The sequence below is a fragment of the Aulonocara sp. 'chitande type north' Nkhata Bay genome, linkage group LG23 (assembly GCF_057382095.1).
Source record: "Aulonocara sp. 'chitande type north' Nkhata Bay isolate Kocher_YH1m ecotype deep benthic linkage group LG23, A_spYH_male_GT1.1, whole genome shotgun sequence".
Classification (NCBI taxonomy): Eukaryota; Metazoa; Chordata; class Actinopteri; order Cichliformes; family Cichlidae; genus Aulonocara; species Aulonocara sp. 'chitande type north' Nkhata Bay.
The window spans coordinates 2510930-2580097 of NC_141365.1; the positions used below are offsets into that span (position 1 = coordinate 2510930).

The 69168-nt window shown below is 44.9% G+C and overlaps 6 protein-coding genes across 8 annotated transcripts; 3 read left to right on the forward strand and 3 right to left on the reverse strand.

The window, feature by feature from the left end:
* Positions 1-303: 303 nt before the first annotated feature.
* On the forward strand, positions 304-21466 carry lsm7 (LSM7 homolog, U6 small nuclear RNA and mRNA degradation associated). 3 transcript variants are annotated; one of them, XM_086282774.1, is made up of 14 exons: positions 381-520; positions 1515-1691; positions 3537-3654; positions 6860-6978; positions 7474-7531; positions 7636-7686; positions 8662-8754; positions 9146-9274; positions 12212-12318; positions 12502-12658; positions 12738-12875; positions 19981-20071; positions 20183-20254; positions 20997-21466. In XM_086282774.1, the coding sequence occupies exons 2-14, from the start codon at positions 1516-1518 to the stop codon at positions 21137-21139; spliced, it is 1452 nt and encodes a 483-aa protein (XP_086138900.1). In that variant the 5' UTR covers positions 381-520; position 1515; the 3' UTR covers positions 21140-21466. The 3 variants fall into 3 exon arrangements, with proteins under 3 accessions (XP_086138901.1, XP_086138900.1, XP_086138899.1); XM_086282775.1 differs by lacking the exons at positions 19981-20071; positions 20183-20254; positions 20997-21466 and having other exon boundaries at positions 304-545; positions 12738-13371; XM_086282773.1 differs by lacking the exons at positions 381-520; positions 1515-1691; positions 3537-3654; ... (6 more) ...; positions 12502-12658; positions 12738-12875 and adding an exon at positions 19676-19724.
* LOC147300833 (kelch-like protein 23) lies at positions 16687-19418 on the reverse strand. Its single transcript, XM_086282992.1, has 3 exons — positions 18412-19418; positions 17868-18279; positions 16687-17749 (listed from the first exon to the last, which is right to left on the reverse strand). Exons 1-3 carry the CDS (start codon positions 19379-19381, stop codon positions 17446-17448), a joined length of 1686 nt encoding a protein of 561 aa, XP_086139118.1. The 5' UTR covers positions 19382-19418; the 3' UTR covers positions 16687-17445.
* A 1688-nt stretch (positions 21467-23154) lies between the features above and the next one.
* On the forward strand, positions 23155-31113 carry tmprss9 (transmembrane serine protease 9). Its single transcript, XM_086283108.1, has 16 exons — positions 23155-23710; positions 24115-24333; positions 24469-24596; positions 24678-24745; positions 24824-24999; positions 25095-25139; positions 25756-25869; positions 26027-26192; positions 27280-27554; positions 27704-27846; positions 28466-28739; positions 28824-28937; positions 29023-29191; positions 29271-29536; positions 29878-30014; positions 30603-31113. Exons 2-16 carry the CDS (start codon positions 24192-24194, stop codon positions 30762-30764), a joined length of 2379 nt encoding a protein of 792 aa, XP_086139234.1. The 5' UTR covers positions 23155-23710; positions 24115-24191; the 3' UTR covers positions 30765-31113.
* Positions 31114-31147: 34 nt separating this feature from the next.
* Positions 31148-36537, reverse strand: timm13 (translocase of inner mitochondrial membrane 13 homolog (yeast)). Its single transcript, XM_086283109.1, has 3 exons — positions 36269-36537; positions 34553-34621; positions 31148-32186 (listed from the first exon to the last, which is right to left on the reverse strand). Exons 1-3 carry the CDS (start codon positions 36386-36388, stop codon positions 32088-32090), a joined length of 288 nt encoding a protein of 95 aa, XP_086139235.1. The 5' UTR covers positions 36389-36537; the 3' UTR covers positions 31148-32087.
* A 593-nt stretch (positions 36538-37130) lies between these two features.
* Positions 37131-42645, reverse strand: LOC147300836 (uncharacterized). The gene is made up of 2 exons (XM_086283713.1): positions 37457-42645; positions 37131-37228 (listed from the first exon to the last, which is right to left on the reverse strand). Exon 1 carries the CDS (start codon positions 42425-42427, stop codon positions 37856-37858), a length of 4572 nt encoding a protein of 1523 aa, XP_086139839.1. The 5' UTR covers positions 42428-42645; the 3' UTR covers positions 37131-37228; positions 37457-37855.
* Positions 42646-47856: 5211 nt separating this feature from the next.
* On the forward strand, positions 47857-58593 carry enc3 (ectodermal-neural cortex 3). The gene is made up of 4 exons (XM_086283035.1): positions 47857-48125; positions 49150-50184; positions 50272-51046; positions 57247-58593. Exons 2-3 carry the CDS (start codon positions 49162-49164, stop codon positions 51016-51018), a joined length of 1770 nt encoding a protein of 589 aa, XP_086139161.1. The 5' UTR covers positions 47857-48125; positions 49150-49161; the 3' UTR covers positions 51019-51046; positions 57247-58593.
* The last annotated feature ends 10575 nt before the right edge of the window (positions 58594-69168 follow it).

Here is a 69168-nt window from a genome sequence, read left to right on the forward strand (position 1 = left end):
TGTGTGTGTGTGTGTGTGGGGGGGGGGGGGGGGGATCTCTGTCGGCAGGAAAAGCTGTAAAACCTATTTTGAAAAAATACAGTTAAGCCATATTTTGCCCTCCTTCATATTTTTCTAAGAGGCCGAACTGAAGTTATTCCTGGCCCATTTTGGCCCCCGGGCCTCATGTTTAACCACCAAAATTGCGATACGTTGGAAACCCCCCAAAATAAACAGAAGTGAAATTACAACCCGAGCAGAAAATCTCATTTGAACGCGTCTCCTCTCGCCCCCTGTCGGCAGCACGTGGCATTGTCCCCGTGAATGGCTGAGCAGATTTTGGCTGGTGAGAAAATACTACGATCCTCGTGTTGTGGCGCAAGATCCAGAGCAGAGAATGATGATGATGATGATGATGATGACGACAGCACACGCCCGCTCTCCGCCCTCGCTGGTAGGAGCGGGTGCGTCCACACGCCCCTCCTCTCTAAATTGCCGCTGTTGCCTCGCTTTCCATCTCCCATCACAGGATCGCGGACAGGTGAGCACAACATCTCCTCTCTGCGGTGTGTTAGATACGCTGTTTCGAAGCTCTCTGCGTGGTTTGTTGAATGGTTGATGGACCCGTGGGTTTGCTGTGCTTCCGCGAATAACAGCTGATGGATCAATTATTGCGCGTTTTAATCTGGCGCACTCGCCGTGCAGTCGGCGCACAGTGGTTACGGTCTGTCTGGTCATCTGACTGCGCAGGCTTTCACATCTGCGCTCACGTTCCTCCACAGCTACGACCTGATCGATACGCGGATCGATTGGATCTCAGCAGCAGCAGCTTTTAAACCCAGACCGTGCAAACCGTGTACAGGGAATAACAGTAGTGAGCTTACAGCATACAGTGTGTGTGTGTGTGTGTGTGTGTGTGCAGACAGAGACTTGAACGCATGAAGGCTGCGCTGCGCAGATTTTGCTGAAAAGCAGGCACAGACACGTCTGCTGATAATATCGATGCGCTGCTCAGGTGTTTGGACCTGAACACGAGGTGTCTTTTCTGAAAGGCTGATAAGCTGATTGTCCCATTGAGTCAGGAACAAGCGGGTTTGCATCTGATTCATGTTTGTGACAGGCGGCAGCTGCTGCGCCTCTGTGGTTACATTTAACAGGAGATGTAACCTGTTAAAGCCTGAAACAGGAAATAATTCAAATTCATTTGAAGGTGTCGTATTTGCTGCTGTGCTTTTTCATTTATTGCTTAAAAATGTTTTGTGAATATTTTCTGGGGGAAACACTGCACTGCTGATAAACTAGATGTAAAGAGGTGAAATCACCGTCATTGATCATGTAATCGAAACATGTTGCCATGTGAGCTGATGCAGTAGCAGCGATGACACTGTGCAGTTGTTCTTTTCCATCATTTCTGTGCGTGAGCAAACAGTTTCCTCTTGTCCTCTTTGTCATTAATTTGAATCCACTTCCTGTTCTGGTAAACTGTGTTTGTGCGGCCAGACAGTACTCACCTCTTCCTCTTTCGTGCCCCACAGAATGGAGGCCCTGCTGAACGAGTGGCTGTGGCGGGAAGAGTTCTGGATCCCTCCTGGGAATCACTGGAAAGACATGGAGATGAAGGAAGGAGAGGGCCACTTCCCTCTACCCAGGCATCTCATCTACACCTTGCCACTAGCTCTGATCTTTATAGCCATCAGATATATCTTTGAGAGGTGAGGCCGAGCTCACGGCGAGCTCTGGTTTTTGGCTGTTGTCATTAAATAGGCTGAAATCAGCAGAGCAGTAAGTTATGTGGCGCACAGTTTTGTCCTTTTCAGTTTTACCTAATTAGTTGAAGGAAGCAGTGTGATGCTGTTTGTGGGGGAAAAGTAATTTTCTGCTTGACTTGTTTTGGTCATGGTGGCTGGCTGGAGGGTGTTTGCTGCTAAGCTGCTGAGGAACGCCTCCTTTTCCCTTTGTTCATGTGCTACATGCTGTGTGAGAGTCCCGTCTCCCCCCAGGCTCCTTCCAGCCTTGTGTTTAAGTGTGTCCGAGTGTTTTTGAGGGAAAACACTCGGACATGGCAACTACAGAAGTTTATAGCTGAGGTTTTACGATGCATGGCTACCAATGCTGATTCTCTGTAAGCTGCCTCTGCAAGGTGTAGTGCACACCAACCAGTCAGTGACTGCTGTCGGGGTGATCGCACAGAAAGTCCTACTAGTGCTTATTAAATGTGTCCTCCCGGTGCTTCAAGAGGTTCCCTAGAAAAGGTCAGAATATTTCTGCTGTCACAGCTGAAGGGATTTGAATGTTATCTTCAGATACCTGACACTTCTTAAAAGACTGCGTTTGGTTTTCGAATATTTCAGTTAGAAGAAAGTAGATCTTCACTCCTCTTTATACGCATTTCATAGCGTTCTACTTTAACGTAACATTTGAACACTTTGGATGAATTAAAGAGAAATAATAATAATTCGAGGCTACAGTTAATCTGTGAGTGCATCTGGTCTGATGATGCGTTTGTCTCAGCGTCTCAAACACTTTCTTGGTTTTACAGGATTGAATGTTTCAGAATGTTAGTGGCACAAAATCAGACAGACGAGAGCTTTCACAGTATTCTGCCCATCACATTTATGCTTGTGAGCAAAGCTGCTTTAAAAGAAACGTCACAGTAAACCTGTTTGTACAGTTAACCAGTTCCTCTGGTAACAGGACAAGAATTTATTCGGGGCTGGCAGAGACGCGGCCCACATGACCACAGCTTGAACGCCTTTCCATTATCATCATCGTCAGCTGCTGTATTGTCTGTGAGAGCTGAAGATTAGCATCCTCGTCTGTGCCTTCATCAGCGATGTTTTAGCAGATTGGTAACATTAGCTGTGAGAGTAGTCCGGGGTCGGAGGATGATGGCGTGTGCTGTGTGCGAGTCGTAGAGGTCGTAGAGGTCGTAGAGGTGGGCACCGTCATTTGTGCTCGCGTAGACGTCGGCCAGCTGGAAGGTGTCTCCACGCAATCTTCTGAGGCCACAGCTGTGTGTGTGTGTGTTCCTGTAACCAGAGCACTGTGTGTCCCTCTGTGAAGCTGCCCTGACCTTCTCATTATCTCCGATCTCTCCCTGCGTGCACACTTCAGGATCATTATCTCTGAGATAGAATTACACACACGCACATTTATCTAAACATGTATTCATTGCTGATACCCTCATATTGTATTATTCTGTCGATCTTTCTGTCTCCTTCCGTCTGTAACACACACACACACACACACACACAGATCAAGTGTCTCTTGATGCTGGATCGGATAATGGCTGTCTGGGCACAACCCGCCCACGGCAGCAGCTCCACAGGCTGTCAGGAGTAACGAGCTCCTCTGTTGCTCTTCTGTGTTTGGAGCACATCGAGCAGCTGTTGATGACATCACACATTAATCCTTCAAGTACTGCAAAACGAATTACTCCCGTTTGTTTTATTAACAGGGTTGCATTTGCTATTATGCACATATATGCATATAAATATAAAACAGCAGCAAAATGCATTTTTTCCCCTCCTCATCTCTTCTGGTCTCTGTCTTCTCAGGGTCATCGCCATCCCCCTCAGCAAAGTCTTAGGTGTGAAGGATCGGATTTGGATTCGAGCCGCTTCCATCCCAAAGCTGGAAGCGTTCTATAAACAGCACAGCCAGCAGCCATCGCAGGTTGGTGTTCACAGGACCCTCTAACTGTCCGTGGAGTGCACTACTGTAACTATGGTACACGTAACAGGGAGTCATTGCTTTAAATGTGACACTCATCTGTATAATACAGTAAATTTTCCACCAATATATGAATAAATGAATTGTTGAAGTCACTTATAAGCATGCAGCCCAATAGGTTAAAGATCAGTTTAATGCACCGATTTTTCTAGTGTGCTGAAAACATTCAATTCAATTCAATTCAATTTTATTTATATAGCGCCAAATCACAACATAAGTCGCCTCAAGGCGCTTCATAGATACAGAGAAAAACCCAACAATCACATGACCCCCTATGAGCAAGCACTTTGGCGACAGTGGGAAGGAAAAACTCCCTTTTAACAGGAAGAAACCTCTGGCAGAACCAGGCTCAGGGAGGGGCGGGGCCATCTGCTGTGATTGGTTGGGGTGAGAGAAGGAAGACAGGATAAAGACATGCTGTGGAAGAGAGACAGAGGTTAATAACAGATATGATTCAATGCAGAGAGGTCTGTTAATACATAGTGAGTGAGAAAGATGACTGGAAAGGAAAAACTCAATGCATCATGGGAATCCCCGGCAGCCTACGTCTATTGCAGCATAACTAAGGGAGGATTCAGGGTCACCTGGTCCAGCCCTAACTATATGCTTTAGCAAAAAGGAAAGTTTGAAGCCTAATCTTGAAAGTAGAGATAGTGTCTGTCTCCTGAATCCAAACTGGAAGCTGGTTCCACAGAAGAGGGGCCTGAAAACTGAAGGCTCTGCCTCCCATTCTACTTTTAAATACTCTAGGAACAACAAGTAGGCCTGCAGAGCGAGAGCGAAGTGCTCTAATAGGGTGATATGGTACTACAAGGTCATTAAGATAAGATGGGGCCTGATTATTTAAGACCTTGTATGTGAGGAGCAGGATTTTGAATTCTGGATTTAACAGGAAGCCAATACAGGAGAAATCTGCTCTCTCTTTCTAGTCCCTGTCAGGACTCTTGCTGCAGCATTTTGGATCAGCTGAAGGCTTTTCAGGGAGTTTTTAGGACTTCCTGATAATAATGAATTACAGTCGTCCAGCCTGGAAGTAATAAATGCATGAACTAGTTTTTCAGCGTCACTCTGAGACAGGATATTTCTAACTTTAGAGATGTTGCACAAATGGAAGAACACAGTCTTACATATTTGTTTAATATGTGCGTTGAAGGACATGTCCTGGTCAAAAATGACTCCAAGGTTCCTCACAGCGTTACTGGAGGCCAAGGTAATGCCATCCAGAGTAAGAATCTGCTTAGATACCATATTTCTAAGCTTTTCAGGGCCGAGTACAATAACCTCAGTTTGATCTGAATGAAGAAGCAGAAAGTTAGCGGCCATCCAGGTCTTTATGTCTTTAAGACATTCCTGCAGTTTAACTCGTTGGTGTGTGTTATCTGGCTTCATGGACAGATAGAGCTGGGTGTCATCTGCATAGCAGTGTAAATGTATGCTATGTCTTCTAATGATGCTGCCTAAGGGAAGCATGTATAATGTAAACAGAATTGGTCCTAGCACTGAACCCTGTGGAACTCCATAATTAACCTCAGTGTGTGAAAACATGAAAACCTACAAAGCAATTCCCATTTTTTAGGATTATACTTATACTGAGCTCAAAAATGACATCTGTGCCCAGACCTCCGTCTTGGTTAAAGAACGACTACATAAACTGTATCTCATGATCATCTATATAAATATGTAAGCATCCTGCAAAGTCTATGCAAATTTAAATGGAAAATCTCACCTTGAGCCAGGCACTCTTAATGTTAATAAATAGGAACATCTGTTACTGTGTGACACAAACAGTTTATGCGTGCTGGGTGTGGCTCCATCCAGGAGAAAGAGTGAGATTGTGTGCCAGCTTCCTCTGGAATGAGGAACAGTTTGAAAACGGGCCGTCCCCACAGAGATGCAGCTCAGGCTGCGAGGCTCGAGCTTACAAAAAGCGTGTTCGCTGCACTGTGAGAGAAGCAGTTATCTTCCTTTTAAACATAATCCCGTCTGTCCCTTTGATGGTAAATGGACTGGTTCTTATATAGCGCTTTTCCACTCTTCTGAGCACTCAAAGCGCTTTACACAACTTGTGCATTCACCCATTCACACCCATTCGCACAAGCACAACTGACATTCACACACATTCATACTCCGATGAATGCATCGGAGAGCAATTTCGGGTTAGTATCTTGCCCAAGGATATTTGGCATGCAGACTAGGGGAAGCCGGGAATCGAACCACCAACCTTCCGATCAGTAGATGACCTGCTCTACCACCTGAGCTACAGCCACAGTTTATCCAGCCACCCTATTAATCTTTCCTATTATGTTGCTGATAATCAGAATAATTAGTTAAAATCTGAGGACAAACCAGCGCTATTAGTCTGTAACTGTTACTTTTCTCCGAATCATGGAAGTCCTCCACCCTCCTCTTGGTGTAATTTGGCATTGCAGCAGAGCAGCCGTGTTGCTGTGCAGACAGGCAGGGGTGTACACCTGTCAGGACGAGGCATGACTGAGCATATCGAGTGGAGACGCACGGCTCCACGAGCGCCTTTCTACATTGTTTTTACCCGTGTGTGTGTGTGTGCGCATGCTCTGGCTTATTTGCAAATCTATTTCCATGGGGCCGCGAGCAGCAGCAGCAGCAGCAGCAGCAGCAGCAGCTAACGACTTTGCTGTTCCCCATGTAAATAACTTGGCCACAAACACGCTGTGAAACAAAGTAGATTTATTTCCTGAATACAACGACTGTATTTCTGTTGCACAACGCAATCGTGGGAAAATCATTTCACTGCTCGGTGTGGTGTCACAGTTTATCCTTTGATACAGTGCTGGAGCTGATGCTGGGGGTGCAGAGAGCCTGTGTAGCCAAATAAAAACATGCATGTGTCACACTGAACCCTGTAATTAGGTTTCACTCAGCAGAGGGACCTTCGGCGCTGTGATGTAGGATGTAGGGAGGGAAGGTCACGCTAACAGTGGTCGAGCACATTTATCTCTGTGGGTGCAGAGCTACACGTCGACAGGACGAGAGCTGTGATGAAGCTGTAACAATGCCTGCTATGAGAAAGCAGCTCGTATTTACATAGTGTGTGTGTGTGTGTGTGTGTGTGTGTGTGTGTGTGTGTGTGTGTGTGTGTGTGTGTGTGTGTGTGTGTGTGTGCGCTCAGAGTGAAGTGGTGGGCCTGGGGAAGCAGTGTGGACTCTCGCAGAGAAAGATCCAGACCTGGTTTAGACACAGAAGGAACCAGGACAGACCCAGCAGCACCAAAAAGTTCTGCGAGGCCTCGTGAGTTTTTCTTCTCATACACTCAGTCGTTGAGCAATTTCCTGTTGGACGGATGTCACACGTGTGCCTGGTCACATCTTTGTCTGATCTCATAGAACTATGTAGTTCATTTACACAGCATCCGCTAATAAGGGGTGTCAAACATAAGGCCCAGGGGCCAGAATGGGCCCAGCAAAGACACCGATCCGGCCCACTAGATGGCTTTGGAAAATGTGAACAGAATTTTTACATTTTCTTACAACATTTAAGTTTTATAGCTTTTCCGAATGATAAAGACGTCCACAGTGGAGCTTCATGCTACACCAAAGTAATTACCACCATATAAACGACATTTTCAGTCTCTCTGTTGATTCATCTACAAAACTATCATCCAGGTCATGATAGTTTTGTTCATAAACGAAAACTTTCTTGTCACTCGTCTCGCCCATTTAAAATCAAAGTGGGCCACTGTGACATCCCAGCGCTAATCGATGATGCGTCTGTTCTTATCTGCAGCTGGCGCTTTTTCTTCTACCTCACGTCGTTCACAGCAGGGCTCGGCTCTTTAATTGATGTAAGTGTGTCGTCACTTTTTTCTTTAAAAGACTCTACATCTGCTTACTACGCTGTTGAAGTAAGATCGAGGCACAGAGATTTATCGTTTCCTCCATCCTCTAGACGCCGTGGTTCTGGGATCAGAGCGAGTGCTGGAGGGGTTATCCCAAACAGGTAGGACACAGATTTTGCCGTTGGGGTGTAAATGCTGGGGTTTGCAGCAAGTGTAACATGAGTCGTAGATTCTTTAATTCATGGTCATTTGATTCTTTGCTCTGTTGTTAAGTTAACATTTATATTCATGAAGAATTAAGTGGCAGAGATGTCTGTGAGCTAAAACTGAAAATCTGCATCACTCAGGTCATAAGAACAATAGGATCTACTTAAAGCAAGGAAAGTGCAGAAAGAGCATGCTGATCGTTTTTAATGCAGACTCCATCCACAATGTTTCAACTGCGACTTCCTTGACTGCAAAGCTCTGAATGCTTTTGTGGTTTCCTTCCTGCCTGAGTTTTTAACTTGCCGTGTGGATGATGGCACACGTTCTTCCCTGGAAGCCACGGCTCTCTTTATCTGCATTTAACCGATAACAGCTCTGCTACTGCAGACTTGATTTTTTTCTCAGACGGGTAGAAAGGACGTATTTTAGGGTAAATACCTCAGTCAACTTCCTGTCATTGTGTCGCTGCAAACTTTCACTTTTGCGTCTTCTCCAAATGTTTTTCTTTAAGATTACACCATGACTTCCTGTGCATGAAGCACGTCCTCTGTGCTTGTAAATGAGAGCGAGGAGTTCTTACGTGGCCACTGAACCTTTGCTAGATTTTAGCCCTGAAGCTATTAGACAGGTGAAGCTGTAAATACTCAGCAGAGTTGAATATCTGCCTGCACTACCCCAAAAAGTCCAGACCTGCTTCAGCACACTTAAAGGAATCAGTTCAGAAAACTGTTTATTAAACTCTTTCAGTTCCTCAAAAGCATCACGTTGGAGTTCAGTGATTAACAGTCTAACACATCTGTCTGTGAATGCTGCTGCGTGCATCACCATTGTTGCTTTCTAAGTCTGGACAAATAAGCATGGTGTTGGAAAAGCTTCTGTTTAACCACTGAATGATCACACTGAGCTGCTCTCTCCCTCTCCTTCATCAGCCTGTGTCTGAGGCTCATTACTGGTATTACATGTTGGAGATGAGCTTCTATTTGTCGCTGCTTCTGAGCATCTCTGTGGATGTGAAGCGAAAAGTGAGTATTAACTGAAAACACATAAAGAACCTGATTATTATTCCACATTTAATCCCTGAAATGTAACGTTTTAGTCCAATGGTAAAAAAAGCAAATGCAGATTATGTTCTGGATTATCTGTAACTGTAATTATCTATAACTCTGTACTTTGAGTGTTACAGTATATTAAATATTCAGTTCAGTCTCTCCACAGAAACCTGAACTGTACTGAATACTATAATCATTTCAGTGCTTCTGTCCTTCAGGAGGCTTTGCTGCTGTCATATTTGTATTATTTAAATTAACGAATCAGTGCAGACAATCATGCTGGTTTCAAACGGCACCCGTGCAGCTGCTGTTTATGCTGCTGCATGTTTTTAAATGCGTGCATGCATGTGTGTTTGTGTTTTAGGATTTCAAGGAGCAGGTGGTTCATCATATTGCCACCATAATTCTCATCGGTTTCTCCTACATTGCCAACTATGTGAGGGTGGGCACTTTGGTGATGCTGGTCCACGACTCTGCCGACATTATTCTCGAGGTAAAACACCACACCTGCCTCCAGATACACTGTGAGTACAAACGCCACTACTTCATTCTTTGTTTTCTAACAAAAGGGAAGTAAGTGCAGCATATTTGGAAATGAAAGTGACTTTTATACGCTGCCTCGTTCACAAGCGTCTGCCACAGCAGGGAAGTCAATGTTCGTATGACCACCTTTATTTTGGAACACAGCCTGAACTCTGTGAGGCTTCACGAGGCACATCCCAAAGCTCTCTTCTTGGAGGCTGTACTTTGTTCCATTCCCTGTCAGGATGATACCACACTGGAAACTATGAACAGGCTCTGGGAGGCTGGTCCATGTTTTCCATCCAGGTTCGTTTTGACTGCAGTGGCAGTTTGTTTGTCAGTGCTGCCAATCGGATGCTTTCCAAATGGTGAATCAAAATTTGGATCAAATGTGGATTCATCACTTCACAGGACTTGTTGACACTGATTTTCTTTGGATTTCTTGTGTCATTTGGCATAGCCCACCCATTTCTCCCTGCTTCCCTGCCTTAAGAGTAACGTTTTGACAGCCACCCTTCCACTGAGACCATTTTTGAGGAGGCTTCAGTGAACAGTAGACGATTAGCTGAAGGGACAGATGTATCCCTCGGGTCCCGGAACAGGTCTTTGCTGGTTTTTCCCAAGTTTTCAAGGACAGGATTTCTTCTCGTCCTCTGTGTGTTCATTTCCCTTAAAAATATTCACAGAGACACTTCACATGATGCTGAAATATTCCTGTCAAACTCTGTTATGATTGGCCTTTTTCACAAGTTCAACAAAAGAAATGGGAGTCGGTCAGCAGGCTGCTAATAACCTGCAAGTGCCTCGAGGTTCAACTTGAGTTGGGTCTTTGCCAAGTTGTCTGCTGTGTGTAGACACAACACTTGAGTTGCATTTTTTTTCAAGCTTGACCGATTCATCAGTGTGAACTAGGGCTGCCACGATTAGTCGACTAGTCACGATTACGTCGACTATCAAAATCGTCGACGACTGATTTAATAGTCGACGCGTCGTTTGAAGCTTTGTAAGATCACAAAAGACGCAGGAATCAGTAGCAGGATTTAAGAGTGTAATAACGGACTGAAACAGAAGATGGCAGCACTGCATGTACAAGGATGCCAGCTGCCGTTAAACCCCGAAGAAGAAGAAGCAGCTGTGTCCCAGAATTCATAGCGCAGCCCAGCTCAGTTTCCAACAATGGCGGCAGCTGGTTAGTTTTAATATTACTCTTATTATTCTTTCTGGGTCACAAAATAAACGTTTAACATATTTTCAGGCGAGAATGTAGCTGTGTAAACCTCAAATATCTGCTCAGTTTATCAGGACACCGCATATTTTCAAAAGCGCTCCGACGTTTTCGGAGACGTCTGTTACCCACTAGCTCGATAGCTAGCCGGGGGCTAGGCTAACTAGAGCCGTGAGAGCACCGGACTCCCGGCTAATCGTTTTCAAACCCACCGCCATCTTTCGCTACTCAGGTTAAACATGATATATGAGTCACTTAGATAACTTCAAAATGTTATTGTTTGGCTTTTTTTAGTATTTTATTTGTTCCTGAGTAAATCGGTTTGGCTGAGATTAAAGTTATAGTTTTTACACAGCTGAATAAACGTCAAGCAGACAGCTGATCATCAGAAGTGTGAGATGCTCCAGAATTTACTCCGGTGTCCTGTTATATTTTAGATAGCAAGGAGTTTATTAAACTTCACCGAAACAATCTGCAAATTTCATTAAAATTTAATAAACTATCATCTTGTCTTTATTTTTAGTTAGCACAGACCTTAAACACTTAAAGCTGTAAGCTAATGATAGTTATATAAGAGCAGATGCTGCTGGTGCAATAAGCTGTATGCTGTATGTCCAATGGATGATGATCTGAATAGTCAACTATCAGAATAATCGTTTGTGGCAGCCCTAGTGTTAAGTGACTCAGGGCCAAGGACTGGACTGAAAATGGGTGAGAAAGTTTAAAACCGCTGCTCAAGGCTACTTTTAAAAATTCCAGGAGCGCCTGGCACCTCGGAAGCAAAATATAAAACACTGAGTGGTGGTTCGAGACTTTTGCACGGCGCAGTGTGGAGGAGACTGCATCGTTATGCTCGCACACAAACGTTTAAAATGGCAGATTATTGCACAAACGAGGAACTTGTGTATTTTTGTGAATTTCCTTCTTCTTTCATACGAGCACACACGTCCTGTGAGCCGCGCACAGCGAGAGGTTTCGTTCTGTTGTTGCTTGTCCTGGCTGTAAAGGTTTGACCACCTCGGTGACAGTTGTTCCTTTGTCCGTGGGTGTTGTGAGGCTGTTTCAATGATAAGAAGTGACGATGATGATTGTTTCCGCGTTACATGAGATGAGGAAATATGCAGTCGTGTCAACTCGGGCGTGACAGGGTGTCGCCTGGACGCTGATAAAAATCATAAAGGGAAAACGATGCTGGCTTCATATCCAATAGATGATTAGTTACTGAGTGCAGGTGAGTTCATCAGTGAGTCTGAGGTTTGATTTCGAGCCAGCCACACCCACTTGTTTTCTCTCTCGCTGCGCTAAAACCACCTGGAACAAAGAGATAACGTTCGAGTCAGTAAACTCAGGTGACGTCTTTACACTTGAACCTGTTCAGATCTGAGACCCCTGCAGGACAAACACACTGAAGTGCTCGATGTTTAAAAATGACTTTTTATATTTAAAAGTGAAAATGGGGGTGGAGCTGACCCTGGCGTACGTCCGAGATTAGAACATCAGTAATTGTATGACCACAAATCAAACCTGATGACATAACCTGAAAACACCTGAGCAGGTCGTTACTGTCAGGGGCCGATGAACAGGAAGCTGTGGGGAGGTGGGCTCACACTCACAGCACTTAACCTAAACGTCTTCACTGTCTTTTCTAAGTCACAGGAACTTTTACCTTCCTTTTTCTGACAGGTGGGTAAGATGCTACACTACGCCTTGTGGGCGAAGACATGCGACGTCCTGTTTGTCCTCTTTGCTCTGGTGTTCCTCGTCACGAGGCTGTATGTCTTTCCAAGCAGGTAAGAAACTGTTAAATCAGACGTAGTTTCATGTGTTGGTGTGCAAATGTCCAACTAGGTTTGATGTACAGTTTGTCTTAGAGCACAGATAAAGTTTCCCGTTATCGGTACGACACACGATGCTCTGAAGCCCGAGAGTTTGTAGGAACAGCTGATCTCACTGTTTCTGTGTTTGCCCTCCAGGATCATCCACACCACCCTGATCGTTTCAATGCAGTTCTACGAGCCTTTCTTTGGTTATTATTTCTTCAACGCTCTTCTGTTCGTGCTACAATTGCTGCACATCTACTGGGCCTATCTCATCCTGCGCATGGTCTACAGGTTTGCCTTTGTGGGCAAGGTGAGACGAGAGGCTGTTTAAGCAGCAGCGATAGCAGGAAACGAGGAATCGGATGGTTAACTTTTATTCTTCTCCACAGATCGAGGGTGACGTGCGCAGCGACGAGGAAAGTCCGGTAGATGACAATGAAGAAGAAGAGGAAGACGGGGGTGAGTGCAGCTGGGAGCAGAGGAAGGATGCGATTAACTCCAGACTGGCATCGCTGGCTAACAACTGCGTCCTGAACAACCTGACCAACCAGACAAATAGAAACAGCAGACTACCCAAAACCAGATAGTGGCTTCACATCGAGTCCACGGCTTCGCTTCCACTTCCATGTCTCCAACATGGTCCGTTGATGATTTCAGGTCAGGGTAGGTTTGCCTCTGAGCAAAGAAGCACAGATGATTGTTGATCCACCGAATGTGACACCACTCATAACACTAATATCAAAACAATAAGAACACGTATGATGAGAGCGCGTGATCACTGCGATGCCGTTTCTGGTCCCTGTAGTATAAGAACTTGAAAATATTCAGGACAGCGTTTTAGTTCATCTTTGCTTTTTTTTGAGTGAGAGCTTAAAAAAAATATTGTTTGTATTAAAACATATTAATTCTTGTGTATAATATGGTGTAATCTATTTTAAATGGAACAAACTACTCTGACTGATTTATGTCCACATGGCTGCTCATGCACACAGTTCTGATTGTAGTAAATCTGTTGATAAATCACTTTATTGGCTGTTTTTATTCATTATTCACTGTAATCTGTATTTGAATCCCTCGTATGATTGAAGAAGTTGTATTTTTCTGCGACAGATTTAGACTTTTTAGGAGAACTATGGCGCCCCCTGGTGCACAAAGAAGACGCTGCCCTTTCTGATGCCTTTACAAAAAGTATTTCTTCTACAAACACGGACGTGAACCGTGTGCGTGTCTGTGCATCGTGTCTTTTTCTCACGGGCAGCATGATTTCCTACTCGGGTCTTTTGTTTTGTGCCTTGGCTGCTGTGTTTTGAACACTAAGATATGAAGTCTATGTGCTACTAGGGTTCCCCTTTTTGGAACAACACACAGAAAAGGCCTTATTGTAACGTGTGTTACGTGTTTTTGTGTTGTCATTTCTACCTGATTCACACAGATGGGCATTATTGAGCTATTTTAGACAGTGGCGTTAAATGCATCGATGCAATGCTCCTGGGTAAAAATGAATGTAGAGATATTAGGAGCTGTATATTTTAATATTTACCAAATTGTGTTCTGATGCTTGCTAGTGTGATTTTACATGTGTCTTCCCGCCGTGCTGCTGCAGGTGAACATGCTAATCCAGTCATCATTTATGTAACGATGGCTGTGATAGGGCTAGAAACAGGGCGTGTCTGTGCAGGGGTGTGATGTCACTGACGCCCACCGCACAGCAGGGGGTTTAAAGTGAAATGCTGGAGCGCTAAACGGCCGACGCAGTGAATGAGACTCACCTGGATGTTGTTTTTAAGAAGATATAAAAGCAGGAGACACTTTATGTCCTCATGAAACCTGCATTTGACTTTTATTATGAGTGTTGATTTGTGACAACTCGAACAGTTTAAATAAATGACTTCTGAATAAAACCTGTACAAATTCAGTCAAGCTTTTATTAAACACTTTTACATTTTGTTCATACTAATGAAGACCCCCCCCCCCCCACACACACACACACACACAGACAGGTAACCATACACAGTACTGTGCAAACTTTGTTTTGCTATCGAGGTGACTGACACCCTCTTGGTATGTTTGTAAAGTGCTCTTGAGCAGTATTGCTCCAGGCTTCATGAAGGTTGGAGGTTGGCTGCTTTTTCATTCATTTTTATGTTGCGCAGCGAGTCCTTAAACATCTGTGGAGGATTAAAGAGGTGGCAGGCCTGTCTACAGCAGATGAACAGTCTCTGAACGTCCTGTCCTAAAGAGTTACATGAAAAAAACACACAAGCAAAGCCGTGACACAGGACCTGAGAGATGCATCTGGCCCTTCAGCTGATCCATCTGCTGTTCGCTGAAGCCTCCTCAGAAATGTTCTCAGTGGCTGTCCACAAGCCATTCTTAATGAAAGGAAACAGGGAGAGGTTTGCCAAATTGGACTTAAAATTAGTGGCAACGAGTCTTGTGGAGTGAATCTACATTTGAAATTTTTGGTTCAAATCGTGGCCAGTGTGTACAGGAGAGGTCAGGAGAGAGGTACAGCAGTGTGTCCATCTGTGAAACACAGTGGAGGCTCTGTCATGGTTTGAGTCTCAGCCAGTGCAGTTGGGGATCTGCAGGAACTCCACCGTGTGACAGACAGCATCCTCCTCTGTCACACCGAGCGTCTGCATGTCCTACCTCACTACATGCATGAATCTTTTCTGAGGTCTTCCTCTCTGCCTCCTGCTTGGCAGCTCCATATTCAACATCCTTGTCCAATATATCTACCATCCCTTCTGTCATAGCTGGACTGGCCAGTGGCCCACTGGGCATTTGCCCGGTGGGCTGCTGGCGACTTTTTGTTTTTATGGGCCGATGGATTTTTTTTTTTTTTTTTTTTTTTTAAGGAAGGGTATATATAATGAAAGGTGTTGGATTGGCCAATTGGTCATGATCGACTCTGGGCTGGACCAATTACAGCCGAGGAGGCCGGATGCACCCTCCCCCTTGTTTAGCAATCACGTGATTTTCGCGCATTGCATGCCGGGAACTAGTGGCAAAACAATCAAGTATCGCATCAAATGCAAACATTTGCAGCACCGCAAAACGTTCATTCTCCGGTTCCAATACCTTCTTGTTTTTTCTTTGCCGCACAAAAAAGGTATGTACAAAACAAAAAGAAAAGATATGAGGAAAAAATCAAAGGAGTGAAAGGGTCAGACCCTTACGAGCACACAGAGTGGACAGAGTGCCCAACTTTCACCACGCTCAGATTTATAATTATACGGTTCTTGGAGTGAGTGCACACACTCGTGAAGTTTAGTAACTTCAGGTCACTGCAACAAGCCCAGGTACAGTTTACCGACGGATGGGTGCAGGACCTTGAAATGCACCGTGTAGAACGAAAGACCATCGTACGTATCATAAGTTTACCAGTCTCACAAATCGTCGTCATAAATACACATTCCTTAACCGTTTATTAATAGGACCTTTGAGCTCAACGGTAATTAAATTCTCTGACTGTGGTTCCAGTCAGAGAATTTAAGACTTTCCCTAATAACAAACCGTGGCTCTCTAAAGATATTAAGGATCTGATTCTTAAAAGGAAAATTGCTTTTAACGAGGGAGACGTTCCCACTGTGAGAATATTGAGGAAGGAGGTGAGGGCTGCAATAAAGATTGCCAAGATGAGGTATAGAAATAAGATTGAGGCAGAACTCAGCAGTAACAACCTCAAAAGAGCTTGGCTTGGTATGAAAACAATGGCAGGGCTACAGACGAAAGGTAAAAGCAGCATTACCTTAGAGGGGTTTACCTCTGACAAACATCTGGCAGACAGTCTTAACAGTTTTTACCTTCGTTTTGAGAACTATGATTGTTCTAGGCAGACCAGCACACTGAGGGAAAGGACTATCACTCCCCCATCTATTTGTATTGATGAGACAGGGGTAGCTAATCTTTTTAGACATACCAAAAGCAAGAGTCCTGGACCTGACAACATCTGTGGACAGGTACTGAGAACTTGTGCTGATCAGCTGAGTGGGATTTTTCACTATATCTTCTCACTTTCTTTAGAGCTACAGACGGTACCTAAAATTTGGAAACATGCTGTCATTGTTCCTGTTGCTAAGGGCAGTTCTCCTAAGGCACTGAATGATTTTAGGCCTGTGGCGCTGACTTCTTTAGTGATGAAGACATTTGAGAAGATAATTAAGAAGGAGATTTTAATGCATGTTGAACACCATCTTGACCCCGTCCAGTTTGCCTATAGAGCAGGGAGAGGTGTGGAGGATGCTGCTGTCACACTCCTGCATCTCTTGTATAAGCATCTTGAGGCCCCCCACACCCATGCAAGATTATTATTTGCTGACTTTTCATCTGCATTTATTACAATTCAACCCCTCTTACTTGCTGACAGGCTTTACAATCATTTCAAGCTTGACACTAGTCTGGTCGGCTGGGTGACAGACTTTCTGACTAATAGGTCACAATGTGTGAGGGTGAATCATGTCTTTTCTGATGTGCTCTCCTCCTCTACTGGATCACCCCAGGGTTGCTGCCTCTCTCCCTTCTGTTCATTCTGTTCATGTTCATCACCCTAACCCTAACCCCAGCATCTTGTAGCTTCTTGCTTTTATCCTTCTGTCTAAAATCACTCCTGACACTCGTCTCCACCCACTCCACCCTGACTGCACTCTCTTCTGGACTCTCCCTTTTCTTGGATGGTTGATATTTAAACGGATCTACCTTCACCATCACTGCTCTTTGCATGTCTCCCTCTTGTTCACACATATGTATTCTGCTTCTTCTGACTTTCAAACCTCCGCCTGCTTCCTGCTCTCCACAGAGCCTGGAACTCATCGTTATTGATCTCTGGGATCATCTTAACAGAGAATAGAATAAAAGAAGAGCTTTGCATGTCCTCCAAGAAGCCTGGAGAACTACTCCTGAAGACTACTTAAAGCTTGCCTGATAGTTCAGCCTGTGCTGAAAAATTAAAGGTGGTCAGACCAAATATTGACTTTCCCTTCAGGTTTGCATGAGTTGCTGCACCCATTTCCCATTTTCCTGACCAAATATAAAGAAAGAGGGATGGCTCGAGAGATTTGCACAATTCCACATTCATTCAACCATCATAGAGCATCATGGGATCATTCTTACGGTGACACACCCTCTGAGGGGCACGGGACAGGGTATAGCATCATCTACCTCAATGCAGGTGTCTATGTAAGGGTCCAGCAGCACCATGTTCGGGAATGCTTTGTTACTCTTTCTCTCGCTGAGCAGGTATATCTGCCCAGTGACTGAGGAGCAGCCACAGAAGAACTTTTTGTTCAGACATTCCTCCTCCAGCTCCGTCCACTCATCTGTCTCCATGTCAAAACGAAGGGCTTGGCCTCCGAACAGGTAGAGGGCACTGTTGAGCTCCGTGGCAACCAGGTCGTATCTAAAGAAAAACATATTAATCTTTCTGTTTAATTGTCAGCTGATCATCCTGTATCATTTAATTTGAAAGCTCAAACTTCATAAGAATGTAAATCTGGCAGTGTCAGAAAGATACTCACCGTGGAAATGGAGAATAGGAGACCACATCCCACTGATCCTCCTTCGCCACATACCTCTGAATTCCACCATAAACCTCGCCATTTTCATCCAGCCCACACGCCACGTAGATACACGACCCCAGAGCAGCAGTGGCTGCCCTCTCTACGGCCCTGACCATGGGACTCACTGCCTCCCAACCCTCCTCTGACCCAAGGACCAGCCTTTCTACATCATCCACAAGACCTTCGTCCATACTTCCCCCCAGGACATACAGTACTGACTCGAGCCCTATGGAGCAGTGGCTGTGTCTGGACTTCTGCAGGGCTGGCCCGTCCACCCAGCGCTGGTTCCCACATTCGTAGATCCGGACCCAATCCACACTGAACCACAGAACATCCCGGAAGTAGCCACCTGTCACGACCACACTGTCTCCTAAATAAAAGGGAAATTTTAAAAAAAATCAGTGAAAATTTAATGTTCAATATTCATGTAAGATCATAAAAACGAGCACATGAAAAATAAGCACACATCTAACTTTTGCCAGTTTCATTATGCATCCATTACCCACTGCAGCCACGGAGTACTGTGTGAGGTTCTTCCTCTGCAGGGGCGCGCAGCTCTGCCATCTACCACTCATCGGGTGATACTGGAACAGCGCCTGTTCTTCCTGATCATGAGGCCCGCCCAGCACGAACAGGGTCTCTCTGGCCCTGGTCCTCATCATTGACCTGCCCACTGACCAAGATGCTGGGAAATGTTCATTGAGCTTTATGATGAGCCTGGCTCTGGGATCAGAGCTTTTCATTCTGGTCAAGAGTTCAGTGATGAAAGGCAACGACAGAGACTCGGGCCTCACCAGCTCAATGAGCTCCAGGAAATATTCTTCTCGTTTAGGGTCAAATGACACCCAGCGCAGTATTGCCTCCAGAGCCAGATCGTCTTTATGGATGGTTAGGTCATCGCTGGCAAGTAGATCTGCTACTGACTCTTTTGAGAGTGACAGAAAATCCTCTTCAGCTGAAATAGCGGAGAAGTGAGTGAGCACCACCTGTCGTGCTGCGGCATAAAGCTGAGTGCAACCCAGCTGCCAGGCGTAGGCCATCATCCCCAAACAGTTGCTGAGGTGCAGCTCACGCTCCAGGAACTTACAGCACAGCAGCCTGGCTCGCTCCAGCTGCAAAAAGTCGGACGTCTCGAGGATGCCCGTAACATTTTCTCTGTCCAGAGACAGGCTGCATGTTGTGGTATATTCCATCAAGGTCCTGAAATGCTGCAGACTCACACCTTTAATCTCTACCTGCCTTTTGCTGCTCTCCAACCCACGGCCAAAGAACAGAGCCCTGAAGTAAGGGCTCTGCAGGGCCAGATGTTGACGGTTGACATAAAAAATCTCTCCTTCTACTTGTAGGCTAGCATCAGGTGTTATATCAGCCTCAGAGTCCTTCACCTGTGAAGCAGACTCATCCTCTTCTTCTGATACAAGCGTCAATTCAAAGCTCTGCAGTTTCAGCTCATGGTCACCTCTGTCAGCCATGTCACAACAAACAGCCACCCCTCCTCCTGTGTTCTGCTCGGATCCTCGTCCTCTGCTTTCCAACACACCAGCTGGTGCTATTAATAGACTTCCCCCCCTCGACTGACAGCAAAGGAAAAGGGGGTCAGTTCCAAAAGCAGATGCTGATGATAAAACTGTGAGTTATAATATAAAATATTATAATATAAAAACTAACTCACCCTATCATACCAGCCCCATTAAATTAAATCATGAAGAGTCATTTTAAAAAGCAGTGACGTCATGTAAAGGCGCTCGGTGTTTTGATTGGTGGAACATTCTTGAGGTCGAAATTTCACTTCCGTGTCACGCAGCTAACATGGCGGTGAGTTCGTACATTCAAATACTTTTCTGCCTTTGCACCTTTAACGTTGTCGGATATGCTGTTAGCCCGTGAGTGTGTGTTTCAGCCGTAACCCGGGTTTAAATCAGCACGTTCAAAGTAATATAAGGTGTTTTTGTTGTATCATGTTAGCTAACACGGCTAGCCTAGCTAGCTGGGCTCATGCTCAGCTGGTGTTTGTGTGCGCGGCTAGCACACATGCGACTCACAAACGGCGTGTTTTGTTTTCTCTGCGCAGGATAAAGACAAAAAGAAAAAGGAGAGCATCTTCGACTTGTCCAAATACATCGATAAGCCGATTCGTGTAAAGTTTCAAGGAGGACGAGAAGGTAGGTGGATCAGTTATGATAACAAGCTAACAGTTAAGCAGCGCTGCGGGATTTGCTGTCCTTATGTCCAGCTAATGGAGACTTTACACCGTGTATTTGTTTCCTCCTCAGCCAGCGGTGTCCTTAAAGGATTTGACCCTCTGCTGAACCTGGTGCTGGACGGCACTATTGAGTATATGCGCGGTAAGTGTGCGCTTTAAAGTCAAGACCATGCGAGGGAAAAATGATTTACAGGAACAAAGAATGACACAAGACTGCGCCAGCACTGAAGTGTTTTGCGTTTCCTTTAACCTGAACCCAAATGAGTCATTTGCAACACTGAGGCAGTGCCCAGACTAACCTGAGTGTTTCTGTGATCACATCTACTGAAGGAGGACCCAGTAAAATAAAATAAGGCTACTGGTGATGGTGAAAGTATTCCGATGGTCCCACAACTGGGAAATGTTATTTAGTATACTGAGCTGTGTGTTTCACCAAGCGTTGATCCTTAGCTCAGGGCTGACCACCAGCCTCAGTGTGAGCTATGACAGCTGTAGCCTTCACTCACACTGAGGAGTTTTCATGCTAAAGTCATGTCAGCGTGTGGGTGTAAGTGTGAGCCCAGCTGAGTTAAATTAAAGTTTTGTTGTTTTTTTTAACTTAAACTGAGCCTCATGTTATTGACTGTTTGAAATAGCTACTCAGCTCCTCTCCAGCAGGTGGGTGGAGCTCCTGCACCTGAGATATTAAGGCTAAACCTTCTCAGCGACACCACAGTGAAGTTAGGTTTGAAAAAACTGAAACTGAGTAGCTCATAGGAGTTACTTGAACACTGGTGGGGCTTACTGTTAAAGCCGTGTCTGTATTTAAACTGATCGTGCAGCATCGACTGCTGTCGTAGATAATGTGACGCTTACTTGTGTGCTCCTGCAACTCCTGTGTTTAGATCCAGATGACCAGCTGAAGCTGACAGAAGACACCCGGCAGCTGGGGCTGGTGGTCTGCAGAGGAACCTCCGTAGTGCTGATCTGTCCTCAGGATGGCATGGAAGCCATACCAAACCCATTCATACAGCAGCAGGACGGCTAACACACAAGCTCTCCCCTGCTAACTTACACGTACTTGTACACACTTGAATATTTCGTTGTTTCTTTTCCTTAGTTTTTATTTCGTTTTAACAATAACGGTGATCATTAATGGAGCCAAGACGATTTAGTTAAGCAGCAAAAAGACGTTTGAATGCACTTCACTTTTATTTCAGTCTGATGTGCAAATTTGTAAAGATTTGTGTTGTAAAGAGCCCATAAATGTGGGATGTGTAAACAGTACCATTTTCTTTTTATCCAGAATAAGTGAACTTTTTACTATTCTTTGTTGTTTTGATAAGAAAATAAAGTGAAAATGTAATTATGCCGACTTTTGGAAGTTTTGCTCTACTCTGCTGGCTGCACATCTTTGCCTTCAGAATTACATGAAGGTTGTGAAAACGACCACTTTGAATGTGAGTTAGATTCCTGAAAGTCGCTGTAGTTTAACAGCAGCATGACTCAGCTCAGATGTGGTTCCATTTTTATCTCGTACACTGAGTGTCACGGGTTCTCTGCCATTTCACACCTCGCACTTTCAGTTTTTAATCACTCAGTAAAACCAAGCAAAGACTCAGAGACACAGGCATGACTGCATCAGCAGTCTCGTGTTTATCCTGCCTAAAAACTCCTTTATTGAATTGAGTTCCCGCTTTATTTTTCTCCTTTCATCCAGACTTCTGTGGCTCGCTCCATACTTTTGGAGCCACTGCTCTACAGCTGAGCGTCACTGCTCGCTGTCCAGCTTAGCCAGCAAAAAAATACGTCAAATGCTTAACAATCCAACGCCAATTCCAAAAGAGTTGGCACGTTCTTTAAAATGTGCACAAAAACAATGCAATGATTTGCAAATTTCATAAATCTGTAATCTGTTTGTGTGTAGTTGTACGAAGCAGCTGTTGCCAGTTGAGGCCCAACATGATCGGCTGTGGAAGAAGCATCTTAGAGACAGTTTCGCAGAAATTGTGAAATATGCAAATTGTGATGAAAGTTTTAGAACTTAAAGACTCAATATGTCTACAGTGCAAGACATCAAAAGAGGCCAAAAATCAAAAACTTTAATAAAAACAGACATGTACCTGTTGTGGAAATCACTGCACAGAGTTCACTGTGTCATCCACAAATGCACATTAAAGACAAGAAGAAATCTGAAGAGAAGCCACGTGATCCAGAAACGTCCCGGCCTTCTCTGGCGGAAAACTGTGATGGAATTTAAATTCTTATTTGAAAACTTGGCCTAAAGACGAGAGGGTCCATCAGGCTTGTTGTCGGCACCAAGCTCAAAAGCCTCCATCCCTGCTGTCATGGGGGGGGGGTCAGTGTCTGTGGACGTGGACTATATGCTGAAAGGTATTTACAGGTTTTAGACCAACACATGCTCCCACCCAGTGGTGTCTTTTTTCAGGCAAGGCTTTGCATATTTCAGCAATACGATGCTGAAACACATGAATCTGTTACAGCAGCATGGCATCATAGTACACAGTGTGCTGATCGATGTGCAGTCCAGTTTCACCAGCTGCAAACATCTGGAGCACCATGAAATCACAAAAATACAACAAGGCCAGAGCTGATTTCTGTTTCAGCCCCCTGACTTCACAGCGAGTGGTCGTTGTACTTAAACACCAGCTGGTTATGTTCAGTGATCCGTGTGAGCGGCCAGTTAACAGTGTGATGATGTCGGTCGTGAACTTAAAGTTTTGAAAGGAATACTGGGAGTGTGTGTTGAGTGTGAGAAGATAAACTTCAAGCCTGTAAACACACCAACAAAGAGGCTGTTGCACCTTTGTGCTTTAGCAGGGCGGGGGAATAATCCCAGTTTGCACCTCGAGCTTTACAGCAGAACGTGTCCATTGTTTGTTAAAAGTTGACCCATGTGCTTTGAAATGAGGGACAACTGTTCCTGTTCAAATAATTACAGAGTAGTTAAACTGTGTTTTCAGTTATGGAAACTGAATAAAGCCTTAAATACACTTTAAACTTGTGCACCATTAACCTCGATGCAAGAGGTCAGTAAAGTGTCAGACTGGAGGCGCTGTGGGCCTTAATGGTTTGCCAGCTTGTTGTAAGTGCAGAACTTGCAGCCAGGAACAAAAAGGCCGAGTTAAAGGAGGCTCGGCCCCTCCTCCTCCTGTTGCCCAGTCACTGTCAGTGGAGCACTGACGAGCAGCACCGGAGCCGCTCTGGAGCGTTTCGAGCCATTTTCATCTCTGCTTTGTTCCAACTTGCTGTACTGAAGGATGCGTGTTTGATATTTACCCGGAGACTGTGGACAGCAGGTCAGCTGCAGGTCAGCTATGAGGTAACAGCAGAAACACCTGTGCACACCGGGGTGTAACCAAAGGGATCAACAAGCATGGAAGGAGGGTCTGCCAGAGATTTGTGAAGACTTACCGACTTTCAAAGGCAAACAGAAAAAGGTGGGTTACCTGCGGGACGGGGGAAAGGCACGCCTCCTGGCCAAAGGAACAAATAGCGGACCTCTTGGTGTCCTCGCCCGGTCTTCAGTCTCCGTGTCTGTTCTTGCTGGAACTTCGGGATGTTGTAAATGTCAGTGCTGAGAGCAACAGATGAAGAGGTGAGTGAGTCTACCTCAGGACATAAAGCCTGCATTGTTTAAAGCTCCGCTGTGTGAGACGTACCTGAGACGCTGTGTGGAGTTTATCTGCAAAGATTTACGGACGTTTTCTTGTCTTTACTGTGACCTTTCCCCACATCTGATTTGTGATTGCCAAGCGACATGGCCTCCGTGGTTTATTTTACGCGCTCCTCAGGCTGCGCCGCCGGGCGGTAACTTTTTTTGTACTTTTGAATAGTTTGAGTATTTATGATCATTATTTCTTTACTGACAAACAGTTTGTGAGAACTAAAAGTATCTTTAAATGTAACTCTGTGTGTGTGTAAAAGTGTCTGTTTAAAATCATGCTCCCAGTCTCATGTCGCACTAACTGCAGTGACACGCAGCACGTTTATTTCACGCAGGCTTGAATCGTTTTGCCTGTGAGGCATTATGCTGCTGGAGACAGTCGACGGTGGGTTGTGACGGCTGTGAATCCAACATGGAAGCGCAGAAGGATGAAGGCCGAGGGCCGTGGTCATCTTCGCCTCCCGCTCCCTCCAGCTCTGTCTGCTACAGGAGCGGTCTCATACTCTTCCTCCTCTTCTTCCTTATTATTGGCATCTTTGTCGGCCTGGTTATAGGTGAGCCTGCACACGAATGTTGGGTGTAATGTTTTGTGACTCATTTATCAGACGTTTTTAAACCAGCACGAACCGTTTAAAGATTTCACTGCAGATGCATCACTTACTGATAACTTCCTCCTGTTTTACCCGCAGCGTACCTTGTGCAGGAGCAGCATCATTTCATGGAGACAGTGGAGCTCAGAGGTCTGAAGTACGACGCTGCACTGCAGGATAAGAGCTCTGGTTTCTCCATAGTACTGTCCTCAGTTTTAAAGTCCAGGGTTAGTGCTGATTCACAACACAATGAGAGCGCAGGTCTTAATGTTAAAGGTGTTCAACTGTTACTGATTCTCACCTTTCAGATTAAAAACGTCTTCACCGCCTCACCCATAACACGTCACTTTGTCGATTGCAGCATTGTTGCCTATGGGTAAGCACGGGGTCATTTATTCAACACACAAACAGGATGTAAGATGGAACATTGCCAGTTTTCTTCTCGCCTTCCTAGTAACATTAACGGAGATGTGATGGCGACGCTCCGACTCGTCTTCAGGGTGTCCAAGATCCAGCAGTATTCAGAAAACTTTGTTCAGGACTTGCTGAGTGCAGGACTCAGCTCATCGATGCACGGGAAACCGCTGGAGGTGCCGGAGTTTGGACAGATCGACGCTGTCATCCTGCTGGGTAGTAAAGCTGTCACCAGTCTGTGTGTTTCACCAGAGTCTTTACGTTTACTAGGAGTGACGAAGATCGTAACTATCACTCCTCCTTCTTTGTAGGAGCCAGTGGAAAGTCATTTTATGTTATTGGAGACAGTATGATAGGTAAGTTACACACTCGCACGCACAAAACCAAACACACAATTGTGCTGCAAATTTAACAGTAATGTGCTGGATGCCAGAAAATGACTGTAAAAGTACTTACAGGAAAGTAAAGTTACTGTAAATGAAATTTACAGTGAAAACTGTAAAAATGTTTTATAGCAGTGGAAATGTCGTTTATCATTTACATCTTTATTTGTATAAGAAACGGATACATCAAACTCTTTATCTGACTTCCATAACCTCAAAAAAGTATTTTCATTTCCTTTATTATTAGCCAAGCTAAACTCAAATGTTCACCTAATGATGTCACTTCCATCTGGAATGAATGGCTTTGCCGCACAGACATCCGTCCTCCTCCCAAACATCCATTCATTCATTATCCTGTTAAATCGTGTTCAACAAAGTCTCAGCTTTTCACGAGCCAAAACTGGGCCTTTGTGTTCTGAAACAGTCCATTTTTCAGCTCATCCAGCAGGTTTTCAATGTGCAAATTTATCTTTAGAAGTGAGAATTGTAACTTTAATAAGTCACCAGTTTTGCAAAAACTCTACTATGTATTGTTGTTGTTATTTATTCATTTATTTCATGCGTAGTGAAAGTATTTTTGGCTCTGCAGCCAGCTGTCCTGACAACACTTTCACCTGTGACAGCGGAGAATGTGTCACTAAAGTAAACCCAGAGTGCGACTTCGTCCCAGACTGCGCAGATGGATCTGATGAAGCTCGCTGTGGTGAATGACTCCTCAAACGACAGCAGACATACACAGTAGCTCCGTTACTCCTTCTGTTATTAACGAGTGTGCATCGTTACCACAGACCTGAGCAGAATATACTGGGACACATCTGCTTTTAATCACTTACACTAGTTTTTCTTCACCCAACCCACAGCCTGCGGTACGCGTCCTGCCACGGGGAGTCGGGTGGTGGGCGGTGAGGACGCACGGCGAGGGGAGCTGCCGTGGCAGGTCAGCCTGAGGTTCCATGGGCGGCACATCTGCGGAGCCACCATCGTCAATGAACGCTGGCTCGTCAGCGCAGCTCACTGCTTTGAGAGGTAGCTCTGATTTAAACCCGTTTAAAAACAGTCGTTTGAAAATTTTGGATGCTAATCAATACAATCATTAAGCTTTCGACCTTCACATGCTCAATGCCATCGTTTGAGAGTATGGAGAGGTGAAATGTAGCTCACAGTTTACAGGTGCTTTACAGAAGCACAGCACGGACTTACTGTATACAGCACTGTAGTATTTCTATGCTTTGCTCCTTCCGCGCTGTTTTGGAGGTAAATACTGTGCTTGGTTGTCCATGCTATTCATTTTAAAGCTTTAATTATAAATTGTTTTTCAAACACACGTCTACTAGTATTCTTTGCCTCGTTGGTACATCATCATCATCATCATCATCACCTTTATTTATAAAACACTTTAAAACAACCACAGCTGACACAAAGTGCTGTACATTTGAACTAAATAATAAAATTACATAAGATATAAATAAAAGCAAAAATAAAATAATTAAATAAATAACTAATTTAATTACAAGAGAAACTAAGTCTCACTGAGGTCAAAAGCCAAAGAATAAAAATGGGTTTTAAGACATGTTTTGAAAGTGGACAGTGAAGCGGCCTCTCTAACTGCAAGGTCAGGTTATTTCATAATGTAGAAAAGGCCCCGCCCCCTGGAGCAGCTGGTGCGTGGGGATGAGGCTCAGAGAGGTAAGGCGGGGCAAGACTGATGAAGATACCCAGCAGTACACAAGTAATAAAGTTATCTACCAGTGCACCATTAAATTAATTTGCATATTACGTCATCATTAATTGTGATGTATATGTTTCTGGGTACTTTTACTTTAGCAATGTTTTGATCCTTAGGTTTTCCCACTATTACTTAAACAGGACTATGATGCTTCTTTCACCACTTTGCAAACAGTTACATAAAACACATTTCCTCATGTGCTGTCCTGCAATAAATCAGTATTAGGACACATCTGCACACGAGCCTGGAAATGATTTTCAGTTTTTTCAGTTTTTGATCAAATATTCTGTTCTGGCTTTTGAAAAAATGCTAGAAAAGTCCTTAAGAAACAACAATCCCATTTCATGAATATACACCATCATTTATGATTGCCTCCTCTGGTTTTAGGGTCAATAACCCCAAAGAATGGACAGCCCTGGTTGGGGCGACGCTGGTGAGCGGTGAGGAGCCAGAGTCCAGAACGATTAACATCAAGTCCATAACTGTGTCTCCAGACTACAACCCCATGACCACGGACAATGATGTAACTGTGCTGGAGCTGGAGACGCCTCTCGCGTTCAGCTCTTACGTGCAGCCTGTCTGCATACCCTCCCCATCTCATGTTTTTGCACCTGGTCAGAGCTGCATTGTGTCCGGTTGGGGTGCCGTACACCAGTTTAGCTGTGAGTCTGCAGGAATGCACACAAAACGCAACAGACGAGTCATTTAGAAAAGAAAATCCTAAAAACTTGTTCTTGAAAGCTGTCGTCTTGTCATTTAAGGTGAAATATGACAAGTGGGAGTAATCAGTGTGTCGTGTGTTCTTCTGCAGTCACGCTGCCCTCCACGCTGCAGAAAGCTGTGGTCAAAGTCATTGACTCCAAGGTGTGCAATAAGTCATCTGTGTACAGAGGAGCGATCACTCCAAACATGATGTGTGCTGGATTCCTGCAGGGCAAGGTGGACTCGTGTCAGGTCAGTGGTGAAAACGGTTCACATGCAGTGGGGCATGTCTATACCTATGACCTATGACCTATGAAGGTCTGAGGATCGCTAAAAATATTCACACCGTTCTCACCTTAAAAACTGAGACTATGAGCCATCTGTTCATCTCAGCATAACCGTGTGCTGTTGATTATACCGTGAGAGGCTCAGTCTGAAAGAAATCCACTTCAAAAGATCTGATGTTGCATAAATTATCGAACACGTTTTGGAAATTTTATCTCTCTGTACATAAAATGTTACTTCTTTGGACAAAAATATGAACTTTAAGAATGTGTAAAATGCACTTATTACATAATTGTTTCAACATTTAAAGCAATAGCTGTGAATTACAGCAGCTGATATTTGACAGTCGTACATGTCGTGCCCCTTCTGTCGTGTCGTCTCCCTGATAAAGACAACATGCTCTGAGACATATCTCCCAGTAGCTCCGTGACTTTCAAGGTTCAGAGCTGATGCTTAAAATTGTGGTGATTAGCCTAATGATGCTAATCCTGACCAACCAGGACGGATTACCTGATGCTGAATAGTTGAAAGTTACCAAAAATGACACTTTTCAGAGTATCTGTCAGCTCATGTGTGTCATGTGCAGGGGGACTCCGGAGGACCTCTGGTGTGCGAGGGGGCCCCGGGAAGATTCTTCCTGGCCGGGATAGTGAGCTGGGGTGTGGGCTGCGCTCAGGTCAACAGACCTGGGGTTTATTCCCGTGTTACCAGGCTCCGTAACTGGATTCTAAGCCAGACTGATCCCACCTCGGTTCATGATTATGGCCAGCATGTTCCCACAGTGACAGAGTTTAATACCCCACCAGCACTCGGGACCTCAGCTGATAACGTGTCGTCTGCAGCAGTGCTACCACTGTCTGGTAATGTCAGCCTGAAAGCTCCTTAATCTTAAGAGCTTTATCGGTTACTGAGATTCATTTATTTAATGAATGTGTTTTTTCCAGCCTTGAATTGCAGTGGAAACTTTGAGTGTAGCTCCACTTCCTGCATCAGCAAGGTCAACCCGGAGTGTGACAGAGCCGCAGACTGTCCCAATGGGGCTGATGAAAGAAACTGTGGTAAACTTAAAATGCACGAAGCACGGAGCATGAGGGACTTACAGGTCATTCTTCTTAACTGCGTTTTGGTTTTTGGTTTTTTAAGACTGCGGCGTGCGCCCTGCGCTGGGCTCCCATAGGATCGTGGGTGGAGTCACAGCTCGGAGGGGAGAGTGGCCTTGGATCGGGAGTCTTCAGTACCAGAGGCTTCACAGATGCGGTGCCACGCTCATTCACAATAGGTGGTTACTGACTGCAGCGCACTGCTTCAAAAGGTATTTCATACATTTATATCAAAACTCGTTTCACTGAAAGCTCAGGAGTGATTCTAATATTAATAACTTACATCTAAAGTGACTCTACTCCCAATAACTGGGCCGTGAGCCTGGGATCTGTGCTGCGATCGGGGGTAGGAGCCCTGGTCGTTCCCATCCAGAGGGTAATCATCCACCCGGCCTTTAATGGCACCAACATGGACCACGATGTGGCTTTGCTGGAGCTGGCCGTCCCAGTCCCGATGTCTTACACCATCCAGTCTGTCTGTCTTCCATCACCAGTACACCGCTTCTTAAAGAGCGCAGAGTGCTACATCACAGGGTGGGGATCCATGAGAGAGGGAGGTGAGAGATGAACCCACGAAACTAAACGTCCTGCATTTAGAGGTCACACAGGAAAAAAATGAAATGTCTTTACTAAGAAATAAAGGCAGGGGAGCCCGAGAGGTGAGATCATTTTCACGTTATTGACGTGACTCAGCCTTCAGAGGTAGAAAAGCAGGAATAGCTCCGTGATCCGTGGCCTGTTCGGCCTTTCACGAGTGAATGTGATATGACTGCAGCCTTTATCAGCTTAGCTTCTGCCTTATCTGCCTCTGAATGGAATTTTGTTTCCACAGCAACAAAAACACTGGTGCTCAGGTGTTGCGATCACACCTGTTCTGTGTGCAATGCTCTTTCCTCAGGTTCATTGACCAACCTGCTACAGAAAGCTGCTGTGAACATCATTGACCAGACGGACTGTCAGCAATCATACGGTAGCGTTCTGACTTCAAACATGATGTGTGCGGGATTCATGGCGGGAGGTCGGGACACCTGCTTGGTATGATGTTCACACAGACTTCTGCACTTCCTGTTTCACAATCGTTAAAAAGTTCCTAACCTGCAGACTTTTAACATCAGGCTGGTGCACTGCATGCAGTGCTCGGAGGCTGGAGGAAGTATGACTGTGGTGTCTTTACAGTGAATGGTTAACCAGGCCGGAGCAAAGTCAACCTTGATCTCCCCCCTTACAGGCTTCTCTGGTTCACCTTTGGAAAAAGGCTGACGAATAAATTAAGGTTTAAAAGCAAGAATCAGATGTAAGAGAAAAAACTCCAAAAAGAATAAAGCTAGAAAATGTGACCTGATAGAAAATGTACGCTGTCTTCCTCAGCGAAGGCAGGCCACCCCGCTGCACCCTCTCCATAATCGTCTTATGTAACGAAACCCTCACGCATTCCTGTTTCGGTCAGAGCACCGGGCTCAGCTGCAGACTGACTGACATTTACTCCCCTGCTGCCATACTCATCTTCAGTCTGCTCTTATAAATGAGTTAATCAATCATCACTGTATTTATAGAGCACATTTATATAGAATTTAAAGTTATTTAAATTCCAAATGAAACTGTTGATGTGTTTTGATATTGCAGGGAGACTCTGGAGGGCCGCTGACGTGTCGTCAGCCCTCCAGTCAGTGGTTTATCGCTGGAGTAACCAGCTGGGGACACGGATGCGGCCGAGTCGGTTTCCCGGGAGTTTACACTCGTGTGACGTCTATCAGGAGCTGGATATCCACATACCTTCCCTTCTGATGAAGGAAGAACTGTGTCTGCAGAGAACTGAGGTCATGCTAAACACTGTGTACACAGCCCTGACCTTTGTGACCCTCCGGTCACGGGTGCTGGCGGTAGTGCTGTGCTTTACCTGAACTGAGGAAACAATCCTGATCTGTGCCTTAAACATTCATTCACGGATCATTTGGAGTATTTATTAGTTATTTATTGTCATGGATGGTAAACACACAGCACGTGGCTTTGTGTATTTTGTGTGGACAATATGGGATTCATTTATGGGTAAATGTAAGGGTATTGTGATCTTTTACTGCAACGTGGATTTGTGGGGAAAGTCTACTCTGTACAAAGTCAGTGACGTGGGACTCGGTTGGTGGATATTTTTGATCAGAAACGAGAGAACACCTGATTGATTAATTTATTATTTTTTCTTGGGGGGAAAAAAAATCACTGATTGCAAATGATGTTCACAGCTTTTCTGGCTCCTCACACAAACTCAGGTTCCCAGACATCTAACAAACCGCACACACACGAAGCTGAGAAAGGTGCAGTACCCCGTCAGGGCGAGGGAGACCCCGCTGGAACAAACCCACTACTGTGGAGGGCAGCAGATAGAGTGACAACCAGAAAACACGTCAGACAAAACAGTGTTGTTCTCCAGGCGTACTTTGATATAGGTCTGTTTGGAGGCTTGGAAATGTCAAATTCATGCTGGTGAAAACACCAAAACGCTTCGACTCTTCCTGATGATTTTTAAGCACTTTTTTTCCTTTAAGGCTCCAGGAAATATTTAATCTCTAAGCACAATCACCCAGCAAAGAATGTGAAGCAGTGTTTAAAGGAGAGTCTGCAGTGACTGGGAGACGTTTACTGTTATTGGTATTACAGGCAGAAGCATTCGATGGGCAGGGAGATGAGTCACAGGAAGTAAGCTGGGCCTATTGAGCCAAACTGCACCTGGAGTCCTTTTAGCAGCACAGCAGGCTCCGCCTCCTGCCACAGCATCAGCAAACACTTTAAAACACATTCACACCTAAGCAGGTAATTTAGTGTTTCCAATCAGCATGGCAAGAACCCGCAGAAGATGACTGATTATATTTCTAACGTAAAACACACAATCGATTTAACATTGGTAGTGAACTGTTCCTCAGAGCAAAATAAAAACTGTCCACAGAGACACCGTTATGGCTGCAGTCCACAGGCTGTGCTCTGCCTGTCAGAGGTACTGTGACAGATGTTGCGCCGCTGCGTGGCAAAGTCGTGCACGGCGCGGGCCCTCCTGCAGAGCACTGCATCGGCCCTCGCTGTGTGCAGCAGCCTGAAGAAGGGAAAGATGAAGAGAGTTCACATGCGAGCTCTTTCTCGCTGCAGTCTGGAGTTGTATGTTCGGGACACGGTGTTCCAGGCGTCCATATAGCGGTCCATACACATGGCGATACACTTCTGTTAGGGACAAAGCAAAAAGAGTCCAGAGAAATAAACCACTCGTGGTCTACAAAGACTTTAACCGATTTAAAACTGTGATTAATACAAAAAATGTTTCTGATGCACTCCTCTATCTATCTATCTATCTATCTATAGATAGATAGATAGATATATTAGGGGTGCAACGATATTCGTATCGATATTGAACCGTTCGATACAGTGCTTTCGGTTCGGTACGCATATGTATCGAACAATACAACATTTGTAATTTATTTTATAAACTTTCCTTCTGATGATGCTGTCTGTGTTGAGCGCTCAGTGAATCTCCACTCGACTGCTCCGCCTAGGCTGGACAGTGCAGCCTAGGCGGAGCAGTCGAGTGCAGATTCACTGAGCGCAGGGCAAGCTAGCGAGACAGAAGTTAAGCTCTACTTGCAACATGGCAAATTGAACCTCCCCCACCCTCATTCAGATCTGCCTTTGGAACTATTTTGGTCTTCATGTGACATATGACCCTGAAGGTAAGCGAGTCATGGACTAAAGTAAAACAGTATGTTGGATGTGCCACGCAATGCTCAATTACATGGGTGGGAGCTAGTGTGTTAGCGCAGTTAGCTCGTTAACGTGTTGACGCTGTCCAGCCCCACGTACGGGGCGATCCGCGGTAGCTCGTTAACGGAGATTTGCCGTGTTGTGGCGTTAACGTCATTTCAACGAGATTAACCTGAAAGCACTAGTGGGAACACAACGAATATGACTGCACATTTACGCCGACATCATCCTAGTGCAAAGACAAGTGGAAGCAGACAAAAACAACAAGCAGCATGCTACACACTGTACCCGTTTAGACAGCTGTTAGCACAGGATTCTCCTTATGGGGACCTGATATGTTTAATATGCTGCTGAGAATATAGCCCAGAAGAAGCGTATAGTAGAGCTTTTATTCTGAAAGAGCCATTTCTCTGTAATAAACTCTCTTTTCCAAAGATGAGTGATTCCTCAATCAGATACAGGGCTTGCAATATCGCTAGCCCGACGTCCTGGGGCTAGCGATTTTTCCAGTCGGGCTACCAAAATCTATCTCTGCCCTGCCCGTCGGGCTATTGTAGGAAAAATATATGTCAATGCTTCTGCATTCTTTCAGAAATGTAGCTGGGTAATTATGTCATTGGCATCGGTGAGCCACTGTCAATATGTGACATATTGAAGTCGCGTTTGAATTTGCGCTTGTTTTTTTGCTTTCACTTTGCAATCGTGCGAACTGTGTATAGAGAGCGACAGCACTGATCTGTGAGTGATGATAATTTGTGCACCAATTCCTCTGACATCGTCTTATTAATCGTTAGCTTACTATGCAAACATGACAAGTGAAATCTCCGGCAGCTTAAACATGTGAGAGGTTGATCGCGCAGAGAATCGCTGAGCTTATGTGAGTCCGTGTGTAAAAGCAGCAGGATATATATTTTAGTTCTGCTGAGCCAAATAAGACAGGTCAGGGTGAAGAAGTGACAGCCAAAGAAAAGCTTACCACAAAACGGAGAAGTTATGACAAATCAGACTATAAGGCAAAAAGAAAGTGCAGCTTTATGGTTTCATGGACAAAAGAATTTCTGTGGCTGCAATATGACGAGCTAAATAACCAGGGCTGCACATAAGTGGTCCGCAGGTGCGCATTCGCTGTCAAAATAAAAAACGCGCACAAGATAAGAAGTTGCAACGCGTGTTTGCGTACATAAGCTTTTCAGAAGGACAGACATTTGTTTAGAACTCTTAAAGATGCCGAAGAAGCTCGTTTAAGCAATTACTTTGGTGTTCCTCCACCTCCAAAGAAATGTCAGAAGGAGTCCGAACCACAAAAGAAGCACGTATTCTCGGACAAGTAGTTGGTGGAGGTGAGCTGGCTTCAAACAAATGATGAACGCACAGAGATGTGGTGTGGAATGTGCCGTGAAAATTTAATAAATGACAAATTAAAAAGGCATGAACATTTTTTTTGTATCGAAAAAATATCGAACCGAACCGTGAATTTTGTGTATCGTTGCACCCCTAATATATATATATATATGCATGCAAGGAGCATTTCTGCAGAGAGATAGACCAACCCAGATCAACTCTAACCTGGAAACGAGACACTGATGAAGACTCAGGAGTGGATACATGTTGGTCCACCTTATCCTACGATAAACCTGATATATTATTCTACAAGATGATGCAGTACCTCAGCAGCACCTTATGTTTTTGCGCTTGCCCCACTCAAAAGCACCTGTCAGGTAAGCCTTAGAGCCCTGCAGCACTTTTGTTATGCCCTCCTGCTTTCTTAAAACGTGATCACTTCTTTGCTCTGGGCAGCAGGGCATCACTGAAGCGACTCAGCCAGTGCATACCTGCTCAGAGTTGTCCAGTGTGCTTCCAGGCTTGCCTATGCACTTCTTGAAGCATTTATCGGTCATTCTCTGAAATAGAAACAGTGTTTTATTAGCATTTACTACTCTGACAGCAGCAGCGCAGAATATTTGCATGACTTTTAAAAAAAACAGATATGTATTAACCCTCTGATGCATGAATTATGAAAGCCTTGGTCAAGATTTTTTTCTTAAGTGCTTTTATTCTTCTCAGGACATGAAAAAAAATGTTCAACTCTTTTTTTCCCAAAAATATGTTTTTTTATAAAGTTATAAACTTGTCCACTCCAGTGGACTACATGCGCCTGAGCACTTAGCATGAAATACTGTGAATTTACTATAAAAATTAATTACCTTGTGTTCTATTGTAAATATACAAACACTTGTTTGCTTGTATCCTTTGAAAAACATCTCAGCAATTTTTTTGGAACTTTCAACTCATAAGGCCCCAATGTTTAGACGTAAATAACAAAACCAATCAACAGTCCTAGCTGTGAATCCTACACCTGAATATGGCAAACTATCTCCAACAAGAGAAACATTTTTGAGTCTACACAGTTCTATAACGATGCAGGACAGTATTACCAAGCCCTTAGTAGCATGCTGGAAGAAAACACAAACTGACATCTTAGTCTCTGCATCTCCAAACACTTCTGTGTTCATCACACCTAGGCTGTCCGTAGTTCCTATGTCTCTGTTCTGCTCTGGCAGCCACTCTCATCATCACTGGACTTATCACTGAACTCATCATCACTGCACTCATCAATGAAATCATCATCACTGGAGCTGGATGGAATTTCCTGGACTATTCTGTACGCTGCCTTATTCTTTGCTGCATTTGAAGTCTACAAAATATGATAAAATAATTATTATAGTAACTCAAACTACAGCTGATCTGCACAGAAATATATATTTTAAATGAGTAGCTTATAAATGTAACAATTATATGCTTACTTATAACCAAAACAGTCCCAAAAAACAGTGAGACAATTTATGACTTATGTTAAAAAAATATAGTGGGTAATGCATGATGTCCACTACAGTGGACACATGGTTAATCGTAGTTTTCTACATATTAGACATAACAATTTCTTATTCCAAACAGATAATATCCTTCCCTAGATGTTACTGCATATCATCATATTTTTTTTACCTGTTGGGCTCTTTTAGCATAGAAGGATTGACAGGATATGCCAGCAGTGGTCGGCAGGGGTGACAGTTTGTCTGCCATCTTTGATTCAGAGGAAATTTACTTGCAGTTGCACTAACTGAACACTGAATTGACCTCAATGGAGCATGGCAGCAGAGAGCACTCTAAAGGCTAATATGCAGTTCCACCATAGAAACCAATGCATTAAAGAGATATGTACGTTTTAGTAGCTGTCCACTCCAGTGACCACTATGCATCAGATGGTTAAAAGACCCTCCAACGTTGTGGCTCAAAAGGATCTTTTTGTGTCGGCAGCATTTCAGTGCTGGCTCGTGTGTTTATATGAGCCATGTATTTACATGCTGGCAGGATCCATCAACCTTATTGAAGTTATTGCGGGCTAAAAAATAAAACAGTCTTACACACAGAACGAAAAACGAAGCTACTGTAAAGCTGTGTAGCTCTGACCCGTGAGGATAAAAGCACTCAGCACTTCTTTGAGCCTCAATGTGCGCTTGCTAGCTTAGCAGCCGTGTTCATTGATCTACCTGCAGCAGCTCCTGAGCGTTAGCCACCGCGATCTGGACCTTGACCTGCTCCATGATGGTACCGGTGTCCATTTTCCCGCCGGACCCTCCTGCTGAGAAGTCTGAACCAAAGCCGTCCATTTCCGCCTCAGTCGTGTTCTTCAAACTCACCTTTGCGGAGCTTCTTCCAATACACGTGCAAACAGCCGCTGCTAGCCTTAGCCGGCGTTAGTTTCCGATGCCCTTGACAGAAGCTGTGCTTGTTGCATCATTTCCGTGTAAGCCACTCGGTTTCATGGGAAATGTAGTTTTCCCCCCCAACATAAGCTGTACTGCTACAAGTAGCATTTCTCCTACAGATCAGTACTACTATGTATATTTACATTTGAACATTTAAAAACGGTGTTTTTGTGGGACCATGTGGGACATGTTGGCAATACAGGGAGGTACTGTGCGGGTTTGCATGTAAAGGCCAAATAAATGGCATTTAAAAGCAACTGTCTTGCTAAGTAAATAAAATAAGGATGAAGCGGATCTGAACTTTATGTCCTGTTATTTCTCCTGTCTGTTAATCATCATTAGATTTCATCATCTATGCAATGTTTACTGAGCCAACGTTAGCATTTTTCTAGCCAATTAAGAGACACGTGTAGTGTCACTTTACGCCACATTTTTCCTTGTGTGAAACTAATGAAATTATCCAGAGGAAAAAAAACCGATATAAACTGCGGCTAAATTTTCTGTTGGATAATTTGATTCAAAATCTGCAAAGCGTGTAACGTTTAGGTGGCTTTCCCCCCCTATTGGTTTCAGAGTTAGCGCATTAGAGTGTTGGGCATAAAAATCCAGACTTTAACGCATCCCGCAGAGCCGGTCAAAGTGTAGCATCCCTGGCTGAATGATGGTCTCTTATACTGATGCTTCACAGAGGTTTTATTGGAAATGTTTTTATTGAAACATTCAGTGAAGACACCGTAAGAGCTAGGAGCAAAACAAAACCAGCAATATTAATACCATAAGATCAAAGGAAACAAATTTCTCCTGCTCACATATAGCATATACATCAAATTTACATCACTCAATTCATTGTATCACCTCACTAACTTACCACTACACATAAAGGTCAAGTTCAAGGTTAACAATATAAACTCTATTAAACGACATTTTGATTGCATGTAACTTATTCCGTTAAAGGAAACATTAACAAACCTTGTGCCACTGTCAGCCAGGTACTAATTGGCAAAGTAAACGTACATATTTTTCACTTTAAGGCACACTATTTTACCATATCCTAAAAGAAACGTTACTAACAGCCCTTTAACGGTTTTGTGCCAGTTTCCTGTTTCAAAATAAAAGCATGGATTTCAAAATAAAACCGAAGTGCCTTTCAAACAAACGTAAAAATATTTACCAAATTTAAAGGTCATTTACACTCCCACCAAATCATGAGTGTTTTAAAAAAAGGGAGAACTATAACACGAATGAATTTTAAAAACAAATGACCTTAACCACAAGGCCTTTTACATAACGAAAACAAAGAATTATCCATGCATGAGCCTGCAGGTAATGTCCACAAGTCTTCATACAATAAAGGGTATAGTCGTTGTCTTAGACAGCCTCTAAAAGCAAGATCAGTTTCTGAATGGGCCGTTCAACAATGGATGGCTTGCCAGAACATTGACCCTCCCTTTTCATTTTCTGGTCTCCAAGACGAATCTTAACTTTCCTCACAAGCCCATCTTTATCAGCGACTGTTTCTTCAACTCTGGCTAATCTCCACTCGTTCCGTGGCAGATCATCCATCCTTTCGATAACTATGTCACCAACTTTCAGATTCCTTCTAGAAATATGCCAACGTTGTCTAGTGGCAATATTAGAGAGATACTCTCTTCTCCAGCGGTTCCAGAATTGCTCTGCTAGATACTGGATATGACACCATCTCTTACGAGCATACATGTCTTCTCTGATGAACGTCCCGGGAGGTGGTAAGGCTCCAGTGGGTTTCATAGTGAGTAGGTGATTAGGAGTCAGCGGTTCTGGACCATTTGGATCATTCAGGTTATCCACAGTGAGTGGACGGCTGTTCACAATAGACATTGCTTCGTAAAACAATGTCCTCAAACAGGCATCATCTAATCTTCCAGGTGAGAGTGAAAGAGTGGACCGAAGTACATTTCTTACTGTTCTGATCTGTCTCTCCCAGACACCTCCAACATGGCTTGAATGGGGAGCATTCATAATGAAGTCGCACTGCCTCTCAGCCAAGAATGCAGTCAGACGATTGACATCCATCTGTTTCAGCGCATTATACATTTCATTCTTAGCTCCAACAAAATTGCTTCCTTGGTCACATCTTATTTGTCGTACTGCTCCTCTTATGGAAACAAAACATCGGAGGCCATTAATGAAGGCATCTGCTGACATATCATTCACCATTTCAATGTGAATTGCTCTACAACAAAGGCATGTGAAAAGCAGACCATAACGCTTATTCACCTTACGCCCTTGCTTTGTAAAAAATGGCCCAAAACAGTCCATTCCGCAATAAGTGAAAGGTGGAGATGGATCCACCCGCTCAGATGGCAGGTCTGCCATTCGCTGCTCTTCCACTGATCCCCTGAGTTTCCTGCATTTGACACACTGATGCACATAAGATGCAACAGCTCTGTTCATTCCTGGGATCCAGTATCCATTTGATCTGATCTCGTTGATGGTTATACCCCTTCCTTGGTGTTTAACCTGTTCATGATGATGAGCTATTATCATCCTCGTTATGTGGTGGTCCTTTGGAATGATCATTGGATGTTTCTGAGAGGTAGGGAGAGATGCATTTTTCAGTCTTCCTCCCACCTTGAGGATTCCATCTTTGTCAAGAAAGGCATCCAATCGAAACAGTTTACTCTGCCGTGAAAGTTGTAAGCCATTACTAAGTAGCTGGATCTCATCTCGATACACTCGTCTCTGTAAATCTCTTATAATGATGCGCTGTGCAACCTCTCGCTCCTGAACTGTGCTGTGGCTTGTTGACTTGTCACTCTTGGTTCGGCGAAGAAGTCGCGCAACAGCTTGTTTGACCTTACACCATGAAGAAAACTTTGACAAGCGGTCTGAAAGAGTCACTTGTTCTGCAGACTCCAAATTTAGTGCTTGAACCCTTTTAACTTCAGGGTCCCCAACTGGGATTTCTGGGATTACCTCTACCTCTGGTGATACCTCTTTCTCCCATAAGAACTTGGGTCCAGTAAACCAGTTCGATGTCAGAAGCTTGCTTGCACTAGAACCTCTCGAAGCAAGGTCTGCAGGATTCTTGTCAGTAGAAACATATCGCCACTGCTGAGGAGTTGTACTGAGATATATTTTCTGAATCCTATTTGATACAAATGTGTGGAAGCGACGTGTCTCGTTGTTAATGTACCCCAGTACAACCTTGGAGTCTGTCCAGAAGTATTCATCAATCCCTGAAATTCCCAGTTCTTCCTTTAGAGTATTGCTTGCTGCAACTGATACAACAGCAGCAGTCAGTTCTAACCTGGGGATGGTCACAGCTTTGATTGGAGCAACTCTGGACTTTGCCATAATCAGAGCACAATGAACAGTTCCATTTCCATTCACATGTCTCAAATATGAGCACTGGCCATAACCATACGTGCTTGCATCAGAGAAGTGATGTAGCTCTCTCTTTGTGACCTTTCCAAAGTCAGCTGGTACATAGCATCGGGGTATGGTGATTTTATCCAAATTTGCCAGATCACTCTTCCAGGATCTCCAGACTGGTTGCAGTTTACTGATGAGTGGGTCATCCCAACCTGTACCATGCCTACACATTTCTTGAAGAACCCTTTTCCCAGTTAGCAGGAAAGGAGCAATAAGCCCAAGTGGATCATAAAGAGAGGCAACAGTGGATAGTATACCACGCCTGGTTTCTGGTTGGTCCTTCAAACGGGCATGAAACCTGAAACTGTCTGACTCAATGTGCCAGTGGATTCCTAAGGCTCTTTCCAGTGATGAATCACTAAAGGCAAGATCAAGAGCCTTTACTTCAGTGGCACGCTCAGATGGTGCTATACTCTCAAGCACCTTCGCATTGTTACACACAAATTTGTGTAGTCGCAGACCACCCATAGCACAGAGCCTTCGGGCTTCTTTTGCAAGCTGAATAGCCTCATCTACATCTGCTATGCTTGTGACACCATCATCCACATAGAAGTCCCTCATAATGAATTGGGAGCCCAGAGGAAACAGGCTCTCGTTCTCCTTAGCGAGATGTTTCAACCCATAGTTGGCACATCCCGGTGAAGATGCAGCACCGAAAAGGTGAACTTTCATACGGAATTCCTGTGGCTCCACACTGAAGTTCCCATCCTTCCACCACAGGAAACGTAGGTAGTCTCTATCCGCTTCGCGCACATGAAACTGATGAAACATCCTTTCGATGTCGCACATCAGAGCAACATGGTTCTGTCGAAATCTGATAAGAACACCAGTTAGAGTATTTGTCAAATCTGGGCCCGACAGGAGATGATCATTTAGGCAAGTTCCCTTGTACTTAGCCGAGCAATCAAAAACCACTCTGAGCTTCTCTGGTTTTTTGGAATGATAAACTCCGTGGTGTGGAATATACCATGTTTCACCTTCCTTCTCTTCACAGAGAACTTCTTCAGCATCATTGTTTTTAATTACCTCATTCAAAAACGTTACGTAGTGAGTCTTGTAGTTCTTGTTGTTCAGCAGCTTTCGTTTGAGATGGTTGAGCCGGATGATAGCTAACTGCTTGTTGTTGGGAAGGTAGGGTCTCTCTTTAAAAGGGAGAGGCATCTCATAGTGACCATGGGCGTTCATGTAAATGCTTTCCTTTAGCATATTGAGGAAGAGGATGTCATCTTGAGACACTGTTCTGTTGTCCTTGCTGATGTCCTTAAAGTCAGACTCAAGTACTTTAATGGCATCGGATGGCGTCACTGGAGGAAGCTCTTTGACAGTTACTCTATGGCATATGTTGGCGACAGGAGGAGATTCAAGGTGAGGTGGTGAGCAGCCTATGATGCTCCATCCTAGGTCTGTGCGGACTGCATAAGGCTCATTATCTCTTCCTAGGATGACCTGTCTTGGTGCTAGTGCCTGTGAGCAGTTATAACCTATTAGAAGACCAACTTCACAGTCTAAATGTGGCGGAATATCATCTGCTATTGCTTTGAGATGATTCCAATGCCTCGCCGTTTCACTGGTAGGAATGTGCCTTCGATTCACTGGTATGCAGTCTTTGGTATAGGCAGGAGGGAGATCAATGTGATTTGTGGAGGTATAGCCACGCACTCTGAGACCTGAGACTCTTTCACTGTGTGTTACTGTGTCCTTTCCGATCATGGTGGTTAGCTTTAGCCTTACAGGATAGGTCTTGGTTGTCAAGCTACGACTAACATCTTCATCAATAAACACAGTGTCACTCTGGGTGTCAAGCAGAGCATAGACAAGCCTTTCTATTCCTGGGTTGTTGGAAGAGGAAACCCAGACTGGCAAAATCATGGATGTAGTCGTAGATGTGTGCTCAGTCTCTGTATTGAGAGACAATGTCGTAACTGCTTCGTCTGTATTCTGATTAGAGGCTAACACAGCATTCATGTTGGAATATCTGTCGTCATGAAGGCAAGTTGGGTGTCGTCCCTTACAGATATCACATAAGTGTCTGTGGCGGCAGTCTTTAACATTATGGCCTGGTTTCAGACAACCATAGCAGAGTTTGTTTTCCCTTACATACTTTCTTTTCTCTTCCAGAGGCGTTCCTTTAAACTCTGGACAACTATGTAGGCGGTGTTTGTTATCATGACAGAATGTACAAGGGGGCTTTAAGCTTGTCTTGGATGGTACATTCTTTTCATTCTCTGTAAGTGTCTGTGTATGAAGAACAGTAGATTTATTTTTCCTTTCTTTCAGATGATGTTTCTCTGCAGGTAAGTCTGATAAACGTAATGCATGGAGGGAAGTTACTGGGTTACAGGCAATCTCTGCTTCTAATGACATGAAGTTGACAAAGTCCTGAAAGGCTGGAAATTCCTGTCTGTCCTTCATAAACTGGGTCACCTTGCGGTTCCACCTTGAAGCTGCCCACTCAGGTAACTTTTGGACCAGCTTTTGGTTCTCTTCACAGTCATTCAGAATGTCCAGCCCTTTAATATGAGGCATGGCTTGCTGACATGCATGTAGGAAGTCGGCGAATGCTCTGAGTTGTTCTGCATCCTTTGAGTGGATCTTTGGCCAGCTAGCTAGTTTTTCTCTGAAAGCTCTCTGCAAGACGAATGGTTGACCGTACCTGCTATTAAGGCGATCCCATGCATCCTTATACGCTTCATCATCCTCCCTGTAAAAGATACCATCAAGTGTCTTTCGTGCTGGACCTCCCACATATCTTCTCAAGTAATGCAGTTTGTCAGCTGAACATATGTTCCTTTTATCTATGAGGGATATGAATGAAGATTTCCATTCAATGAACTGGATTGGGTCGCCGGTGAATACAGGTGGCTCTGGCATTGGAAGTCTGTTCATGGCTATGCTGTCTTGTACTGCTTGAGCTAAGTGGGACACATCTGTCTGTGGAGGTGAAGCTGGAAATCTTATGAGATGCTGAACTGGAGCCAGAGACACAGCTTGATGTGGGTGCATATGTTCCTGGTTCCTTAGTTTGCTGTTAGCAGAGCACAAGCTGCCCTCTTGCATTACATCTTGGTTGTAAATTGACAATCTTGCTCGTGCTGCTCTTATATCCTTTTCAGCCCTTAGTCTTTCTAGTTCATGTTTTTGAGCTTCAAGATCCCTTTTCTGTCGCTCTACTAAGAGCTGGATCCTTTCCTTTTGTTTTCCTTCCGCCAATAACAACTCATATTCTGCTTCCTTTGCTGCTAATTCTGCTGCAGCATCTGCTCTTTTTACTGCGACAATGGAGTCTATAGTGTGTTGACTTGGAGGTGAAACCGTGGATCCATATATGGAATGAGCATAGTCTCTGTTAAGGAGCTCACGAAGGCGTTCTTTGACTGCTTCACTATCATAGTCTTCGTCTATGCCTGATATTCTTTCATATGCAATTTTAATAATGTCCTTTGTTACGGCCTCACATGCATCAACACGACGTCTCGTTTCACTGGATGGTGTGAGGTGATCTCTGATTTGTACATAAATGTCCGTAATATCATTCATGCATTTCTCTAAGATATCAATGAGAGCTGCGATTTCACTTTCTGGAATGTTTAGCTTTAGCTGATTTCTTGCCTTACGTGCCTGGATCTTCCATTGATCATAAAGGTGCATGAGCCGCTTCTCCCTTTTGTATGCCTCCTCTCTCTGAAATGTAAGCATCTTCTCCGTGGGATTTCTTGGGCGATCAGATCTGCGAAGTTCCTCATCCTTGCTTGCTTGACAGATGTCTTTTATTTGATCTGAGCCTTCTGCTTCTGCAGTTAATATCTGAGATGCTTCCATTTTGAGCGAGTGTCACATTTAGACCATCACAATGAATCCCTCTTCTTTCATCATAGACTTTGGCAGTCAGGTGAAACTCGTGAGGCTGAAGCTCTTACTGTAGCATCCCTGGCTGAATGATGGTCTCTTATACTGATGCTTCACAGAGGTTTTATTGGAAATGTTTTTATTGAAACATTCAGTGAAGACACCGTAAGAGCTAGGAGCAAAACAAAACCAGCAATATTAATACCATAAGATCAAAGGAAACAAATTTCTCCTGCTCACATATAGCATATACATCAAATTTACATCACTCAATTCATTGTATCACCTCACTAACTTACCACTACACATAAAGGTCAAGTTCAAGGTTAACAATATAAACTCTATTAAACGACATTTTGATTGCATGTAACTTATTCCGTTAAAGGAAACATTAACAAACCTTGTGCCACTGTCAGCCAGGTACTAATTGGCAAAGTAAACGTACATATTTTTCACTTTAAGGCACACTATTTTACCATATCCTAAAAGAAACGTTACTAACAGCCCTTTAACGGTTTTGTGCCAGTTTCCTGTTTCAAAATAAAAGCATGGATTTCAAAATAAAACCGAAGTGCCTTTCAAACAAACGTAAAAATATTTACCAAATTTAAAGGTCATTTACACAAAGTGCGGCACATTGTCTCAATATGCGTGACAGGAGCGCAAGGGGTAAAAAATGCTGTGCCGTCCAACATGAAGAAGGGCATCTGGTCACCCCTACGATTAGCACGTGATCCACCTTAACAAAAGTGCTTTTGTTTGCCACACGGTGGAGCTGTTCTCCGCTAAATACTCCCTCGAGTTTGACTAAGTTCAGTTAGTGTGCTGTAAACAGTTACATGTGTCGATACATGTTTGTGACTGTTCATGAAGCAGATGCTCTTTGTGCAGATCAACACCATGTGAGGTCAACTGTCCTGTCACTGCACATAATAAGACTTTAATCTGTAACGAGGCTGATTTTCCTCTACTGAAATTAATTTTGTATTCATTTATTTTCCACCCATAAGTCATAATTTTTATTTATTTTATTATTAACTAAAAATAATAATATAAAATATTTAATGCACCCCTTAAATTTAGATTGAGATTTATTTAAAATAGTTACACACGGACATCCTTTGAAAGGAGCAGTCACTCTTTAAATTGTAGTCCGAGCACAAGTTTTCCTGATTCTCTGTGTGTTACTTTGATCAGGATACACTTTATCCTTCTAATGACTAAACTGCATTTCTCTTCCATCTATGGATGGGCTGTCACTCTAAAAGGAGGGACAATTCTGTCAAATCTACTTGTTTAAAGATAACATCATTTTCAATAAATGTTAGGACTAAACATGTCAGCTGTCCTTGATAAGCGGGTCATGAGCCAAAACATTTACTGCAGGCTAAAATAAATGAAAAGCCAGAGTCGCCTACAGGAATAGAAAGTCAGAAGGAGCTCTGTGCTGTTTGCGTTGGGGCCCAGGGTTAAGGATGGCCTCTCCAAGGACCCCCAGCTTTATGTTTCAGACTCGATGACCTCACTAAGAAGACCACCTGCCTTGAGCGAACAAATAAGTGGTACAGTGTAGGCAACAATGGAGTGGCGGTTACTGTCATCTAAACAGACGCTCACTGAGTGGTTTATTGCACTGTCGGGGGTGTTGATGAACAATCGTAGGGGGTCTGATTAGTGTTGCGCCTGCCCAACAGTAATTAATGACCAGTCATACAAAGCTTGGAACAACACACACACACACACACACACACACTCCACAGACCAGTTAGGCTTCAAGCCCTGGGGGTCGAAAGGGCCGGGGGCGGGGAGGAGTGGGTTAAAGCAAAATGAATTAACCCTAGATTACAATCATGAGTTCATTAATCTAATCTGCTTAAATTCTTAATCTCCTTCAGGCACTTGTGTGCATAAAAGCATTTGGCTCTTCCAGCAGTAATGAGTAGCGGCTACAATTGTTATAAAATTGTGAATTACCAGCCAGTTTATGACTGTCAGACTTTGAGGTATTGCACCAGGATGTGAGGTTACTCCAGGACGTTTCGCTGTATAAGAAAGAGACGTCTGCTTACTTGATAAATGAGATGCACTCAAATGTAAATCCCCTGTCAAGCAAATAATAGGAGAGGAAATAGTGGATAAAAGGGAAGACGGCTTAAAACACTGCTTCTCTCATCCACACAAATTCTGAAAGCTAAGCAGCAGCAGCAGTTTGTAATCTTCAAAAGCAGCTGCTGAGCGACACTAAGAAGGAGTTCAAAACAGGAAGAGAGGCAGAGGAAACCCGAGATGTGTGGCACCCACTCTGGTGGACTTCAGTCTTCTTGGTGCACAAACAAACCAGTGTTGTTTAAATCCATGAGGTTTTCTCTGCTGACTTCTATTACGCTTTTCCACAGCAGACACTGTGGCCTGTCAAAGCACGACAATCACTAATAACATTAGCAGAAATTCAAATCCATTTAAATTCACCCACTGGAACAACGTGAGAGCCTTGAAACTGACACACCTTAACAGAATAAATTGTTCACATCATCAGTCACACATGTCAGGGCATGTCCCAGCAAAGGCTGGCGCATAATTGTTACATTTTCTCACTTTAGTCTCTTTTCTAAAACTTTGAGTTGCAGACAAGTACAAGCGGGCTTGACTTAGACGACTCCTCACTGACCTGCTTCTCGTCCTGAGAGGCTGCTTGGATCCGAGGCGCATTCTTTATGAATTGTTGCAAACCTCACGAGTGCTTAATTCCTGCAGAAAATGCCAAGAATTCAGCTGAAGAAACAATCTCACAGCGCTCAACCTGCAATCATATGATCACTAAGACTGTTGTTCCAGATATTTTACTGATTGGCCGTCTTGTATGATGTGCGAAAATCCTTTAAGAACTTCAGTATGCAGTTTTCTTACTCTAATCATTAATTTTTTAATTCTTTGTCAACCTGTGGATAGTTTACATTCCAAAATTAAAATGTACACAGTTGATCTGTCCATTTTCTCCCACTTATCCTATTCGGCTTCACGAGGGGGCTGCTGCAGCCCATCCCACTGCATGGAATAGGCTCTGTTATCTACATGGTAGCTATTTTTGTGGTTTTCAAAAATAATCAAAAATTTGGGGATTTACTGCCACAATGTTTATTCTTGTGAGCATTATGGAAGAGTTGTGCAACACTGAGACCTCTGTGTTATAAAAATGGTGCAAAATAATGCAATAGCTGACCGAGTTGGAAAACAATCTGAAAAAATCTCAGTAATTTAAGCAAAATGTTTGTGTGGTTTCTGGACTATCTGTGGGTGGGGATGGGTGTGCTGGATGGACCTGTGACTTTCTGAAAACCTTCTAGAGAGCAGATTATTAAATCTTATATGATGTAACCTCCATGTAACTTTTTTACCTTTCATTCAGTTAAAAATCGTGGTTAGTTATTTACAACTTCACACCGCTGTCTTTCACAATCAATGCGTTGATTTTTTTTATAGTAACAATAGTTATTTCATGAAATTATGTTTATGCTGTTCATCTCGGTCACATTTGACTCAGAGCTGGGTGAGCAGACTGGTCTGTGAAATGAAGGTCATTTTAAGTGATCTTTAGACTGTTTTGTGACATCAAAGTGTAAAAATCTCAGCAGCAACAGCTTTCAGGAAAACCTTTCTTAAACATCAGCCTGTATTACACGTGTAGTTTTAACCCTGTGCGCATTTACACCCAGCATCGATGCCGTCCTGGATAGTTTTTCTGTCTATCGTTATGTCGTCTTTTTTCACACACTCCCCTTTTCCATTGTGTTGTTCCGCTAAATCCTTTACAAACACAGGCTGCTTGGCGTTCATTGATAGCGCTGAAATGGAGATTTTCTTCTTTACGCGCAAGCCAAGGAAAGGCGAGAACAAAGCAGGCAGGTGAAACATACAGTGACAGGTGTTTCGGGTGATTCATGGCGATGGTTTCTGAATATAATGACGGACACTGATCCAGGTTGGCTGGAGAATAAAGGAAAGCTTTGCGCTGATGCTTGAGCTCATTGGCCGGCGGGAGCAGGAGTGGGAGGAGCCAGAGGAAACACCACCGCTGCTGCTTCGACTCTTTCTCTCTGCGCTCAGCTCGTCGCTCTCCGGCACGCTGCTTGGCTTCACCCACAGAAAACAGCGAGCGGCTAACTTTCCAAAAATTGTTTTGTTTCGGGCACAAACCCAAGAGTGTGAAGACAAACAGATGGCTGAACCGTCTCCCGCGAGTTTAGGGTGTGATACAGCTTTAAAGTCGGGAAGCGGACTCGCCTGAAGTGTGCCACAACTTCAAACACAAACCCGACGACGGGTGGAAGTTGTAGCCGAGATAAAGAAAGGAGTCGGGATCGCTGCCTTTCCCACCGAGGTAAGATCCAACCGTACCACGGCGCTCGCGCGCGTTATTACTGAGCTGTAACACTGTTTCCTTTGATCTCGGCCGATGCTTTGCAGCTGCTAACTTGGGAGGAAAGTTGAGCGCATGCTGGAAGTGCTGACCAGAGTTTCACATTTACTGCACACACGCTGTTTCCCCCCCACCCCCCTGCACGGAAGTCCACCGTCCCTCTTTCAGCTGGGTTGAATGGCCGATTTAAATTGATCTGCTGTGAAACAATGGGCGCTTTAAAGCGGAAGATATTTATTTGGTCGTTTTCAAGTTATATGTGGGCTCTTTGTTAGCCCGCCGCGCCGTGCCAGGACAAGTGGGTAGCTGAAATATTTCCTAGAATATTAAACAAACCATATAATGTCACTCCCACTCAAGCTTCATATATAAACGATCAGAAAATGCCCCCCCCCCCCCCCTCCTCTATTTCTCCCTTGTTGCACTGCGGTTACATAATTTTATCCTAGAGGAGCTGCTCTGAGGTGTCACATCTTATGTGGGCTTGAAAGCTCCTGTATGTGAGCCAGCTGAGAAACACAACAAGCTGGCAGGAATTTATTGGCTTTGCCGAGTTTGGAGGTGACTCACAGCCCTGAAATGGAAGAGGGTGGAAACACCCAGGTGTTGCTTCTAGCCTAACCTTAATCGTTGAAGGTTATTCTAAGAGCCGGTTGTTCTCACGGCTCTGACAGTGATGCATGCTTTATAGATTTTTGCACTGTGTAAATCACTGGTGCACTAACACACACTGGGTTTACGTGGGAGTGCGCCTTATCTGATCTCCTTTCATCTCTCCACAGTCTGAAGTCCGTTTCCGCTGCAGCCTGACATACTGATAAGAGTATTTCATGTACAGCCCATTCATCGGTGGCGGCAGAGTTTTTGTTTAATCATCAAATGGGAGGAGTGCTCACATCAAAAGATTTATATCTGGCCAACTGTAATCAAAATAGAATTAGCTGTAAGAGTAACTTATCCATGTTTTTTTGTCTCTGTGTTCCAGGTTCAAGTCAAGATGTCTGTCAGCAACCACGAAAACAGAAAGTCTCGCTCTAGTTCTGGCTCAATGAATATCCAACTCTTCCACAAGACGTCCCACGCGGACAGCCTGTTGACTCAGCTCAACCTGCTACGCAAACGCAGAGTCTTCACAGATGTCGTGCTGAAGGCCGGCAACCGTTCCTTCCCCTGCCACCGCGCCGTCTTGGCCTCCTGCAGCCGGTACTTCGAGGCCATGTTTAGCGGCGGGCTCAGGGAGAGTCACGACGGTGACGTCAACTTCCACGACTCTCTCCACCCGGAAGTGCTGGAGCTTCTGCTTGACTACGCTTACTCAGCCCGGGTCATCATCAATGAGGAAAATGCAGAGTCACTGCTGGAAGCTGGAGACATGCTTCAGTTTCACGACATCAGGGACGCGGCGGCAGAGTTTCTGGAAAAGAACCTTCACCAGTCCAACTGTCTCGGGATGATGCTGCTGTCCGACGCCCACCAGTGTCAGAGACTGTATGAGCTGTCGTGGAGGATGTGCCTGGCGAACTTTGCTACTCTCTTTAGGACAGAAGACTTCCTAAGCCTCCCCAAGGACAAAGTTCAGGAGCTCATCCTTAGCGAGGAACTGGAGGTGGAGGACGAGAGCCTGGTGTACGAGTCCGTTATCGACTGGGTCAAGGCGGACATGGAGCGTAGGCACAGCGAGCTGCCCGAGCTGCTGCGCTGCGTCCGCTTGGCGCTGTTGCCTGAATCGTACCTGCTGAAGAACGTCGCTTCAGAGGAGCTGGTGATGTGCCACAAGGTGTGCCGGGAAATCGTCGAAGACGCTGTGCGGTGTAAGATGCGGATCCTCCAGAACGATGGGATCGTAACCGGATTCTGTGCACGTCCAAGAAAAGTCAGTCAGGCCCTGCTGCTGCTCGGAGGTCAGACTTTCATGTGTGATAAAGTCTACGTGATTGATAACAAGACCAAGGAGATCACCCCCAAAACAGACATCCCCAGTCCCAGGAAAGAGTGCAGCGCCTGCGCCATTGGTTGCAAGGTATTTAAGCAATGAATCGACTTAAATGTGTCATTTTTCTTTTATGACCCCTCGACGATGTAAACACGCTCTCTCTCTGTCCCTCAGGTCTATGTTACTGGAGGACGTGGATCTGAGAATGGAGCGTCCAAAGATGTCTGGGTCTACGACACATTACACGACGAGTGGTCTAAAGCGGCGCCGATGCTGGTAGCCAGGTTCGGACACGGTTCCGCGGAGCTCGACCACATGCTGTACGTAGTGGGAGGACACACTTCCCTCGCCGGATCCTTCCCCGCCTCTCCATCTGTCTCTCTCAAGCAGGTGGAACAGTACGACCCTCAGACCAATAAATGGACCCTCGTGGCCCCGCTCAGAGAAGGAGTGAGCAACGCTGCCGTTGTCGGCGCCAAAAACAAACTCTTCGCTTTTGGGGGCACCAGTGTAAACAGAGACAAATACCCCAAGGTGCAGTGCTTCGACCCCTGCCAGAACCGGTGGTCGGTGCCGGCCGCTTGTCCGCAGCTGTGGCGATACACGGCAGCGGCCGTGGTCGGCAACCACGTCGTCGTGATCGGCGGCGACACCGAATTCTCTGCCAGCTCGGCGTATCGGTTCAACAGCGAGACGTATCAGTGGTCAAAGTTTGGCGACGTGACAGCCAAGCGGATCAGCTGTCACGCTGTGGCGTCGGGAAACAGGCTTTATGTGGTCGGAGGGTACTTTGGGGCTCAGAGGTGCAAGACGCTAGACTGTTACGATCCAGCGTCAGACTCCTGGGACAGCGTGACCAGCGTGCCCTACTCGCTCATTCCCACTGCCTTCGTCAGCACATGGAAGTACCTCTCAGCATAGAGATGCACTGACGCTCTGAGGTTTTGCGGTGAGTAATTGTAGCTTCTTAAAGTGACGCAAACAAACAAGATGTCAATTACTGTATGTGTGCTATTCATAGTTCCCCTTTAAATCTTCAGATCATGTGTGGGACCTGGCTAGCATAAAGCACACTGTTACACAGTTACAGTTACACAGTTACACTGTTAGTTACACTGTTACTGTTACACTGTTACACAGTCCAGGGGAATGCCTCTTTAAACCGTCCAGTTTAAAGACTCTTCTGTGTTTTCAGGGTTGCTAATGGTTACAGTGGTTACACATTATCTAGCTGCTGTGCCGGCTGGGTGTCGGGTAAACATGGAGGAGTCTTGGTTTAGAGAGCAGGAGGAATGTCAGTGGTGCTGATAATTACAGAGCGAGAGCTGCACAACAAGACCTCTGACACTGACGGGAGCGAGGTGGAGAGGCAGGCATCAGGTCTGTGCTTGTAGTGAACGGCAAAAGGGTGCAGGGAGCTCTGCAGGCCCAATGCTGCTAACGGGGTGCCTGTAACGAGGCAGTTTGAAAAGTCGATGCGTCACGTTCGCTGTGCTTTAGATAAGATCAGAGACATTCTGTTTGTTAGCTCGTGTGAAGCAACACTTAAGATGTGGACATTTTACAGGACGGGGAAACAAACAAGTCCTCGACTTGCTCCCAGGTTTTGAAGGATTTCAAAAAGGAAAAAAGAAAAATGAATTCCATACGTGCTGACGAGTTTTTCCCACGGTGACAAACAGTCAAACCAGTCATCAGGAATTCAGGAACAGAGAAAGTCTAAAGGGTATAAAAATATGACTGACTACAACAACTCAAGAATAATAGGAGCCAACTGGCCTGAAGGGAAGGCAGGGGCAGTTTTCAGTTTCATGCGAGTCTATCGATTGATGCTTTACTCCTGAGGCGTTTTCTGCCTTTACACGGTGCAATGACAAGCGCAGTGAGCAGCTTTATTTATTTATTTTTCACACGTTCCCGGTGGTTTGAAATTTCACGAGGCCCGTGCTGTGACCTTATTTCAGTTCTGGTGCGATCCGTGGAAAACAGCTGAGTGCTGCAGTAGTTATTGAATTTGAAATGAAAGGGTTTTATCTTTATTACAGTAATAAAACTGTAAAGGAAAAAACAAGGAGGGGTTTTACGACACTGCAGCCAGTGGTCGTGTAGTTTAGCTTAGCACAGAGAGTAGAAAGAGCTAGCCTGGCTCTATCTGCTCTGTCTAAAGCTAACAAGAGTGTTTGCATGTCACTCTGCAAAAGTAACTAAAGTTAGAAGAGGTCCAACTAACTTCTACTCTTCATGCTAACTTAATTGCTTTCTACAGAGACTGTAAACAAAAAATGGACACGGCTAATATGACATCAGCCGTTTCTTTGTAAATGTCGACTACAACGTTTCAGTTTCAGTCGTCTGGCAGTTGCCATCCCGTGTTTTGGAAAAAATAGCTGTTGTGATGGAAATTGAAATTGTCTGTAGAGAGCAAATGTTTTCACTCCTGGCTGTTTTAATGTGGGAGTCTGAAGCCTAAGCAGTGACACGAGGATCTGTATTTTTGATGGCTGCACTGAGGACGTCAAAACAAGAAAACAAGCCGACTTCAGAGAAGCAGGAGTGACTGCTTGGCCTTCGGGTCTCCAGTTGTCCATAACCTCCATAACCAAAGTATAATCCAGGCATAAGTGGACTGACTCGCTTTTGGGGCCAGACTCAAGTGGCCTCTTGAGAAACTTCAGGTTTTGTTGCTTTGCGCTGGTTTTACTTTCCAGCCTGGGGGTTTACTGCTTGGTCTCCTCCAGCTTCATATGCTGTGCACCATGAGACTGAGAGATCGTGATTAAGAACCAAGTTGACTGAAACTAGACGGACTCGATCAGATAATCATAAATGCAGCGGTAAATGTGAGCTGTTCTTATATGTGCTTGACGAATGTTTGGCTAGAAAATAGCCAGAGTGGATACAGCTCAAGTTAAAATTCTGTGCATATTTTGTTATTTTCTGTTTGACAGACCCAGGTGCATCCTGGGTAAATCCTCCTCCCCCACAGTGCAAAAGCAACAGTAAAGGCACCTCCTCTTTTTATTCTGCCAGAGAGTTTGAAAGTAGAGTAAAGCAGAGGCGAGCGACAGTAAACAGCTGGAGATGATGGGGCTGGGGGCTTAGCATTATGGGGCTGCTGGTATGGGCCACTGTATCCATGGTAGCCAAGGTTTCTGGGCTGGGATGGAGACAGACAGGCTGCCTGTGAAAGATCAAGGAACCGCGTCTTTATGAACCTCGCAGTTACAGTAGCTGCCGTCCTGCTGCTGACTGCCTTTATGTTTAATTACTGCACAGATGGAGAAAGCTCAGATTTCCAGCTTGTTAAACACACTCCTTCCCCAGACCCTTGTTGACTTTCTCTCTCACACACCCAAGAAAGGAGGAGGGGGGCAAACACAAACGTATGCACAAACTGAAGGAGAGGAGGAGATAAGCGAGTAAGACCAGGAGAAGCAAAGCTATATTTTCCAGCGCTTGGCAGCCGAGTCTAACGCCTGCCTAAAAATACGTTGCTCCAAAGTTTTCAACTTTCAGCCGGGGTTAGAGAGAAGAATACTGTGTTTCTGCAAGTGTGTGTGTTTGTTTCCTCCCAGCAGTCTGGTGAGACTTTACACATTGCTGGCATTGCCCTTCCTAGTAAAAACCAGCCGTCCTCACTCTAATTTGGGAGGAATGAAGGTGTGGCTTGCTTTCCCATTAGTAAAGATTTGTTAATGTCGCCTTGTGGTTTGCGTGGCCTGTATGGGATTACCAGCCGTGCTGTGTCTTTCTTTTTCTTTTTTGTCACCACCTACTGCAGTTTGTTGCCCTGTGCATTTCCACCAGATGTGACTAACCGCAGACTTCAAGGCCAAGCCAGAACCCACTGTGGATGGGGGAAGAGTGTTTGTAAAGGCTCGTGTTTGTTCTGGGAATGGGAGTAAGAGCCTGTGACGTTCACAGACGGGTTTAAAACACGCAGAACTAAACGCGTGTAATTTTGTTTAGACTCGTTTATTTAGTGCGTCTTTTGGGAAATGATAAGCTGGATGGCATCCGGGGGGACAGCCTGGTCCGTCGTTGGTGCCAGACTACAGGCAGACAACACGTAACTGGATCCCGCTCTCTCACCACTGAACTGTAATAGCCTTGAAATGCCTGTTATGTTGCCTGAGCCTTTGCCCCCCCCCCCCACAATTCAGCTTTTTAACGGCTTTAACCGACGGTCTTGTGAGGTGGGCATGGCTCTCTGTGATAGGGTACACCTGGAGAGGTCAGAGGTCACCGAGGGACTCCTTGGTGGTTTCTCTTCATCCCCAAACAGCTGCTGTGAAATGGAAAGGTCACGGTGGGATCGGGGAGGAGGACAGCAGAGGCCTCAGTCACTCAATACTAATGTTTTATTAATGCCTCGCTGTGAGGGCCACCAGGAGCACGGGCTGAATGAAGCTTTTATTGTGGCATCTGTGTACAACAAGGCCCGCCCCCCCAGCTCACGCACACGTGCACGTACAGTCAGAGTTAGCACGTGCACGCACACTTGGTCTCGGGTCCCTCGAGTAATCAATCTGCCACATTACAGCCCTCAGCACAAATGCTGAAATTTGCATAAACCTAATGGTGTTTTTATTGGTCTTTTCTCCACGCTGGGACTAACAAAAGGAGAAAAGGGAAGACGATGCTTAAAATGGCTGAATAATCACCCAGACTAATTCGATTAGACCCTTAAAAAGAGACGAGCTGTCATACAGTTACAGCGGCCCCCCTCAGAGAGCCAGCTGGGGAAGGAAACAGTGTGTCTGCCTGGTAATTAATCCAAATTGCGTAATATTTGCTGAAGTGGTGCTGAAAGTGAGGCTCGTCCAGTCACAGAGATGCTCTTTGTTTCTGCAGCGATTCATCAGGCGCGCCTCATTATGCTTTAGAGCCGTACCAAGATGCCTGTAAGCCGGAGCTCATTCCCAGAGTCCTTCACGCATCCCTGAAAACAATGCAAACTCATGTAAATGAAGTGACTGCGATTCATGCATCGGTCAATACGCTGCAGTTTCAGGTGGTCATTAGTAAACATGGCACAGACCTTGTTGCACACAGGGGACAGCTAAAGAAAGGACTGGGCTAAAGAAAGGACTGGCTTTGGTTCGTTGGGCTTCTAGAAGATGCAGATGTGGGTTTTAGTTAAATGCAGCTTTTGCAACATGCCAGGTGTCATTCTGTGAGCCGCTCCTCTCCAGGTGTCTCAAACTGGACGTTGTGTAATTTCATGAGACAAGCTTTTGTGAAAACATGAGGCGAACCTGGCAGATCCAAGCAGAGCAGCATTTAGTCCCAGGCCATCTGTTTGGTCTGCAGAGGCACGCAGCAGTTGCTCCTGATTGGATGCACACAGCGCACCTGGATAATTCCTGGGTTACAGCTGTGTCTAATGAAGAGCCGTACTTTGAAATGTGGGCGAAAGGTGAACGCTGTAAACGATGCAGCACGGTGTTGCGCAAAACTGACCTTGATGTGACAGGTAACAAGGAAGTGACGGTCTGGAGTTCATCCAAGGTGACAGTGAGCTAAAGTTTGGTCATGTGAGACGAGGATATTATCTCTCAGTGGATGAACTAACCACGGCAGTACATTACCGCTTTGTTGCTTTGGTGTCTTTAAGCACTTGGTGAATGTTCTTCACTGTCTGGGCCGCGGTTCAGCTCGTCGTACCCTGGACGTGACGGCCTGATGCCGCAGTTCTTATGAAGCTTTGATAAACAGAGCTGTCACGGTCTGAGCAAAGTGGCGGCGTGTTTGGATTTCATCATCTGCACAGCAACCGGTGCTGCCGGTGAGCCATGCACATGTGCACTGACAGAGAAAGCAGAGGCCTAAAGCTGCATGCGATGCAATGAGTGCTGCTGTTCTTGCTTTTCAAGGCAGGATGAGCTAAGCTAGCTGAGGAGCCTAGCTGTAGAGTCTTACTGAACCATGAACAGGTAAAATTGGAATGATATGATTATTTGCAATAAAGCCAAAAAAAGATAAAATAGTGGTTACAATTTAACAAAGCCAAGGTTTGTGTATATACAGTGTGTGTGCCAGTAATCACTGCAAGCTTCAGGCTGGTCAAATGCTCGACGGACGGCTTTCTCTTCCACGCTTGGAGCTCCACCCACCTGCTGTTTTAACATCTTCCGCTTGTGAAAAGCAGCCAATCACAGACGACTCATTTCACAAGGCAAAACTCCTCTGACAGAGTTCAAGAATAAATATCAGGAGGTGGAACGCAGCATAACAATAAAGCTCCTTTTCAAAGGAAGCTTTTATAGAGATTTGGAAATGTCACCGGCACGTCTGCTGCAGTGGTAGAATCAGCACGCTCGCAGCGATAAACAACTAGAGCCTGAACAGCTCCAGCCTATCACAGCAATCAAGAGTTTAAACGTGCAAACAAATATTCTCCAACTGTGTCTGACTGTTACGCTTCAGGCAAAGTATTCACAACCGTCACAGATGTGCGTGGATCAGTGAAGGCTTCTGAAGTATCATCGGGCTTTGTCAGCCGTGGAAATTAGAGTCTTTAGGTTATTCAAACAAACCCCCAGCAGAGCCCGAGTACGAACTCGCTGCCTCACGCTGCAGGCGGGTTATTAGTATCTCTGCAAATGTGCAGTATGCAAACCACCAGGTTCAGGTTTCTGTCCAGCGTCCCAAACATCCAGAGGACGACTTCCTCATACCGCCACGAGAGGAAAATTAGACAGTGAGGTTGCAGAGGAATATGAGATTCCAAAGAATTCATTACAGTGTTTGTATTTTTAAAAAATGCAGCTTGCAGATGCAGGAATTGCAGCATAAAGCCTCCTATCAGGATAAAGCAGATGGTTTTTGGAATATGTGCTTTTTATCTGAGTTCACTGAAGCTTATTTTCACTCACAGGTCCCAACTTCTGCACCCTCAGATATTCATCACTAAGCCACATAAATGGTTAAATGTTGCTGCGTTCAGAGGTGTTATTAATGCTCTGTGGCCAAAGCCTGATAAAACAGCACAGTGATAAGCTGCTGTGTAGCCTGGAGGTCTCTGCCTTCCTCTCCCTGAGAACGTCCAGGCCCTCTGGTCATGTGCCCGGCGTTCTCATACAGGGTCCTTGTACAGCAGAGTTCACGGGACCAGCACATTAATCCCTCTCTGTCTTTTTCCCTCAGATGAGCCTCAGAGTCTGGTATGCAGGAATGTGCCCCCCCTCGGCGGCTCCGAGGAGGAGGAAGAGGAAGAGGAGGGGGTTTTGCGTGTTCCCGTCGTTTCTCCATCCAGACTGATTCACATTATCTCCAACTGCACATGAGCGAAGGCCTGGAAACAGCACAGAGACTTTTGTTTTTTTACCCGATGTGTTTACTCGTGCTTCTTGTGTAACTTTGCCGTGTTGTCCCCGCGTCTGAAGTGGACTCGCTGGTGCGTGTCCAGCAGGGCCTTGTGAGCACGTCTCTCTCTCTGTAGCTGCTGTCGCTCTGTCAGCCCTGCACTGCTCGTCCGGAGACGTGCATCCTCTCACCAGTGCATCACCGCTCTAACTGACACTTTAGCTTGTTTCACCGCGAAGAAGGAAGTTGAGATGTCCCTCTTTGTCCCCGCCCACTCCTGACACTGTTTACTCAGGTGTAATTTATTCAGACTGAATTAGACCTTTGCTGCGGCCGGCATGTGCAGAGGGAGAGGAGACGTTTGGGGAAGTGTATGATTTTGTGAACAGAAACGATCTTCCTGTCTGTGTTTTTAGAAGTTGGACTTGGGCTTCCCTCAATCTTGCTGAGCTAAATTTGTATCCTCTTCCTAACTGAAAATACAAGCTCGCAAAAAAAGGAAGAAAAAAGAGGGAACGTGGCCCATCACGACTTGAAGGAGACACTCGTCTGTGTCGGCTTTCAGATGATGATTTCTGTCTGTTCTTATCTGTCTCAGGGTCATGTGTACTTGCTGAAGGAAGGGTTACATCTTTTGTTATCGCTCGTCTGAAAACAGATTTCATTCTAGTGAATGTACTTTTTTTTTGTGATACAAACTCTTCTTTATGTCGTTTTGCCAAGTGGAAAATGTCTGATTGTGCTTAAAAGCGTCGGTCATATCTGAAACAGAAATGTTGCCAAAACCTGAATATCTAACTTTAGTGTTGTTATGGATTTAAATAACAAAACTTAGTGTGATAGCCTTGTAGCTGCAATAGTGATTTTTTCTTTCCGTGTCTACAGAAGTCTTTGGTGTGTATAGTTTTGTACATTTGCCTCGTAATTCATTTGTAGAAGGCTTTAAATTTGCACAACTCTCTTAATTGTCTTAATTTTGTATCTTTTGTCTTAACCCGGTCGGGTAGTGTGAGTAATCGAAGCCTTTTTGTAGCAAATCGTCAAAAATATGTTAATTTGCTCTCTGTGCAAGTCTCCGATGTATGGCAGTATACTCCAGATATACTGATATATTAAGCTATTACTGAAACAGTCTGTTACTACTTGTTCTATAGTTTGTTACTTTTCAATAAATGTCATCTTGTTGGACTCGTGCTCGTCCTCTGTGGAGTTCAGCAGCTGTACGATCACACAGGTGCTTCAGATAGTTTCCAAATGCAGGTTCGGAGCGCTTTTGGTATTTTACCAGCAACTGCTTCCTGCTCTCTGTGCACCGAGGAGTCGCTCAGATTAACTGCTCATGTTTGATCTCTTTGACAATATCACGCGTCAGGATCACATGGTATGTGAAGCAGAGAAGAAAACCCTTCTAAAATCACCATCAGAACGCTCAGATCTTTAAAATATACCCTGATGATTCTCACCAGCAGTCAGGAGATGCTCCTCCTGTGACAAACAGTGCAGTCGGGGCGTTGGGTGGGAGGAAGTGGGGCTGGCACGTTTGCGTAGAAGAGGGAGGAGAACCACCAGAGAGGAATGTACCCACGCTCAATGTGAGGGCGGAGCCTGTGAGTGCTGCCTGCAGCTCGAGGTTTGTAACAAACCTGCAGGATTTCCACTTCTGAGGTGTTTAAACAGTCGGGCAGCAGGGCTTTGACTTGTGCTTTAAAAGATAACAAAGTTTAAAGAGGACATTTAGAAAACTGTCACAGGAACGATAGACTTGACTGTTAACTCTGTAAAATAGCTCCACCACACACCCTGATATATGTACTTTTTAAAAAAGGAATTACTGCACAATGACAGATTTTAAGTTAGACATAGATCAACTAGATCAGAACAGAAAATACATGTTTCACACACACACACACACACACACACACACACACACACACACCTGTCATTAAAACAAAAACATTGCAATTGCATTATTGGATAGCCCTGCGACAGACTGGCGACCTGTCCGCGGTGTACCCCGCCTCTCGCCCTATGACAGCTGGGATAGGCTCCAGCGCCCCCCGCGACCTTGAAAAAGGATAAGCGGAAGCGAATGGATGGATGGATTATTGGATAACCTGCACTCGTGAATCAAGCATTCAAACAGGGACAGTGTTTTCGTTTTGGCTTTTTGGACACAGAGACTGTAGTTGTCACAGTTCGATGGCATCAGACTCCTGATCTCACAAACACAAAGTTAGAGAAAAAAGTGGAAAATCTCAGATCACAGTCCAGCTCGTCCAAGCTTCCTCCCCAGCTCTCACTCTCTGTCCTCTGGCTGCAGAATAACACACTGACTCTCAGTTTAGACCGTCACTATTTTCATCCCCTTCTGTTTTTCTTTCTGTTTTCTCCTCGCCTCGGCCTCAGTGGAGATGAAATGAGCTACCCTGACAATGCTTGAGAACGACAGATGGATGAAGACATCAGTGAGTGCGCCTGTGTTTGCCTGAGAGTGTCAGACACAAAGAGGGAGCTGGGAAAACAGATCGTCTGAAGGTTTTTATTTTCTTAGCATTGACTTCTTGTCTGCATAGTTCTAAATGTCTAAAAGGTTGATAAAAAAAATCCAAAAGACTCTCTGTACACCAACATGTTCAGTCTTTGCCTAACGCGAGTGACATAATGCAACAGCGTCGTTAAAATATTCCAAAGACAGACGAAGAAACTTCAAAGTGTGCTGTTACTGCTCAGCAGTGCACTGAGTGCTGTTAATTGGATGGAAGCAAAGAAAAATGTGCCTCTGCAGCCGTTGCATCGTGGCTGTAACGGGCCGTGTCCAGTCAAGCATGTGCACACGTTTGTGCCACTGTGGGTAAGAGATTCATCAAAAGGTTAATTTATGAATTTTTGGAAACAATGCAAAGGCGCATTAAAAATGAAACGGCCTCTCTGAAAGGAGGCCTGGCACCATGAGCCGGTCGGTCAGTGGCTCCTATTGTGATGCTAACAGAACTTGCCGACAACACAATTAAACCACGGCGAATAAATAGACGTTTCAAAAGAACCTCAGACAGAGACACACACACTGGGAAAGGGGGATGGAAGGTTGGATGAGCTGTCATGACTGGATTGGAGGATATGTGGAGTCTCTGTTTATGTGTGTGTGGTTTTTGTGCACATATGCATTTATGCTTCATCCTCATGTGTGTCTGTGGTCGTGTGTTTGTGTGTGAAGCGGGGGGTTGTTGTGAACCCATAAGAAAAGGAGCAGTGAGGTGGAACGGACAGAGACGTTGCACTCTGCCTCACTCACCCAAATATTGGCATGCGTGCGCTGGCCTGAGACCCCCTCAGCTGGGGGCCGCGCCTGCTTTGGACAGGAACAAAAGGAGACGCCTTGATGACGCGTCGGCAGGAGGAAGCCCGATCGATGGATCAATAAAGGCCTTCTGGGCAGCTCAGATCTGAGCCGAGAGTAAAGGGGCTTTAATTCTGAATTTTAAACGCTACAGAGGGGAATAAATCAAGGCTATCGGTCTGCATCAAGATTGTTCAAGTGCTTAAATCTTCATCTTAAGATGCTTCAAGGCTTCCTATGATCTCGAGATATTAACGTGAACGGCTCCATTATAGCTCACCTGGTTTAGGTGGCCTGGGTTTGATGTCATTTCCTCTCACTCTCTCCCTGTTTTCCAGTCTACTGTCCGCTCTGTCCTGTCAAATAACATTTAACATGATCCCCCAACTTGCATACAAAAACTTGCAATCGTTTATAAGAAAAGTTACAAATATGTGGTCCAAGTGCAGACGCACAGGGGAGTTTGCAGACTGCATGTCTGCATGTGGAAGTTTGTCAGGACTGAAAAAATCAGCAGGCGAGTCGAACTGCAGAAGGGAGGAAACGTCCCTCCTTCACTCTTACATAAGTCTCCCTGGTTGCACAGGCACAAATCAATCTTCATCAACCGATGCCCCGCCTCACTGTCTACCTCGTTTTACTACTGAGAAAATGACCACAAGCCTGTCCAGCCTGTAAGAGTATACAATTACCAAACAATGCCGTCCCCCGTCTCTGTGCCGTCTCTGCTACTGGTGTCAAATTTGTCCTTCTGTCTCCCCCCTGTTATCCCCCCCCTCCCCCCTCCATAGCTGCGGGCATCTCTGCTGGCAGCCGCTCCACGGCTTCAGAGCTGGCTGGGTAAGCAAATGAGGAGTAAACAGAGTGTGAGACAGTTAGACAGCCAGTCAGACAGTCTAACCACTGGAGCGAATGCAGGGGTTGTCTCGTCTCTGCTTTCTGTGTGTGTGTGTGTGTGTGTGTGTGTGTGTGTGTGTGTGTGTGTGTGTGTGAGGGGCTCTGAGGAGCTGACAGGTCGGCTAGCACCAAGCAAGGCAGAACTGAATGTCCTGAGTTAAATGTGTGCTGGCAGCAGACTGAGCCATATGCAGAGTGTTGTGTGTTTGGAATTTAAAGTAAATATACATTAAAAAACAGGACATTTGATTTAACGAGGTGGAATTTAGTCTTAAAACTAGAGGTGGTCTGATACCAGTACCGATATTGGTACCAATATGAAATGGGGAATAAAAACATGTACAGTGGAATTACGAAAACCCCATTTCACCATAAATTCAAGTTAGGAAGGCTGAACTCTGATTGGCTGAGCCTACAATGCCCACAATCATGTGACAACCCCTTGGCTTCCGTACTTGCGCTTCGCTGTTCCACTTGAACGACGTATTGTTGTTCTAGTTAACAATTAGCCAATTAGACAACAATTAGAAAATGTGACGTCATTCAGGGGTAAAACCGCAAAGAATTCTGGGAACTCGTGGCAAGAGGTACTAGCGCACGCAGGCTTTCAATCGAAATCAGTTATACAGCGATAAAAAGAAACAAAAAATGTCAAGAAGCTGTTGTATCATTAACTGCAATAGCCGGTCGCATGACAGCCACGGGAAGCCGACGAGTAAAGAGATCGGTTGTTATCGGATTACGTCGTTGAAGAGAAATTGTTCGAGCCATGTTTCCAAAGTAACAAAGACGCGACGGATGGCCTGGATTGCAGCCATTCAAAGAGCAAATACAACGTCCCAGAACTCTCCAGCTCACAGGTTAGTCTGCTCCAAGCATTTACACGAAGGTCAGTCTGCTGTTGTAGTTAATACGTCATTTTCATAACATAATTGGTGATATAGGTTACAAGCAAGTCTGGCGCTGAACAGAAATTGTCGCGCTATGCTCCTTTGTTTATTGTGCATAAATAGTGAATTGTCCTGACACAATATTGCGTTTCGCCTCTGTTATTATGGTACATTGACAAAAACATATACTTTTATTCACAGGATAAAACAGGTTTTTTGTATCACTAATTGTCCAGTGCGATTACAGCATACAGTATTATTGTCACTGCTACATTTCTGTGATGAACCAGAAATTATTTCCACTACTAATTAATTACCGTTGAGCTCAAAGGTCCTATTAATAAACGGTTAACGAATGTGTATTTATGACGACGATTTGTGAGACTGGTAAACTTATGATACGTACGATGGTCTTTCGTTCTACACGGTGCATTTCAAGGTCCTGCACCCATCCGTCGGTAAACTGTACCTGGGCTTGTTGCAGTGACCTGAAGTTACTAAACTTCATGAGTGTGTGCACTCACTCCAAGAAGCGTATGATTATAAATCTGAGCGTGGTGAAAGTTGGGCACTCTGTCCACTCTGTGTGCTGGTAAGGGTCCGACCCTTTCACTCCTTTGATTTTTTTCCTCGTATCTTTTCTTTGACTTTTCATCAAGTCTGTCTTTGTACGGACCGGCATTGTTTCCTTCGTTTTGTACAGAACCTTTTTGGGGGGCAAAGAAAAAGCAAGAAGGTATTGGAACCAAGAATGAATGTTTTGCGGCGCTGCAAATACTTGCGTTTGATGCATTGCTTTCATTGTTTTGCCACTAGTACCCGGCATGCAATGCACGAAAGTCACGTGGTCTGTCAATCTATCGTACAGCATCGCCTCACTCAAAAGGCGCGATGGGTGCTTCGACTTACAAAAGACCCTCGGGAACAAATTCATGTCGTAAGTCGGTGTTTCCACCTGAAACATGCACTATGAACAACATCTACAGCTGTTTGTGTGTACTTCGAAATCACAGTGATCATTATTGTTGTGAGTTAAAAGTATCACTATCGCTGTTATTGGTAACGGCTTGTTATTTACATTTAAGCTTTTATTACCTCCAGTCTGCAGCTTTGTGAAAGCTTTGATTTAATTGCATTTTTAGGTAGACTTTAATGAAATCCAATACAGGTGTTCTGCCATGACGTTCAGGAAGCCTGTAATCAGCTTTGTCCTCCAACGCTTCTATAAATGGAAAGAACAATAAAAAGTAAACACCTATGCGTGCAGTGTTGTTTGGCACCTTTAATTAAGATCTCAGTGACAAACACACATGCTGTGCAGCTGAACTTATGCATGCGTGACATTGGAAAAACTGCATTCACATGTATGAACATTTCACTCTGCGCCTGTTCCTGTAGACTTCTGCAACCTTTGACCCTCCCTCTCTCACTTTCTCTCCACCAGATTAATTTCTGAGTGCAGCGAGGAGCTGTGGCTGTGAAGGAGAGAGAGAGGGAGATGTGAGCATTGTGATGGAAGCATCCAGACTTGCTACAGAAATAGCTGTTTACACAATGCAGTAATTACCCAGTAAACTGCAGGGGAACGAGAGGAGGAGGACACAGCCCATCAAAGCTTTCAGGTCTTTGATGGGCTTCATATATTTGCTTCCTTGCACTCAGGCTCGAGCTCCACCAAACAAGCATCTTGCGTTTTACTGCTATTTGCCTGCAGATTCAAATTTCAAGTCGTCATGACGATAACGACCCCTGATTGTGGGTTGGTCCAGACTAAATGGTACTAAGTGCTGCACTTACTGCAAGTACAACTTTGGGGTGCTGTATACATACTCAAGTATTTCCATTTCCTGCTTGTGCTTCTACTTGGCTCCATATGGCAGGAAAATGTTACACTTTTTATTCCTCTGCATTTATCTAACTGATGATCTATAAATAAAAAGTCAAAGTTTATTATGTAGCACATTTAAAAGGCTAGTGTACATCAAAGTGCTTCACATGAAACCGCAGTGCGGGCAGAACAAAGAACAAATAGTACAATTATACTTAAAACTGCATTAACAGGCGTGCTGCAGGCCGAATGAACGTCACACTAATTTGAAAAAAGCTAAGTTAAACTAGTGTGTTTTTAAACGGGATTTGAACGATTGAATTGATTCCGATGTCCTGATGTCAACTGGGAGATTATTCCAGAGTCTAAGGGCGCAATGGCAAATGCACGGTCACCTCTGGTTTTTAAACGAGACCTTGGTTGCATTAGGAGCAGTTGGCTGGAGGATCTTAGTGCTCTCTAAAAAAGACATTTGTCCAGAGCTGCAGAGGCCCTGGAGCAAAACCTTAACTCTAGCCGATCTTCTGACGAGGCGCGACGCAGGGTTCACCCTGGACACGTCAGCGAGCTGTTGCAGATATTTAAGAGTTTGGCTTCTGCAAAGCTGTCTTTATACGGCACTCATGCTGCTGGCACGTGCAGCAGAGTGACGGGTCCTCTGAGCTTCTTCAGTGGTTTAACTGCACAAAACAGCAAAACTGAGAAAAGTGCAAAAACTTTCATTGATGTTTTTCAGCTTTTCTCCTTCAAAAAATATGATTTCAAGCAAAGGTTCTGTATAAAATGGGATATTAACAAAATATTTGCGTGCCTCTCTAAAAAAAAATAAATCAATAGAAGTATTTTATAGATTTTTCTCCTCCGCTTTGAAGACAAAGGTGGGAGGACCATGTGAAGTGTGTGCGTTGGCAGAGGAGCGGTATGCAGTCACATCACAAAGTCAACACGGGGACAATTTCATTCACAGGAAAAAACACACAATGGCTTCATCCGCCGATCGTAGCCGATGAGCAAAGACCGTGGGCAGAGCGGAGTCGAGCCAGCGGACATTCCAGGCAAGCCGGGCATTTTTGGATTCGTGTGGTACAAAAAGATGCCTTTCTCTTCCTCTACCAACTAAAAACCCAAGCTCCTTCTTTTATCTCATGCACTGAGATTTTATTTCATGTAATTGCCATTTCCTCTGAGTCTCATTAATAAAACAGACATGAATTCCCAGTCGGCACGGAGCCAGGCTCAAGGAGGGGGTTGCTCAAGGTTGGGTTGGCATGGAAGGGGTTGATAGGTTGCCCGAGGTGACAAATTTATGCTCACACACATAAAAACACACACGCAGCCTCTCCAATCAGAAGCCCCCTTTTGCTCAGAGAGATGGGCATCAAAAGCATCGTCCACAGCCTGATGAAGGCCTCGGAGCTGCAGCGTGGCAGATTTAAACCCGCCCTCTCTCACACACACGCCGCAGAAAGTCCCACCCAAACAGAACTATGAAAACAAACCACAAGTGTGCGTGCGCGCTCGAGGCGACCCCTTCTGCTGAGCCGTGTCTGGCTGACCACTCCGGATGAGACGTGACACCGAGGATGAAAAATACAATAGAGACACTCAGATGTGTCAGCAGCATCTGTCTGCGTCTGGGCCTGACGTGTGTCGTCCTCCCTCCTCATTCACAGCAGAGCGCAGAGGCTTATACAAAACTAATGGAGCAGACACGCTGCATTAACACTCTCATGGATGTATGCACACATATAGAGACAGACAAACAAGTGTGAGTGCAGAAGGTGCCATGTGGCAGCTTCATGACCTGCATCTCATCTCAGACCCCTCGAATTCCCCCGAGAAGCTCGCTCTGCTTTTGATATACAAAAATAATTTTCCCAGTCAGGAGGAAAGTCAGGAGGAAAGGCCCGGCGGAGGCCGGGCGCTGCAAGCAAGCAAACCGCTGAATGATTCATGACAAATCTCACTGTAGCTGGGCGCGTTGTTCAAGGAGGAAACTGAACTGACGAGGTTACGTTCAAAGAAGGCGAGGACCCAGCTGCTGCTCTCTGATTGGTTACACACACCATTTCCCAAAGGGCCGAGGGGTGGAATAAAGAGCAGGGAGAGGTTTTCTTTACTAACAATAGAGCAGTCTGCCTTTGTGTGGAACAGGTTCGGGTGCAAGTTACAGTAGATGACCGAGCCGAGTGACAGTAAGGTGTGATCCTGCTTAATGCAAATGAAATAAGATCCGTGGATCAAAAGAGACACTGTGTGATTTAAAGTACACTGTTCATGCGTCTGCACCATGAAGAGCGGTTTCACAGCAGACAGTGTCGCCGCTGTTGCATCAGGTAAATTCAGAGGTGATGAAAACCTCGGGACACTCACAGCTGTGTTAACTGTCGAGTAGGAGATACTTGGTGGCGTCTGCCTGGAAACTGAACTTTGTCTTGTTTGTCTAATAGAAGTGAAGCTTATGGTTAAGTTAAGCTCTGTAATCAGTCATCAGCCTGCTTTCCTGGGTGTTCGGCTGCTTTTGTTACCGCTTTCAATACCGACGTCATTATTCTAGTCCAATCATCTTCACGCCCACCTTCTTTGAACCAATCAGGCGCCGCTTCTCATGGTTTAAATCTGTGCCCTCCATCATTCACCTCTTCATCTTCACCACCACATCAGCGTCTAGACTCCGGGTGGTCCTGCCTTAAACCCTGTCGGCACCATGATGGTGACACGCTAGCATCACACAGCTGCAGACTTGTGGGTTGACCTTACACCTTCTGTTGAAATCAGTTTTAGGCCATTTAAGTAAACTCACTGTTCAAGAACCCAGTTTGACATCATCTCAGCTTTGTGACACACCGGCGTCAGCAGACATGGCAGAGTGTTGCATTTAAACAACACGTAATCAGTACTCGGGGATCCAGCTGCGCTCCTGCTGTTTATGTCACATTCCGACCCCACCATCCCAAGTCGAGACTCATCAGAGCGGGCGACTTTTTCCAAGCTTCTATTTTGTCTAATTCTGGTGAGCCTGAGGGAAATCAGTGTCCTGCTCTGAGCTGACAGGTGTGGTCTTCTGCGTTGTGCATTCAGAGATTCTCTTCTGCATATCTTGGCTGTGACGAGCGGTTATTAGAGCCACTGTTGCTTTCCTAACAGCTCCAACAGTCGGGAGATTCGCTTCTCACATCTGGCATCAACAAGGCATTTAAACCCAGAGGACCGCTGATCACGGATCGATGCTACCAGTGCTTAAAGTAGCTGAAATCAGCTGCTCGTGATTTGAAATGGATGTTTAACACTTGCAGGAGAAACCACACTTTGATTGCTTTTCTTTTCAACATAAGAAGGAAACCTTTTAATGAACTCATCTGCTAAATTTTCTTTTGCCTATAAAGAATAGGGAATACTTTTGAAGGTTGAAGTCAGCAGCAATGCGAGGCATGACTTTGCTAATGTTTAACTTCAATATCCTGATCTAACCTTAGCCAAACTGCTTTTATTACCTGAAGCAAACTGTGTACACCCACATGCAGCTCCATCCCTCAAACATGGGTGCAGTGGCTGAACATAGGCGAACAGCTCAGGTGCTCGCAGGAACTGATATGCAGGTGTGATGTGTTACTGGGGCTGAGTTTGGGGGGTTTTGCATTATTTCGAGTCTCAGGGCCCGTTCACACTTTTTCAGTCATGGTCTCAGCTTTGTGACAACTTTCCTCATTGGATTTGTAGAACTGCAGGGATGCAACTCTATAGAGGTAATTGCTGCAGTACTACTGAGTAATTATATAAACAGACTTTTAGCAACAAAATAATTTTCCCTGCGTGCAGGAAATCCACCCGGCTTTGTCCTAGTCTGGTGTTTGCCGTTACAGCAGTTAGTGGCCTTTTGGTCTTTTGGCAGCGTCTGCCCGTCTCCACTCCCCCACTCCACCCGCCTTCCCCTCATCAGCAACAGCCGCCAGACAGCCAACCGATCCTGCCAGCTCTGGTGGGAGGCTGGCGACTGCTCCGTTCCAGCTCCTAAATCAGAGAGGCTGTGTTTAGATCCCCCGTGTAGAGCTGAGCTGCACTCGCACCGGGAGCGCCGCTGTCTTCAGGGTGAACGAAGGACGATGCAATTATTCTCTCCTGTTTATCCTTCAGATTTACGAGCCTGTTTAAATCCTCACCTTCTAGTTACATTTATAAAAGACTATGAAACCAAACCCAGAGACCTGCTTCTGAACGCAGAGACGTACTCAAAGAAAATCTCAAATAACACCATCAGCAGGACACAAAGGCAGCTCATATAGACAAAGGAAACAGCTTTCGTTTGCTTTGATGGTCCGACTGGAGTGAAGTGCACCGCCTCAGGCTGCAATCTTCGAAACAACAAATCCTCACGCAGAGTTTAAGTGCACCATCAACAAAAGTGCATCTTGTTCACCTGATGTGTACCTGGTGAGAGAATCTCTCAGCTTGCTTTTATTCCCTTTTGATTCGTTGCACATCACTCTGTGCGCAGAAGGGTTCCTTCAGGCATTAAGGTTCCCTTTTACCCTACATATACATGCATGCAGCCATTTACTTGGAAACATGACACATGCTCTCCAGACTTTCAAAAACAACTTTGATAATGGCGAGAAACTTTTACACAAAGCCCCCGGGTCTTTCCAGGGAGAGACTTCGCTTCTTAAATTGCCCACATCTTCACATTCTGACATGAAGGAGGTTTTCCATGCTTGCTGCCAGGAGGCTAATTTGCCTTGGCACCACGAGCATTGGACTACCAGAAAATGTGTTTGAATAAGTGCGTGTGTGCGCGTGTGCGTGGATGGGGG

Excerpts from the sequence above, each read along its gene's own strand:
- lsm7 (XM_086282774.1), top strand. The coding sequence starts at position 1,516 with ATGGAGGCCCTGCTGAACGAGTGGCTGTGGCGGGAAGAGTTCTGGATC. Across the intron at positions 20,072-20,182 it reads GTTTCAAGGAGGACGAGAAG|CCAGCGGTGTCCTTAAAGGA; the intron begins GTAGGTGGATCA and ends TTTCCTCCTCAG. Across the intron at positions 20,255-20,996 it reads CACTATTGAGTATATGCGCG|ATCCAGATGACCAGCTGAAG; the intron begins GTAAGTGTGCGC and ends TCCTGTGTTTAG.
- LOC147300833 (XM_086282992.1), bottom strand. The coding sequence starts at position 19,381 with ATGGCTGACAGAGGTGACCATGAGCTGAAACTGCAGAGCTTTGAATTG. Across the intron at positions 18,280-18,411 it reads GTACTCCGTGGCTGCAGTGG|GAGACAGTGTGGTCGTGACA; the intron begins GTAATGGATGCA and ends CCTTTTATTTAG. Across the intron at positions 17,750-17,867 it reads TCCTATTCTCCATTTCCACG|ATACGACCTGGTTGCCACGG; the intron begins GTGAGTATCTTT and ends GTTTTTCTTTAG.
- tmprss9 (XM_086283108.1), top strand. The coding sequence starts at position 24,192 with ATGGAAGCGCAGAAGGATGAAGGCCGAGGGCCGTGGTCATCTTCGCCT. Across the intron at positions 24,746-24,823 it reads TGCAGCATTGTTGCCTATGG|TAACATTAACGGAGATGTGA; the intron begins GTAAGCACGGGG and ends TCGCCTTCCTAG. Across the intron at positions 30,015-30,602 it reads GAGGTCGGGACACCTGCTTG|GGAGACTCTGGAGGGCCGCT; the intron begins GTATGATGTTCA and ends TTGATATTGCAG.
- timm13 (XM_086283109.1), bottom strand. The coding sequence starts at position 36,388 with ATGGACGGCTTTGGTTCAGACTTCTCAGCAGGAGGGTCCGGCGGGAAA. Across the intron at positions 34,622-36,268 it reads ACGCTCAGGAGCTGCTGCAG|AGAATGACCGATAAATGCTT; the intron begins GTAGATCAATGA and ends TTTCTATTTCAG. Across the intron at positions 32,187-34,552 it reads CACTGGACAACTCTGAGCAG|AAGTGTATCGCCATGTGTAT; the intron begins GTATGCACTGGC and ends TGTCCCTAACAG.
- LOC147300836 (XM_086283713.1), bottom strand. The coding sequence starts at position 42,427 with ATGCCTCATATTAAAGGGCTGGACATTCTGAATGACTGTGAAGAGAAC.
- enc3 (XM_086283035.1), top strand. The coding sequence starts at position 49,162 with ATGTCTGTCAGCAACCACGAAAACAGAAAGTCTCGCTCTAGTTCTGGC. Across the intron at positions 50,185-50,271 it reads CCTGCGCCATTGGTTGCAAG|GTCTATGTTACTGGAGGACG; the intron begins GTATTTAAGCAA and ends TCTGTCCCTCAG.